General features: G+C 40.6%; 3 protein-coding genes across 3 annotated transcripts; all 3 read right to left on the bottom strand.

The window, feature by feature from the left end:
• Window positions 1-11,757: 11,757 nt before the first annotated feature.
• LOC113040994 (serine/arginine-rich splicing factor 6-like) lies at window positions 11,758-16,698 on the bottom strand. Its single transcript, XM_026199237.1, has 6 exons — window positions 16,498-16,698; window positions 14,953-15,152; window positions 13,475-13,590; window positions 13,156-13,358; window positions 12,721-12,798; window positions 11,758-12,645 (listed from the first exon to the last, which is right to left on the bottom strand). Exons 1-6 carry the CDS (start codon window positions 16,602-16,604, stop codon window positions 12,162-12,164), a joined length of 1,188 nt encoding a protein of 395 aa, XP_026055022.1. The 5' UTR covers window positions 16,605-16,698; the 3' UTR covers window positions 11,758-12,161.
• Window positions 16,699-18,319: 1,621 nt separating this feature from the next.
• LOC113040995 (PRA1 family protein 3-like) lies at window positions 18,320-25,882 on the bottom strand. Its single transcript, XM_026199238.1, has 3 exons — window positions 25,669-25,882; window positions 20,720-20,937; window positions 18,320-19,112 (listed from the first exon to the last, which is right to left on the bottom strand). Exons 1-3 carry the CDS (start codon window positions 25,845-25,847, stop codon window positions 18,937-18,939), a joined length of 573 nt encoding a protein of 190 aa, XP_026055023.1. The 5' UTR covers window positions 25,848-25,882; the 3' UTR covers window positions 18,320-18,936.
• Window positions 25,883-33,976: 8,094 nt separating this feature from the next.
• Window positions 33,977-48,649, bottom strand: LOC113040993 (translocating chain-associated membrane protein 1-like). Its single transcript, XM_026199236.1, has 11 exons — window positions 48,392-48,649; window positions 47,564-47,630; window positions 47,211-47,335; window positions 46,212-46,328; window positions 46,071-46,129; window positions 45,678-45,762; window positions 45,325-45,395; window positions 44,370-44,474; window positions 44,006-44,149; window positions 42,292-42,449; window positions 33,977-38,072 (listed from the first exon to the last, which is right to left on the bottom strand). The coding sequence occupies exons 1-11, from the start codon at window positions 48,509-48,511 to the stop codon at window positions 37,999-38,001; spliced, it is 1,125 nt and encodes a 374-aa protein (XP_026055021.1). The 5' UTR covers window positions 48,512-48,649; the 3' UTR covers window positions 33,977-37,998.
• Window positions 48,650-60,948: the final 12,299 nt, after the last annotated feature.

The following is a 60,948-nucleotide window of genomic DNA, read 5'->3' as shown; positions in this document are numbered from 1 at the left end:
TGTAATAGTAAGTGACATAAGCCGGTCGACAGCGATGTCATTTGTGCGTGGCATTCAATAACATTAACAAACAACAACAATGTTAACAGCAGGAGGATGGAGGACACTGTGATGAGAGCTGTGTTTTTGTTGTGTCACGCGGGTTTCAAAATAATGGACATGGAATGTCGACATATAAATAAAGCGATTGAAAGAACGGAATGGAGGACTGAGAATCTCCACGACAACTGCCAGTGCTACATTTGCTACAAGTCCCTGCACTTCAGCGTCCGAATATTTATCGCTGTTCACAATACTTGCAAAATAAGTTTACAATATGTTTACACAGCATTTTAAATCATGGCGGATGAGAGCATTTTCAAACGCGTCTGGCCAATCAATGTCTACTAACGTCATGGATAGCAACAGTTGTGCTGGTTAGACTGTTAGACCTGTAGACTGTTAGACTGAAGTGTTTTTTGATTTCCATGTCTTTGACATTTTTCCATATTCTCTTCTGTGGTAGTGAGGTTGTTAAACTGGTAAGATGAGTGAGGTGGAGGAACATGTGCCTGAGGAACTCTTGACTCTTCGGGAAGAAGTGCAGAGATTACAAGTGGCAAATGAACAACTTCAGAGAGGAAGAGGTGCCAGCGCAGGTACCTCTGGTAATGGCACTACTGCTGGTGGGAAAGCCCCCAGTGGCGATTTGGGCTCACAAATTTTTTCTGGTCCACAACCTAGACCAGAACGTTTTGTTTATATTCAAAGAGAGAGAAAGTGCCCCCACTTCTCCGGCTCGAAATCTAAATCTGATATATTGATTTATGATTGGATAGAAAATATTGAGTCATGCATGAGGGATAGGAATATGAGTGCTAGGGAGAAGGCCCTCTTCCTTTATGATCATTTGGAAGGAGAAGCAAAAGCTGAAATCAGATTCCGCTCTTTAGAGGAGCGGGAAAATCCGGTTACAATCTTAAACTTTTTAAAAGAAGTTTATGGTTCCTCCTCCTCCTTTGTCAGCCTGCAAAGAAAATTCTTTGACTGAAAACAGAAAAATGGGGAGTCGTTAAAAGAATTTTCTCACTGTTTGTGGGCTCTAATTGAAGAAATCAAACGTGCTTACCCTAATAGGTTGACAGACCCAGATATGTTAGTCAGAGATCAGTTCATGGAGCATGTACGTGATGTTTCCTTAAGACGAGAGCTAAAGAGCATTGTGCGTCAAAATCCGGCTGTTGCTTTTATAGCACTACGGCATGAAGCAATTAGATGGATGGAAGAGGGTGAGCGCCCATCTGGACAAACTCGAGCCGAGCTTCACCACTGTGGGGAGGATCTAAGTATTGAAGAGGCTTGTCATGCAGTGGGGGTGGGAAAAGGGTTTGAAGTTTCTGTCTTGCAGGAACAGCTTAACCAACAGCAGTCACAGATTAATAAAATACTACTGAGTCTAAGATAGAATCTGTGTTAAACCAGCCTACTTCTCGTCCTCATAACCCCAATTACCAGTTTACCCCAGAAGGCCAACCCATCTGTCTCCGATGTCGTAAGCCTGGGCATGTCCTCCGTCAGTGTCGACAGGGACCGAGGCAGCAAACAGCCAGTTTACCCAATGTCCAGCCCGAGGAAAATCCTGCAGTTACAGGACAGTCAGGTATGCATCATTTTGATCCAAGCACTGTGATAAACAATCCTAGTCCCTCTAATCAGGTCCTGCTCTCTTCAGATGAGTCAGTCTCACTTGTAGGTAAATGCCCTGTAGTGGAAAGTAAAGTGTCTACTGGACACTGGTTCTATGGTGACAACAATCACAGAGTCCCTTTTTAAGGAAGAATTTCAACATTGGGGAGCACCTAGGCTCAAGTCATGTGGGTGGTTGGCATTAAAAGCTGCAAATGGTTTAAATATCCCCTATGTTGGATATTTAGAGATGGATATCCAGGTACTGGGTAGAACCTTTCCAGGGTGGGGGGTTTTGGTGGTGAAGGATGCCCCTGGCACACTACAACATTCCATTCCTGGGCTGTTAGGAATGAATGTCATTTCTCAGTGTTATAGGGAGTTGTTTGCACAACAGGGTGAGGAATTATTTGCTTCTCTAGGTGCTGTTAAGGCAGAGGCCTGTTGGGAGTCTGTGCTCCGCTACTGTCGCCGCCAAGATGTTTGCCATTTAACTCATGAGGGTCAGGTGCGGGTCCTAGAAAGGGGTGGGGAATTCATCCCAGCTGGGTCACTTAAGTTTAAGTTATTAAAGTTATTATTAAAGTCACCTGCCCAAAAGTCCCACATACGCCACCTGCCACAATGCTGTTGGAACCTGGAGGCTCCGATCTTGCCCCAGGTTTGCTGTTGTCCCCGTCGCTACTCAGTGTTACCAATGGCGTGACATATGTTCCTGTAGTAAATGTAGGAGCCACTGGTGCTACTGTCCACTCAAAGCAGGTGCTGGGGATGTTGCACTCAGTGGTTGACATTCAGGCAGAGGAGCTGAAGTTTGAAGGGGAGAATGGTGATGTTGCCCTAGTTAATATACATACTGCTGGGGGGCCACCTGCCTCCATCTCAGCAGTTCTTGCAGCTTTACACTGGTCAGAGCTTTCACCTGAAGAGGAGGGCCAAGCAAAACAGCTGTTCAAGAAGTATAGTGATGTCTTTGCTAGATATGATGGAGATCTGGGTTGCACTGATGAGATTGTACATGAGATACCTCTTTTAGATGATGCCCCAGTCCGACAAAGATATAGGCGAATACCCCCTACACAGTGGCAGGCTGTAAAGGACCACATAAAACAGCTTCTGGACAGCAGAGTGATCAGGGAGAGTAGCAGCCCTTACGCATCACCCAATGTCCTGGTGCAAAAGAAAACTGGAGAGCTGCGGATGTGTGTCGATGTAGGGGTGGTGTTGGCGCAGTGGATAAGACACATGCCTTTGGTGTGAGAGACCCGGGTTCGAATCCACTGAGACACCAATGTGTCCCTGAGCAAGACATGTAACCCCTAGTTGCTCCAGAGGCGTGCAACCTCTGACATATATAGCAATTGTAAGTCGCTTTGGATAAAAGCGTCAGCTAAATGAATAAATGTAAAATGTAAATGATTACTGTCAGTTTAACGCCAAGACAAGAAAGGATGCCTACCCATTACCTCGTATTGAGGAGTCGTTGGATGCCTTGTCAGGGGCCCAGAGGTTCTCAACTCTAGATTTGGCTAGTGGCTATAATCAAGTTGCTGTCGCTGAGAAGGATAAGCCAAAAACTGCATTCTGTACCCCCTTTGGCCTGTTTGAATTTGAAAGGATGCCACGTGGGCTATGTAATGCTCCCGGCACGTTTCAGAGGCTCATGGAGCGAATATTTGGTGATCAGAGCTTTCACTCAGTTCTTTTATATCTGGATGATGTCATAATCTTTTCTTCTTCTGTGGCCCAGCACTTGCAGAGACTGGAGATGGTCCTTAGCCGACTCCAACAGAAAGGGCTTAAGGCAAAGCTGAGTAAGTGCCACTTTTTCAGGAAGGAAGTGCAGTACTTGGGACATCGCGTGTCCAAAGAAGGTGTGGCCACTGATCCAGAGAAGGTGTCTGCTGTGAGTAACTGGAGGAGGCCTTGTGATGTGACCGAAGTCCAATAATTTCTTGGATTTTGCAGCTATTATCGCCGCTTCATTAAAGGGTTTGCTCAGTTAGTGTCCCCACATCACCAACTAGTGGAAGATGTAATTAAAACTGCAAAGGTGTGTAGGACCAGGCCAGCTGCCATCCTTCCCAGTATGTGGACTGAAAAATGTGAGAGAAGTTTCACGGAGTTAAAGAGCATGTTTGTTTGGGGGAAGTCGTGGCCTAATTGTTAGAGGGTTGGACTCCCAATCGAAGGGTTGTGGGTTCTAGTCTTGGGCCGGACGGAATTGTGGGTGGGGGTAGTGCATGAACAGCTCTCTCTCCACCTTCAATACCATGACTTAGGTGCCCTTGAGCAAGGCATCGAACCCCCAACTGCTTCCCGGGCGCCGCAGCATAAATGGCTGCCCACTGCTCCGTGTGTGTGCTCACAGTGTGTGTGTGTGTGTCACTTCAATGTCACTTCACTTCACTCACTTCACTCATTGCGTGGTTCGGAGCGTAACATGGAGAACTATAGCTCCATGAAGCTGGAGTTCTTAGCATTAAAATGGGCAGTTTCAGAAAAATTCAGAGAGTACTTGCTTGGCTTGTAAGGTTTACACTGATAATAACCCTTCAAGTCATTTTCAGACCCTGAAGTTGGGGGCTACTGAACAAAGTGGGGTTGCCCAGTTGGCAGCTTTCGACTTCACTGTACACTACTGACCAGGAAAAAATAATGCTAATGCTGACTCTCTCTCTCGCAAGTACAGCATGCAGGCAGAGACCACAGATCTGGAGACTGACCAGCTGAGAGTTGAAACTTACCAACCCCTCATCCCTGATAGGGCTGAGGGAGCTATATCTCACCAAATCGGAATCCTTCAAAGTCGATCCAATGCCGAACTGGCAATGTTACAGGGGGTGGATCCTGTTTTGAAAGACTTTCTGTCTCTTTGGAGACTAGGAAGGCCTCCCAGCAAGGAACAGCAGACCAATCTCACCAAGGATGTACAACATCTCCTCCGGCAGTGGGATCGTATCTTGGAGAAGGATGGCCTGCTGCACCGGAAGACAACTGCCCCTCATGGAGAGCCATACACCCAACTACTCCTGCCGCAGTGTCTTCGCCAGGAACTTCTCCGGGGTCTCCATAACCAACATGGACATTAAGGAGTATGGCGAGCTACTGACCTGGTGAGGCAATGGTGTTACTGGCCAGGGATGGGAGCAGAAATTGAGAGGTACTGTCAGAATTGCCAACGCTGTGTGCTGTCTAAAGCTGTCCAGCCCAAAGTCAAGACTTACCAGGGGGTTCTGCTGGCAGGTCAGCCATTAGAAGTACTTGCCATAGACTTTACCCTGCTTGAGTCTGCAACAGATGGCAGGGAAAATGTGTTGGTCATGACAGATGTTTTCTCAAAATACACCCAGGCAATCCCAACCAAAGACCAAAGTGCCAGAACAGTGGCGAAGATTCTAGTTGACTGCTGGTTCAACCGCTTCGGGATGCCTAAATGAATACATTCCGACCAAGGGAGAAACTTTGAGAGTGTACTCATCGCACAGTTGTGTCAGCTATATGGGATTGAAAAGTCTAGAACAACAGCATACCATCCCCAAGGGAATGTCCAATGTGAGCGATTTAACAGGACCCTCCATGACCTCCTCCGATCGCTCACTGTGGAAAAGAAACGGGTGTGGCCAAAGTACATCTCTCAGTTGGTGTGGGCATACAACACTTCTACCCACTGCTCCACTGGTCATTCCCCTTACTCGTTGATGTTTGGCGTGCTACCTCTACTCCCTATTGATTTCCTCTTGGGGGCTAACGATATTGAAGAAACAAGCTCTTTGGATGAATGGGTCATACGGCATCAGGAACGGCTTCAGGTAACTCGTAAACTAGGCTGAACATGAACATGGAGGAGGCAGCAGATTACCGGCAGCGAAACCACAACCAACAGGTGTGTGATAAGGGTTTTACAGATGGCCAACTGGTCTACTTAAAAGATCACCGCTGCCAAGGTCGTCGCAAGATCCAGGATGTCTGGTCATCAGCACTGTACAAAGTCGTCAGGACACCAACTGGCCCTGGTGGGCCCTACACTGTGACATTGGCTGATGGAACTGGTAATGTCCGGCAAGTCCACAGAACAGAGATTAGAGCATCACAGTTGGATATTATACCATCAGTACCAAAGGTCCCTCAGCCATCCACAAAAACTACTTACCCAGAAGGTTATTCAACTTGCAGTGACGAAGATGTCCTTACCTGGATAGAAGCAGCAACACCTATTCCAGTAGCTGCTGTCACTCCAGATCCGCCACCAATGGCCCCCAATGAAGTTGCAGAAGTACCTGTGGAGGAGGATGAGGGTTGGGACAAGGATGACGATGATGATAATGACAGCGATGAAGGGCACCCCCTACTTCAAAACAGGTCACCAGGTCTTAGACGCACCAGGCGAGTAACAGCTAGAAAACACTAGAATCCTCACAATCTGCCAAGGTCCACAGTATCCAGTGCCAATGTGGGGGTGGTAAGGGCTGCAGCATTCCTTGGGGCTGAGGTTTGATCGTCGGGGGCGACGACACCTTTTGGGAGGAGTGAGTGTGGGGATCTACATAGGCTGGCACACAACCTAGTTGCATCACGTTCACACCCAGGATCACATGATGTTTTGAAAAGTCACATGACCAATTAGGAAGTGATAAGTGTCTGCTGGGTGCCAGGCAGATTCTCTTTGTGTTGGTGCTGGACACTGTTGTGCGCGTTGGGCTTCCTTTTCAGTGTAGGTACTGTTGGTCATGGTAGAGTATGATTAATCACTGCCATTTGAATTTTAGTATTTATTTTGTTTTATCAGGGTAATTTCTAGAAGTGTGTGTCTACTCTTCATGGAGGACACAGGCTTCTGCATGGAGGTTTAAAATGTGTTGTGATCACCTCATTGTGACCTGAGCTGCTGGGCTGCATCTGTAAATGCCTTTATATCCACATTTGCCATTGAGTGTTTTATATCTGCATTGGCACATGTTTTAAAATACTTTTTCTGAAAATAACATTTCTGTGGAATGTTCACCTTTGTCTTCATATGTCAATGAGCTGTGGGACAGTTGAGCATACTGAAAAGTAGGCCTATATTTTTTAGCCATGTTTGAGTTGACTATGCTATGCTGTTTAATGAGGCTGGCAACTAACATGATTGTTTATTTCCAAAAAGGGACCAGGCCAGTTACTGTTTTCTTGTGATTAATGTGCATTTTTTTATTGTTTTTTTTTTTTTGGTTTGTTTGTGTGATGTGATTTTGCTTCTGGGCCTACCACCCATGTGGCCTACTTGTAGTAGCATTGTTCCTTAAACTTCTGGTGTTATCCATGCTGGTGGTTCTCCTCCCTAACTATGTCTTCTGCTTAGGCTATCCCTGTACAAGGCCGGATCCACACTGATGCTTTGCCGCTTCTTGCCAAGGGACCACATTGTTAGAGACATTGTTTTGGGGTGTCTTTATAACCATAACACAGTGTGAGATTTTTTGTCGTGGTATCTGAAGATCTTGAATGAGTGGTGCTTGCTGTGTGGCATGCTTCTTCTGGTGCTGGGTTGCTGTCTCCTGTTTCTTTTTGTCTCACCAGGGTCCACCTGAGCAGGGGTTTCGCATTGGCTGATCCGACCTTCCTAGACTGAGGAGAATCCACCAATTGTATAGCAGTATTTAAGAGCCATTTTAATAACTTTTCCACCCTTTTTGTACTAAATTGTAATAAATTTGAAATACATTTATATACCTGCCTCTTGTCAACTGTCCCTTTGCGGGGAAAATATAGAGTTAGCTACACTACATTAAGGTAAGACTTGTGGGTCCTCCTGCCATCATCAGGGGGTGGCGTAGTCAAACCATAAAGATTTACTGCTTGACGGGTACCACAAAATCACACCTAGTTCCAGCGGTGTGAAAACACCCAAAAGAGGGTAGTTCCACAATTAGTTCTGGTACTATGAAAAGCTTCCAGCAGTGTGAAAGACCCTTATCTCAATTCCTTAGCATATCCAAAACCTCAGAACAACTTGATGATGTAACAGAAACTATGAACTCTCTCTTTTCTAGCACTTTAAATACAGTTGCTCCTTTACGCTTAAGGAAGGTAAAGGAAAACAGTCTGACACCATGGTATAATGAGCGTAATCGCACCCTAAAGAGAGCAGCCCAAAAAATGGAGCACAGCTGAAAAAAAAAAAAAAAACTAGAGGTATTTTGTATTGCTTGGCGGGAAAGTAACCTATCCTAAAGAAAAGCATTAAAAACAGTTAGATTCGATTACTTTTCATCTTTTTTAGAAGAAAACAAACATAAATTTAATTTCATAAAATTAATGAAAAATAAAGCATCAACAGGTGTTGATATTTCCCAACATCACAGCAGTAATGACTTTATGAACTACTTTACTTCTAAAATCGATACTATTAGAGATAAAATTGCAACCATTCAGCCGTCAGCTACAGTATCGCATCAGACAGTGCACTATAGACCCCCTGAGGAACAGTTCCACTCATTCTCTACTATAGGAGAGGAAGAATTGTATAAACTTGTTAAAACATCTAAACTAACAACATGTATGTTAGACCCTATACCATCTAAGCTACTAAAAGAGGTGCTTCCAGAAGTCATAGATCCTCTTCTGACTATTATTAACTCCTCATTGTCATTAGGATATGTCCCCAAAACCTTCAAACTGGCTATTATTAAGCCTGTCATCAAAAAAACACAAATTGACCCCAAAGAACTAGTTAATTATAGACCAATCTCGAATCTCCCTTTTCTGTCCAAGATACTAGAAAAGGTGGTATCCTCACAATTATATTCCTTCTTAACGAAAAACGGTATCTGTGAGGATTTCCAGTCAGGGTTTAGACCGTATCATAGTACTGAGACTGCTCTCCTTAGAGTTACAAATGTCCTGCTCTTATCATCTGATCGTGGGTGTATCTCTCTATTAGTTTTATTGGATCTTAGCGCTGCGTTCGACACAATTGACCACAAAATTATTTTGAATAGACTAGAAAACTTTGTTTGCATTAATGGAAGTGCATTAGCATGGTTTAAATCGTACTTATAGCAGTAAATATAGAGGTATCATATCGATCACAAGTGCAGTATGGAGTACCTCAAGGCTCAGTTCTAGGGCTGTTACTTTTCACACTTTACATGTAACCATTGGGAGATATCATCAGGAAACGTGCTAGCTTTCACTGTTATGCTGATGATACTCCACTCTATATTTCTTTGAGGCCCGGAGAAACACACCAATTTGAAAAATTAACAGAATGCATAGTTACCTACCTAACATTGTTCAGGAGGCAGACACACTCTTGCAGTTTAAATCTAGATTAAATACCCATCTCTTTAACCTGGTTTACACATAACATACAAATATGCTTTTAATATCCAAATCCGTTAAAGGATTTTTAGGCTGCATTAATTAGGTAAACCGGAACTGGAAAAACTTCACATAACACCCGATGTACTTGCTACATCATTAGAAGAGTGGCATCTACGCTAATATTAGTCTGTTTCTCTCTTATTCCGATGTCACCGTAGCCACCAGATCCAGTACGTATCCAGATCAGAGGGTCACTGCAGTCACCCGGATCCAGTACGTATCCAGACCAGATGGTGAATCAGCACCTAGAAAGGACCTCTACATCCCTGAAAGACAGCGGAGACCAGGACAACTAGAGCCCCAGATACAGATCCCCTGTAAAGACCTTGTCTCAGAGGAGCACCAGGACAAGACCACAGGAAACAGATGATTCTTCTGCACAATCTGACTTTGCTGCAGCCTGGAATTGAACTACTGGTTTCGTCTGGTCAGAGGAGAACTGACCCCCCAACTGAGCCTGGTTTCTCCCAAGGTTTTTTCTCTATTCTGTCACTGATGGAGTTTTGGTTCCTTGCCGCTGTTGCCTCTGGCTTGCTTATTTGGGGTCACTTCATCTACAGCGATATCGTTGACTTGATTGCAAATAAATGCACAGACACTATTTAACTGAACAGAGATGACATCACTGAATTCAATGATGAACTGCCTTTAACTATCATTTTGCATTATTGACACACTGTTTTCCTAATGAATGTTGTTCAGTTGCTTTGACGCAATGTATTTTGTTTAAAGCGCTATATAAATAAAGGTGACTTGACTTGTCATCAACACTCAATACATAAGTGCATAAACAGCAACACTTGTGCATAATTGCAAGCAAGTAACCCTAATCCTACCCCTAACAATATACTAAGTACATGTAGTTAATTAATATTATTCAGTACTTAAATGTATTACACTTTAACAAGGACATCTTAAAATAGTGTAACCCAGTTATTATAGTGGTTGCACTTTATTTTACAGTATGTGTACTTACAATGTACATTTACAGTTAGCAGACACTTATCCAAAGAGACTTACAAAAGAGGACAATAGAAGTAATCAGAATGATCAATAGATCAATGATATACAAATTATTTAGCTTTACAGAGCACATACCAAGGATTTTTTCTGAAATAATATAATAAATAAAAAGAAAACAGAGACAATACAATATGAATAGAGAAGCTAGTGTTATATATATACATATATATATATATATATATATATATATATATATATATATAAAATAAATAAATAAATAAAAAAACAGTATATGATTAGAGTGGAAGTCTTTTTTTAAAGAACAGAATTATAGTATAGATTGCTATAGAGGGTCAAATAAAGGTGGAAGAGATGTGTTTTTAGCCGATGTACTTAGCTTAGAAAGTAATATAAAGTAACTACATGGGTTAAGGTTAGGTTTAGAGCTAGTACATTGTTACCAGTTAATGTAATCACAATAACTGTACATAGTGCAGTGCGTGCATTAATATGCAAGGTGATATTCTGATCACATTTTTATGCACATTTGTCCAGTTACAAACCAAATTAATCTTATTGATTTTATATTTAATTTATAAGTGATATATAATCGTCCATGAAGACTGGAAGTGAAAAAACTCCTTATATTCAGGTGTGCTAAATTATTAGATAAAATAGATTTAACTCAAAAATAATTAAACGGCCAGGATAAATATTTAAAAACTAATGCAACGCAGAAATTGCAAAGTTGAGACATGAATTGGATGGATAAAGAGAGGTGCAAGAGGACGTGACACTTGAAACTAATGTTCATAAAGCCTGCAAAAAATATGAATCCACATTCAACACTCAGTTCGATGATTCAGTTCGATTTGGTGAACTGGTTCAAAAAGATCCGGTTACATCAAATTATTTGTTCGCGAACCGGATATGACAAACTGCTTTGTTTTGAACTCTCTCTCACAAAAGACACGGAAGAGAAGACAATGCTGAATAAAGTCATAGTTTTTGCTATTTTTGGACCAAAATGTATTTTCAATGCTTCAAAATATTCTAACTGACCCTCTGATGTCACATGGACTACTTTGATGATGTTTTTCTTACCTTTCTGGACATGGACAGTAGACCGTACACACAGCTTCTATGGAGGGACTGAGAGCTCTCGGACTAAATCTAAAATATCTTAAACTGTGTCCCGAAGATACACAGAGGTCTCAAGGGTTTGGAACGACATGAGGGCGAGTTATTAATTACATAATTTTAAAATTGGGTGAACTAACCCTTTAACTTTGCAAAGTCTAGCATCATACCCTTCTCATGGGCATTTAATAATTTTTGACTTTTGAGTTCAAGTAGAACCTTTATTTTTTTTTGGATCATTTTATCTGTAAAAGTAAATCTGCTTAATTATGCACACCTGGTTATGATTTTTACTTCCAGCCTTCATGAATAACTTAATGATTTAATACAAATGGTAGTTATTAGGATTGATGTGGTTTGGAAATGGTAAAGCTTGCTTGGAAAAAAAATATAATCAGAATATCACCTTGCATAATCATGCACACACTGCACTGTATGTGCAAATGGAAGAGGACTGTAAAAAAGTTCTGCTATTATAGCTGTTGGTCTTAACAGGACGTGATCACCAGTCATCTGCCAACGAAAAAAAAAAATTAAGTACAGCCCTTATAAAAAGAAAAACAAAACAAAACAAAAAACAAGTATTTGGTTTAAATGCATTAAAGAGAACACACAACAACAAAGTAAATAGACTGGATTTTAATAAAACAAAATCAGACAGTTTTCAACAAACTATTACATGAAGAAATCAAGGCCCAGATTTTTCAGATAATAGTTTTACAAGCCAAAAGATACAGTGGCTTTTCGTTTCCTTCCCAAGACGACTCTTCCAGCCACACACCACAGAGGATCATGGCTTATAAAAATGACTGACATGCAGCACACAAAATTAAATCACTTATTTTCATGCTATTGTTATGAATATAAAATTGAAGTGGTGATTCACTTTTACTATAGAAGGGTAAATAAAACACGAAATGCCTTGGACCTGGATCCCATCATGACCATTAGAAAACTATCCTGGACAGCTGGACTCGTAAGAAGGGTGAAAAAAAAAAAAAAAAAAAAAATTCAGACCACACTTAATACTAATCTTGGGATGCAGATCTGGAACGGGAGCGGGATTTGGAGCGGGATTTAGAGCGTGAGCCAGACTTGGAGCGAGAGCCAGATTTAGAGCGTGAGACAGACTTAGAGCGAGAGCGTGAATGCCTGTCTGGAGACTTGCCCGGGCTCTTCTCAGCATGAGGTGATGGAGAGCGAGAAGCAGACTTGGCGCGATCCCCGTCGCCATTCTCCATCGGTGAAGCCGATCTACTCCTAGATTTCCTGCTGACCGATTTCTCCTTGGAGCGTCCACGATCCGACTTCACTTTAGAAGTGCTCTTAGAGCGGGACTTGCGCTCGTCAGAGCGGGAGCGAGACTTGCGACTGGTTGATCGACTGCGAGACTTGTGTGTGCGGGAGCGAGAACGGGATTTACGGTTGCGCGAGCGAGACTTGCTCGATGGAGATTTGGAGCGGGACCGGTGTCCCGACCTGGAACGGGAGCGGTGCCGGCGAGAGCGAGACCTACAGAAGACAAACAGCAGCTGAAAGAGGAGATCCAAACAGTCATTTATGCTCAATCAATTTTCATTTTAATACCTTGAGCGAGATCTCGAGTTGCTCCGAGAACGGCTGCTACGGCGACTCCTACTACGAGAACGACGCCGGCTACGAGAACTGGTGGGAGAAAATATGTATAATTAATTTTTGTTAAACATACCTACTCTTATCCCAGCCTAATATGCAAAGTACTATAAACAAATACTAAGGCTGTAATCAAAGCAGCACCCTTCAGCATTCAGATTGGCAATGGACTGTTTGTCCAAACAAAGATGGGAGGGTTTGAGAACAGCCTTTTAACATCATAATCAGCAATTAAATATGACCCAGGATAGAACCGTGTGGTACACCAGGGGTAAAAAGTGCCCAGCAAGATCCCAGTCCTGTGAGATGCCAATGCCAATCTAGGGACACAACACAACCAGGTTCACCAGAAACTGGTGCTTTGCACTTGCTGGTGATAAGTTAACTCACCGAGAGCGGCTGCCAGAGTAGGAGCGACGACGGCGCTGCTTGTCTTCAACAAGACGAATCTTCCTGCCATTGATGTCTGTTCCATCCAGTTTCTCCACAGCTCTCCGCATGTCAGAGTAGGAGCGGAACTCAATCACGCCCTCATTGGCTCGCTCCTTATGGGCATCTGCGTAGGTCACCTCACCTGCCTGTCGCATGAAATCCTGCAAAAGAAAGCCAAACTTCACCTCAACACTGCTGCCGATGGCACGGTACTTCCTTCAATTATAAATAGTGATGCAGAGAGATGATTATTTTACTGAAACTCCTTAACCGTTACCTTGAGGTCTTGCCAACTGCAGCGACTAGACAGATTCTCCACAATGAGACGGTACTCAGTGCGAACAGGAGGGCCATACTTGTCCCTTCCAGGGCGACTTCTGCTGCTGTAACCACCTTTTTAAGAAAAGGGAAGGGAACATAAAAAAGATCTTCTTACAACAGAGAAATCAGGGAAAGACAAGCGCCATTGATTTTACATTAGGACCTAAGAGAAAATACAAGTCATATTTGCCCTCTGTTGCTTATTGCCAACCTGTTCAGACTCAAGAGCAGTTTGCTGCCTCCCAGAAAAGGCACTACTATTTGGATAAAAGAGAAACTGATAAGACACACATAAGGCTGACAAGACCATTCTTGGCCTTTCAGGGCAAAAATGATTTTTCGATAGGCAGCATGATACATTTAAATGTTTTACGATTTAGGATTACAAATCCTTGGCTTGAGCATCTCGACTTGCCCATACAGAAATTCTAGTGTAACCCAATGTCTCCATTTTAGGTATTTCTATTACATCCTGGCTAGAGGCTTTCCATATGGACAACATAGCAATAACTAGTGTCATTCCTCACCATCACCCCTGGTCTATTGGCAAAAGGCTGCGGTCATCTTGGCTTCCGGTTAGGTCAGCCAAAGCATCAAGGGGCAAAGGTCACACACACATTGTAAGGTGAAGAGGCCAAGGCCAAACCGGTCAGGTAGTCATCTTAGCCACAACGACACTTGGACTCAGCCTCAGCCCCCACTGGACTCTTTCAAATTGAAACATCAAGGACTTTGTTATTATGAAAATCAAATTGGAAATAAAATTAGACTTAAACATGGACTTTGATGCTTACTTTCCACTGGGCTAGAACACAAGTTTAAACTCAAGAACAAAAGAAAATGGCATATTGGGAAAAGAAACACTATCATATAAAACACCCTTTATATATAAAAAAAAAATTGGTAGAAGCATGTAATCTAAAACAAAACATGTTTCAAGATCAAATTAGTGAAATTAAAGTGCGGAAAATAAACACTTGAGGAAGGACTTGCCCTGATATTACTGGGCTAAAGACTTAATGTTCATTTATGGCATTTCATTAGCATTACATGAACATCATAATGAAGACAAGGAATCCAGAAAGCTGTGTGCAGCTGATTTGGGTTTCTTTACTAAAAAGGCAGGCAAGGGAAACAAAAACATCATCCTTTTTAATAACATTTTCATCAGCAGCTGAAATGTGATTTTGCCAGCATGGTGTTTGATATTCTGTAAATGCCAATACAGAAATCAAAAACTGCTCGAATTAGCAGCAAAAGGTACAGAGAAAAACAAATAAATAAAAAAAAAACACTTGTAAGCAACACAACACCTGGAGGAGCATAATACTGGGCAGCGAGTTTTGTTACACGCTTGCTTACACTTGTGATATCCTCCAAGAATGATCGTAATAGAAATGTAAAAACAAGTACTCAATGCAATGCATTACTTACTGCTGCGTCCTCCTCCACCACCTCCACCTCCACCATAATAACCCCCTCCTCCTCCTCCTCCTCCTCCATAGCTGTCGCGGTCCCGGCGAGGACCCCGGGCGTGCTCCACCATCACCCGCTCTCCACACAGCTCTTTACCGTTCAGCTCATACACGGCGTCGTCTGCATCATGGGTGTCCTCGAACTCAACGAAGCCGTACCTACGAGCACAGAACGGACGAGGACGGGCATCAGAGCGGTGGACAGATGGAATGGGGTTAGATCCATACATCACTGAACCCCAACAATGTGTGTCACTGATCAAAGCTGCTCCTGGAGGTCAATCTCAAAAGGGTTGGTCATTTGATAATTTTATTGGGTTCTTATAATGCTTTCATTCTAAACACAATCAGATAAGATCTGCCTTTAAAAGACCTACTGTGAAGAATACAAAAAATTATTAATCTTGCATTTGTTTTTACACTTTCAGTTTTCCAAATCCTTGAGACAAATCCAGTCCTCAGCTTGTAATTGAAGATTGCCAAGTACACAAAGTATAAACCTGCAAATTTACTTAACTAATGCAACAGCAACTGAGACACAAATGAAAATCTGGTGCAGTTCTCTCTTATATTGCATAATCAATGTGATTAATTACAACCAGACCAGCAAGTAACGACCTAAATAGGTTTGTCAAAAACTGATACAGGTTTTATAAAGCTTTAAGTATTTTACATTTCTAGTTTGAACGGTTTTAAGCTAGACGTGAAGACCATAACATCCATTAGATAGTCAGGGATTACTAATGTCTTCTGGGGTACTCTGGTTCGTGCTAGGAATCTTTAGCTTATTGCTAACATGCTTTTGTTCGTTGCAAGTGTACGGCCCGGATTGGTTAGTGTGGTTTAACATGTAGTTAGCAAGTGCAAAGTGTTAGGCTTGTCTAAACAGACGGTTTTAAAGCTGTGGGAGGAGTCAGAAATATTAGTTTAAACAGAATAAGTTGAGATCGAAAAACATACCACGTGAAGTGTGTGAGATAGCTTATATAAATGTTAGTTATATTTGTAAAGTCGAAACAGAATTAAGAGTGAATCAGTAAGTGAAGGTGTTATGATGTTGTTTCGTCGTTAGCTCCGCCCATCAGCTCCAGTGTGTGTGCGCGCGCTGCTGCGGTCTCTAGGCCCAAGACAGTGGAGGCGCTTCGGCCGTAAGCGTGACGAGAGATTCAGACTCACATCTGCTTCAACCCTACTGTCTATGGCTTCAACCAACAACCAAAACAAAACACGTCCCGCCGAATAGTGCCCAGTATCACCGCATAACGTTAATCAACCGCCGCGAACAAACAAACTCGCATTCGTTTAAAAAAAGTGGCAAGTCTATTGTTATATAGCTTAAAAACAACAACGTTTAAAATTAACACTTACCTAAAAGTTGCAGCTAAAAACCAACCAGTACCCGTCACAGAATGGTTTAATGGCGGCAGCGCTGCGCGCGGACTCTAGCGTCATCGTCCTCGTGTCGCGCTTTATTATTGTGTCGCGTGCAGATGAAATAACTCACCCGTTCTTCAGATCCACCTCCAGGAGCTTCCCATAGCCTCCGAAGAACCGCTGGATGTCTTTCTCGCGGACATTATAGCTCAGACGGCCGATGTACACTCGAGGCATCTTGACTCCACTCGAGCTCAACAGCAACGGATTATCTCCAGCTTTGAGAACAGCAGAGACAGGCTTTTGTCCGATCGTGAACCGGAAGTTCTTCGATCTTCTTCTTGTACGATTGACAAGCCAATTTATGGTGTATTACCGCCACCAACTGGACTGGAGAATGAAACAGTAACGGGAATGAGGGAAATTATAAGGGGTCAGATGATGCTTTTTTAAAGATTATTATTTCGTGTATTTGGTGTAACAGAATATGTTGGCATGCTTTAATGTTCAAAAACACAATATTTTTCAAATACTGTTCATTACTGTAGGTCCTCTAAGCCCTGCCTCTCTCAAACGCTCGTTTTCTACAAAGTCCCAAAGTCAGAATGACCTCCTCTCCAAGGTTCACGAAACAGTCATAAATAAAATGCATTGCTGTTCTGTTGTAAGTAATCTTAAAGATTCCTGAATGCACCTACTTTCAGAAGAACAAATAAAGTGCGTCTTCTTTCTCCTAGATACACACACAATTAAACTGACGTGAAATGACTCCTTCAACACTGTTACTGAAACCATGCCTTCTTTCTTTGCATGAACATTTGGTTGGCATTACGCAAATCTTCCCACATAGTGATGTAGAGATGTGGGGGCGTGTTTAAACGAGGCATTTTAGGGGGCGTGGCAGAGTCTTAACTTTGATAAAGAATTTCTCTGAGACTATCTTTGAGACTTTAGTCTTTGTAACTTCACAGATCTTCTTCATGCAACAAGAGATTGTAACACTCCAAAGAGAAAGGAAAAATTCAAATCGCATCATATGAACCCTTTAAGAGAGAGAGAAAAAAAGTTTCTTCGATCTAGAGCGCCCCATCCAAACTAACCCTGCGTCCCAATGTTCATACTATCCATCCTAAATACTATGTGTTTGTCCCAAAGCATTGTATTTGGTCTACTATTTACTATTTTGAAGTGTGGATCCATGCACACGGCTAATATTACCCACAATCCTTTGCACTTTGAGATTGAAGGAACCTTTTCACAAGACTGCGATGATGCATTTAACGTTCATAAGCGTTGTAAATCCTCTGAAGTTATTTTTTTAAATATGTACATTTATTACACTATTCTTTGTATTATACTACCTTTGCATAAAAAACAAACAAAAGATAACTAGTTAGAATCATCGGTAGCCAATGACTTCAATAGTTTTTTTCAATAGTCTCTTTTGTAAAGCATGTGAACTGTGCGAGAAGTGCTAAAATGTAAATGTGAACCTTGTATGCAATGCAATATAATTTTTGAATAAAAGTATTATATTTCAAAAGTGTATATTTGTAAAAAATAAGGCTTTAATTTGAAACTAGCTCTTGGCTATATCTTAAACCGCTCTGCAGCCTGAGTGCATGCTTGAGCAGGAAACAAACAAAAAAGAAAGTGCTTTTTAAAATCCACTCTCTTTCATCTATGCTTGATCATGCAGTATCAGCAATTATCAAATGCAATTCTTTAAAACCAAATATACAATCAATCTACAAGTCCTCTCTCAGGTGCAGAAAGGGAGCTGAAGGGAAGGTTACTTAAAGAAAATATAATCTGCATTGACATCTGTGACTGAGAGAGTGACACTAACTTTGATCTCAATCCCAAACATACTGTACCTCAATTCATCATGTTTGGACAGTCTGATTCCTGCCAAAGGGGTGTTAACTTTGTACTGGCTCGTATCATGCCCACACGTTTCCACATTCCACCTTTATTAAATCTGTGCAAAACAGCAAACAAACCGTATTTTGTGCATTGATTGCATAAGCATGTAAATGTTTGTTCACTGCAGAGCTTGCATTAGCCAAAGAAATTAAAATAAAAGAAGAAACAAAACATGCAATACACACTCTTCAATCATATATCATTTCAGCTCAAATGAAAACATTTCATTACTATTACAAATGTGCAATAGAAGAACGCTGATCGTTTCACCACAGGGGAAAAATAAGGTATGACCAAATCCACAATATTTCAAAGTGCTTTCAGTGACTCTGTCAATAGAAATCCATTCAAACTTTACAAAGCATACACTTTTTATTCTAATTCATCATGTATAAAAACCAAAAAAAAAAAAAATAGACTAAATGTTAATGGAAGCAGGCTAGCACAAGAGTTTGACAGACAGTCTCATACTAGCAAGAACCAAACACAGCATTGTCATCAGTTCCTTGTGACGTGACAAACATGTATGCGTCATACTTTGGCATTTAAAAAGATATTTTGATTTTGGTATTTGGCTGTCAAACACAAAACAACTCAAGAAGAAAGAGTGGCGGCATGTAGTGGACACTGAGGCGGTTGATGCTCAATCTTTCAGCTTGCTCTCCAAGAAATCCTGGATTTTGTTAAATTTATCTTCTTGTTGATCCAGGAGATCCAGTATGACTCCCATGGGCGTCTTCTTCAGGCCAACACCCTCGATCTTGTTCTCCAACTTGTTCTTCATGCTGCGAAGTCTCAGAGAAGCGTGGATGAGGATCACTGCAGGGCACAACACAAGACTTCAGCAACAACACCAGGACAGAACACATACGACCCATGAGACTGATGACAGAGAAGGCCATCTCTCCAGTATTCAGAGCTCAGTTGCTCTATTAGTGTTTCCAGTGAACGTGCATCTTTCCCAGTAAGCCCAGGGTACAGTACTGGCCCAGTGGATGCAATGCAGTCTTTCCTTTTGCAGGATATTACTTTTTTAAACATTTACATACAATAAATGAATACAATCTGAACATGTAATTCATAGCTATCATTTTAAATCTTGATTTATTCAGTCTTTAGAGTGCACCGAATGTAGAGTTATTTTGAGACCTCATCACACTTGTAGTCATAGAGCAGACTGCGGTGAAAGGCTCATGCTGTGGTTTCAGGCAGAGACGTTTCCAAGAATCTGATCTGCTAAAACTCAATAAAGTATAATTAGATGATGATGTTTTGTGTTGCTATGACTAGAAGCAAAACATGCTGCTAGATCTCTGCCTGTTTCCCGCTGTACCCTGAAATCCCCGTGCAGTCTGACTCTGAGTGAGTAATAATCATCAAAGAACCGAGGAGAGATCTGTTGATCATGTCTCTGTGACTGATGTACTGAACTAGCTCACATCCTCCAACATTAAAGCCTTAGTTTACACAAGTCTCTGATCATTTACTCACCTTCATGTCGTTCCAAACTTTCTGTTCAAAAAGAGTCTAAGTCCATACAAATCCCCAAATATCTTTGTTTATGTTCCACAGAAGAAATAAAGTCAGGTTAAGAAAGGGTTGCTAATATTTATATTCTATTACAGGTTTTATATTTTGAACTTTCAGTTTTAATTTTGTATTTTAGTTTAATTTGGGTAATTCGGTTATATGCTTGTGTATTTTTTATTATTTCAGGTCTAGATTTTATTCATCTCCAGTTCATAATATTAGTGCTTATTTCAGGTAGTCAAGGCTACATTTTCATCTACTATGTTGGCTTTTCTTTAGTTAGCAAAAATGTTTTAATGATTTTTCAGTGAAAAACTTAAACCAGGAAGTGTTTTCTTTTTGTCAATGAATAATTCATAGGAAGGATTTTTACACTTAAAGTAATAAAAGGCATGTGTCAAACATGAGATGTCATCGATAGAACAGCTGTATTATTATAATAAGACATAAATTATACATAAATACTTTCACTTTCTCTGAGTAACCACTTTATATTCATTTGCAAAAGTAATCCTGCATTTTCACAAATAAAGCTTCCTTATTGGTATTAATGGTTTAATCAGAAAACTTTTAAACTTTCAATTGCATAAAAGGTTCCTTATAGTGAAAAGATCAAATTTTTACATTTTTAAGAAAAGTGCTTCTTTTAAAGAACTGCTTACTGAAAGGTTTTTGTCATTAATGGCATGGCTGTGAAAACCCACTTTTGACGCCTTTATTTCTGAGAGTGTGGGTGACAAATATGCCTGTGAACAGAGTATTTCTACAATGGCACTTGTGACCAAACGTGATGCAGCATCCATCCATATATATATATATATATATATATATATATATATATATATATATATATATATATATATATAAATAAATAATGATCTAACACTAGTACTCACAGAGCATGGGGAATGTGATACCAAAGAGAAACACCATCACTCCTCCACACAGGGACAACAGGAAGTAGCTGATTCCCAGGACACCCACAACAAACAGGGTGGGATTTCTTTTCTTGAAGTTCTTGATCACAGCTTTATTCTCTCCTGCCCACACCGAGCCCATGAAGACCAAAGCCACGACCGCCCCACCAAGAAACATGCCCAGCGGGTTCAGACACCTGCAAACACCACACCACACATCTAATTCACATCAATTATTCACCATTACTGTTATTATAACACACACATAAGTTATCAGTAAAGATATCTTGAGTTATCGGTATTGCTATCATAAGTTATCTGTGTTGCTATCATAAGTTATCGGTAAAGATATCTTAAGTTATTGGTATTGCTATCGTAAATTATCAGTAAATATATGTTGAGTTATGGGTATTGCTATCATTAGTTATCGGTGTTGCTATCATAAGTTATCGGTAAAGATATCTTAAGTTATTGGTATTGCTATCGTAAGTTATCAGTAAATATATGTTGAGTTATGGGTATTGCTATCGTAAGTTATCAGTAAATATATGTTGAGTTATGGGTATTGCTATCATTAGTTATCGGTGTTGCTATCATAAGTTATCGGTAAAGATATCTTAAGTTATTGGTATTGCTATCGTAAGTTATCAGTAAATATATGTTGAGTTATGGGTATTGCTATCGTAAGTTATCGGTGTTGCTATACTAAGTTATCATAAAGATATCTTACGTTATTGGTATTGCTATCGTAAGTTATCAGTAAAGATATCTTGAGTTATGGGTATTGCTATCATAAGTTATCGGTGTTGCTATCATAAGTTATCATAAAGATATCTTACGTTTTGGTATTGCTATTGTAAGTTATCAGTAAATATATCTTGAGCTATGGGTATTGCTATCATAAGTTATCGGTGTTGCTATCATAAGTTATCATAAAGATATCTTAAGTTATTGGTATTGCTATCGTAAGTTATCAGTAAAGATATCTTTAGTTATGGGTATTGTTATCATAAGTTATCGGTGTTGCTATCATAAGTTATCGGTAAAGATATCTTAAGTTATTGGTATTGCTATCGTAAGTTATCAGTAAAGATATCTTGAGTTATGGGTATTGCTATCATAAGTTATCGGTGTTGCTATCATAAGTTATCGGTAAAGATATCTTAAGTTATTGGTATTGCTATCGTAAGTTATCAGTAAAGATATCTTAAGTTGTTGGTATATTTGGTTATATTTCAATTATCTGCATATTAAAAATTATCATTATAGTTATCAGTATATTTATGTTAGTTATCAGTATACTTCTCAAGTTATCGTTATAGTCTAACTTCAGTATGTGTTTATAACAAATATAATGTTATTACGTTGGTGTGTCTGCTAATATAATTGTCATTCTTGGTGTAAACTGGCATTTTTAACCATTGTTTTAACACTTTGGTAGTAATTAACACAGAATATTCGAAGCTTCGGAGGGAGGGGCTAAGCATATTCTTCTCTCTAATAAAGTCAGGAATCTCTGTGTGTCTGTCTGTCTGTTTGCATTTTATATTATGTTGAGAACCATGTTGCTGCGGACCCAAGGAAGTCCAGTGTCACATTTTGGTGGAATATGGACACGTGACACGTTTAGAATTAATCAACTTTTAATAAACTACAGAACAGCACGAGCCAGAAGTGGCGTGCCTCAGGTGGGCAGGGATTATATGCTCCGAGAACGAACACTGCACTAGTGATACAAAACACACAGGTCTGTTAAGAGCTAAAGTTTTAATATAGACACATTATTGTTAGGCTGGGCTTCTGAACTTTTTTTTTTATGGCTGCCGTATTCTCAAGTATTTTCCAAGCAAATTAAGGGCACATTTTTATCATGTGTAAAATTACTGATTACCATGGGGGATAAAACCAGCTAGTTTTTTAAGCCAACGATAATATCCTACTATAGGTGTACTACTTACAGAAGTGGTGTAGACCATTTTCAAACCACACATGTGGCACACCGCCTTTGTCTGAGGTCTTCAACATTTTTGTCTTCTCTTCCAGATGAACTGAATCACAACGTTAAATCATGGAGGATTTATATTCAAGGTCGAATGAGAACCGTTTTGAGGGGGATGCGAGGTGTTTTAGAAAAAAAATGAAGAATATTTGAATCTCAGAACTGAAAATTGAATGAAACCGGACAAAAATCGAATAATCGTATATTCTGGTCCGGGCCTACTGTAAACTGCAATCAAGTGTTGCACAACTCTGACTGAAAGTTAGTGACAGCCTGTGATTGGTTAAGACACATGTGATCCAAGTTAGCGGTTACGCTTTCTCCAATAGTAAGTAATACAGATCCTCTCTTCTCCTAACAATAATATAATCTCTGACCACGCCCTCTATGGCTGCACAATTATTGTAATGCACAGAAGCACAGTTCTGTGATCAACAGTAAGTCTCCACTCGAAGGCCAGAGGGCGCTCTCTTGCTGAAAATCCAATTCAAAATCCAATCCGATTCAACGTGACAAATAAATACACGACTACAACAAAATATGGTTTATCTGAGTTCTTATTATTATAATTTCCATCATAATAAAGTATATCTATAATGAAATGCTAATCGACATATTCATTATTACTGCTTAGAATACAGTGAAATATTGTGTGCCTTAATTATTCTGTTTGAGAAGCCACATAATCTCACAGAAGAGTTTATTTTAAGTGAAGTGAGTTTGGAGTAAAAACGTTATTAAATGTGCTATTTTCACGTGCTCTCAGATGGAGCAGCATTTACTACACTACGCCGAGCCGTAGTTCACTGAGAAGATACGCAAACAGCTGTCATTATCGCCAAAGATTTTGTCGATTTCATAATCCTACGATTATACCTGATTAGCAGGTGATGTAGATTTAATGATTTACTGCTGATTACAGAACTGGCTTTACTGACTAAATGTTCATGACAATCGTGATTAATTGCGTTTGATTAATCGTGCAGCCTAAAGCACTCTAACTAATATTCAGTTTAAGATGGAAATATGTCACTACACTGAAATAAAGTTGGTAGCAACGTCCGGTTCACAGAGACTTAAAACTTAAGTTAATTAAGATTTAAATTTTTTTTATGTTTGTTTAAAACTTAGTTTTTAGAGTGTTACTTGCATGCTATTATATTTAATTTACAGGGTATAACAGGGCTGAAGTGCCTTGGGGTAAAAGGTGTCTTTGATATTATTTTCCTCTAAACCACTAGAAGGCACATAAACGTGACGTAACACTTTCCAAAACATATGCTTGTATTTTTTGTCTGATCCTTGACGCGATCGCGTGCAGCAGCACAAAGTAGATTCTGTGCTTACTTGATCTAATATTTTATGTGTTTTTAAATGTTGTAGATTTAAATAGCAAATGAGAATCACTAAAATTAAGTAATATATTATGAGACAAAGGACTCCTTTATGATTTTCAGTTTTGTTTAAGATAACTGAAGCAACTATTTTTAAATAACGAAAAAATATGTAAAATTATGGTCCTTGGGGTTAAAAGCGCCCCGCTGTTGGGATTTAAAGCGTGCAGTAATTATCATGATAATTAATAGATGGCTGCCTTTTCCATTTGTTGACATGACATGGTTAGATTCAGATGGTAGATATCATATATTATGTTGGGTGCCCATATTAGAAATAATCACCATGTTTAGAATGAAACACGATATTGATCATATTATTTTATAAAATATAATTTGTTGTTACTACTGTTAACATATATTCACTTATTATTGGATCTCCTTCAATACAGTATCTTTACTAATTAAAATCATTTTTCTGTATTTTAAAATATATTTTCATATTAATGTATTTTAATGACAGTATATTTGTTGAAAAAAAATATTCCTTTATTTTTCAAAACAAGCAGAAAAATGTACAAACTTTAAGTGATTGTTTTGAACAAGTATAAACTTAGACATTATTTAAGTATTTGTATGTTGTACCCTTGTGTGGGGTGAAAGTGAAGTGACATTGAGCCAAGTATGGTGACCCATACTCTCTGCATTTAACCCATCCGAAATGCACACACACAGAGCAGTGAGCACACACACACACACACTGTGAGCACACACCCGGAGCAGTGGGCAGCCATTTATGCTGCGGCGCCCGGGGAGCAGTTGGGGGTTCGATGCCTTGCTCAAGGGCACCTAAGTCGTGGTATTGAAGGTGGAGAGATAGCTGTTCATGCACTACCCCCACCCACAATTCCATCCGGCCCGAGACTAGAACTCACAACCCTTCGATTGGGAGTCCAACCCTCTAACCATTAGGCCACGACTTCCCCATGACTTCCCCAAAGGCCACTGATAAAAGGCCCCTCTTGCCACCTCATACACGTATTTAAGATTTTTAAACAAAATAAACAACTTGAATGATTTATTTTCACACAAAATCTGTTGCTCCTAATGTTCAATACAACGTATATATTTTTTCTGCAATTATACATTTCAGGAACAGTGAATGGCACAACTATTAAATTTAATAATATTTGTATTTATTTACTCTTGGGACTTTTAAACATGTTAGGTAACATGTCACGGTACTCCGGAATCCTGTTTGTATCATTTGTCATAAAACGAGCTGCGTTTGTAAGCAGTGAAGCACATTCCAGAGGCTGCAGTGACTCACTGATTCCAGAACAGCACACAGAGAAAGAAGGGTGTGTCCAGCTTCAACACATCCCTCACAGCGACACAAACACTTCTCACGACTCCTTACAGTCAACGCATTCAATGGAGGATGAGTTTGCTCTAGCCAAACTGCGTACGACATTTATTCAAGCTTATACAAATAATAAACACGCACAGCACTCTGGACCAATGTTTGATAACAGACTGAATGATGCCTACACTAGTAAACATAAATGATTAAGGCATTTAAGACCTTTACGTACCCGACAATCAGAATTACAACGATAGCGGCTGCAAAGTAGTTGGTCTGATAATAAAGCAGATTGCTGATCACTCTGTTATTCCATTTGCTTAAATCAGACACGTTGGGTTTGGAGAAGCTGTCAAAACCAGGGAAGAAATCCCCCCACGGTCTGAAGGGCGCGAGCTCCATCCCTGCCATGATGACTGTGAGCAAGGGCTGGACAGGAATAGATTAAGACGCGTTGGGAATCGAGAGTCGACTCCTAGGATTCGAATCAAATGGAATCGACTCCTCATTCAGAGCCGTTTTCAGTCCAACAAGGCTATGGTGCCTCTCTGAAGAAGACTGCAGCATCAAACGAAACCTTGCATATCTCGGCTGCTGCGTCATCAAACGTGGCTGAACGTCGATCCACGAAAATGATCTGAATGACGTGTAGTACTGAGCAGTCATCCGTTTGAGACCCATAGTGAACCATACTTGCATTAATTCGCATCTTGCTTGCTAATAGTGTTAGAAGTCTAATTCTTTTCAACGATTCAGAGATTATTTTAGGGTAGAATATGGCTTATGTTGTTTACATTTTGAGCGTTGCACGACGTGAACGATGATGTTTATCTTATTTTCTTGTAAATTTCTAACCTTTCTATCAGCCAATAATAATTCTGATAAAAAGAGTTGAAATAAACGCATGTCCACTGCTGAGCTGTGGTTTATGACTATCATGCACAGATCAAATTACTATTTATAATAAATCATTGATACACAAATGTATCACTTTTTTTTCTTTTCTTTTTTTCTTTTTTTACAAATAAAGCTTCATATTGTGAGAAGGCTACGTTCTACGAACTTTATCCTGCAGTCATGGCGAAATTAGATCCAGTTTAAAAAAAATAATCGAAAACAACAGTGGGGAATCGACTCTTGGAATTGATTCCCATTGATTCCAGTACCATGAATCAGAATCGGACTCGATTCCAAAAATCTCGGAATCGAACAGTCCTACTGCGATCTCTGACGCAAAGCGATGATTAAGCACGTTGACTGAGCGACGTTCACGTGACACATAGCAAGAGTAGGCGGGGCTTGTGACCAAACCTGTTCTATGGTTGGTCAAGAACGATGAATCAAGTTAATAATAATCCTTCTATTTATTTATGTATTTGTTTTAACAATTAACTGCTAGCAACGTTTCTCAGTGTTAAAATTCGATTGTAGGCCTACATGTTTATTTTCTTTTTGCTGACAGGATAGACCAATCACAGTCTTAGTGACATTTAATAATGTATTTTATTATATTTATATAATTTTTTATTATTATATGTATATATACACTACAGGTTAATCTCAATAAATTAGAATGACATGGAAAAGTTCATTTATTTCAGTAATTCAACTCAAATTGTGAAAATCGAGGATTAAATAAATTAATTGCACACAGACTGAAGTAGTTTAGGTCTTTGGGTCTTTTAATTGTGATGATTTTGCTTCACATTTAACAAAAACCAACCTACAAAAATTCATTATCTCAACAAATTAGAATACTTCATAAAACACACACACACACACACACACACACACACACACACACACACATATATATATATATATATATATATATAAACCTTTTTAGTCAATTGTTGACCTTATGGAAAGTATGTTAATTTACTGTACATGTACTCAATACTCGGTAGGGGCTCCTTTTGCTTTAATGACTGCCTCAATTCGGCGTTGCATGGAGGTGATCAGTTTGTGGCACTGCTGAGCTGGTATGGAAGCACAAGTTTCTTTGACAGTGGCCTTCAACTCATCTGCATTTTTTGGTCTCTTGTTCCCTCTCGAGAACGGTCTCTCGACATGGCGTTAACGCCTTGGGGACTCCCTTCCTTCCTAACCTACCTGAAATCCTATTGCACAATGCCAGTGAAGTTGCAACTCTCACTGGCCAATGCCAGACAAGACGGCAAATATGGGCGGGGCCTCGCCACTATATATTGTGCCGTGCTGGCAGCATAACCTCGGAATCTTCCTCTTTCAATTATCCTACGAGACAGCTGTTGAGAAGACGCAAGAAGACGGATTTCCCTCTTGGCGTTCCAGCATGTCGAAAGTTTGCACGCTGTGTTCGGGGGCCTATCGAGGCCCCATACACCCACGAGTTCTGCATCCGTTGCCTGGGTCTCGCCCATGCGGAGGCAGCACTCAACGGGTCAGGCTGCCCACACTGCGAAGAATTCTCAGTGCGGGTGCTTAGGGCCCGGAAGAATATCGCCCTCGGTGATTTCTCTCGGCAATGTCAACAGCCGCACGTGGGCGACCGCGCGGAATGGCGCAATTCACCCCCCCCCCCCCCCCCCCCCCCCCGCTCTCCAATGTGCTTGGAGGAGGATCTTCAACCTGCCGCTGGAGCATTCATTCAATGCGGCAGGGGACGACGATTTCGACGAGGCGCTGTCCCTAACGACGTCCGAGAAGGACTGGGCCCGCTCTCCAGAGGAGCGCTCTGAAGTGGAGGAACACGCTGCATTCCAGGATGAACTCATCCGGATTCTCACTAAGGCCGTGAGTGGTCTAGGCTTAGAGTGGGAATCCCCCGACGAACCAGCTAAGAGCAAGCTGGATTCTTGGTTCCTTTACTCGGGCCGCCGAGCTGCTGCTCTGGGGAAACGAGCCCCATTCCTCCCAGACCTGCATGACGAGGTGGGTCGAAAATTTTAACCAAAGTCGATGGAGCGGAAGCCCGTGGATATACGCGCATCCATCGCTGTGCAGCTCTGCCCCTCCTCTGTTTCCCTGAAGACAGGGGCTACGCTGCCGTCAAGGCCCTGTCGTTTGACCGCACATGTAGCGGACAAAGTGTACGCGGCCTCGGGAGAAGCAATTTCTGCTCTGCTCATGCCCAGGTGTCAGGTGTCGGACCTCCGCAGCCGCGGCTTGCTCTCGACATCTCGCACACACACAATTCAATCATTCAACAGAAGATTTGCGCTCCCCGCTGATCGGCGTAGCACGACCCTCCCTAACACACAGCGCTCCCACTCGTCCCGTGAGTTTTCTGATAATGACCCCGGTACACAGAAGCATCATTCAGAATGCAGAGGGCGAGGCAATTCGCCCTCTGTGTCTTTTTGCGAGCGCATGGCGATCTATTCCGGGCATTTCGGCTTGGTTGCGAAACGTCATAGAGAACGGCTACACACTTAAGTTTCGACGCAGACCACCCCGGTTCGATGGCATGGTCATGTCGACGGTTCCGGCTCACAATGAGCGGGTTCTGAGACAAGAAATTCTCAATCTCCTTGCGAAACGTGCGATAGAAGTGGTCCCGCCGAGCGAGAGAGAGAGCAGGTTTTACAGCCGGTACTTTGTCGTTCCCAAGAAAGGTGGTGGTCTCCGTCCAATATTAGACCTGAGACCCAGCAACCGTGCGTTGTACGTGCTGAAACCATGGCAGAACCCCGACTTGTACCAGCGCGGTGTCCAGATGGGTCTGGTCACGCGGCGGAAAGTGGTCACGACGGACGCGTCGACGACGGGCTGGGGAGCTCATTGTGATGGCTTTCCGGCTTCGGGCCACTGGAAAGAGTCAGAAAGAACGTGGCACATAAATCGCCTTGAGCTGAGAGCGGTTTCTTTAGCCCTTCAGAGTTTTATGACGCAAATCAGGGGGCACCACGTGCTGATTCGTACAGACAACATGACGGTGGTATCGTACATAAACCGCCAGGGCGGAGTACACTCGAAAGCCCTGTACAGCCAGGCAGCACGCCTTTTGCTGTGGGCCGATCATCATCTGCTCTCCATTCAAGCAGCACACATTCCGGGATGCCTGAACAGTGGCGTGGATATGCTTTCAAGGAACGGGATTCCTCAAGGAGAATGGAGACTGAACCCTGGGACAGTGAGGCTGATCTGGGAACAGTTTGGGAAAGTGGAGGTGGACCTGTTCGCGACAGAGGAGAACACGCATTGCCCTCTGTTCTTCTCGCTGTGGATGCACTCACAATGCCGTGGCCGAATGCCCATCTGTATGCATTCCCCCCGCTAAAGATTTTGTCACAAGTGCTGAACAAAATCAGAGAGGGGACAGCGTCAGTGTTATTAGTCACTCCGTACTGGCCGAACAGGCCTTGGTTTCCCGATCTTCTAGAAATACTAGATCTCCTGTCTCAGGCAGACGGCTCAATATGGCACCCCAACCCAGAATGGTGGAAACTTCAGGTGTGGATGGTGTGCGGGAACCGGTAAACCCGGGTTCGTTGTCTCACCACGTGATGTACAAAATTGCGTAGGCGCTAGCCCCTTCTACGAGACGCCTGTACGCTTGTAAATGGGCAGTCTTTGAGAGGTGGTGTAAATCGAATGGTCGGGACCCGGAAAGCTGCCCCGTGTCTGACATTCTGGATTTTCTGCAACAACGAATGGATGGCGGCAGTATGCCCTCTACACTTAAGGTTTATGTTGCAGCTATCTCAGCTTTTCACGCTGCTGTTGACAGGTGCTCAGTTGGGAAACACGATCTAGTGATGAGATTATTGAGAGGCGCGAGAAGACTAAAACCCTCCCGCCCCCCTACAATGCCATCCTGGGATCTGGCTCTGGTGCTGGGAGCACTAGCCCTCCAGCCATTCGAGCCACTTCAGTCTGTCAGCTTGAAGGAGCTCACGCTTAAAACCGCGCTGCTGCTCGCCCTTGCTTCGTGCAAGCTCGTGGGGGATTTGTAAGCGCTCTCTGTGAATGCAGACTGTATGCAGTTTGGACCAGGTGATTGTTACGTCACGCTCAAGCCAAAATTTGGCTATGTGCCTAAATCGCTCTCGACACCATTTAGAGCGCAAGTGGTGGCTCTTTATGCCTTTTCTCCAGAATCGGAGACTTCATTGGCCGGCACCTATTGCCTTGGCATATTCTAGCCGTGGTATGAAATGTCCTATTGGTGTTCGAGCCCATTCGACGAGGGCTGGCTCCTCCTCGTGGTCATGGACTAAGGGAGTTTCTATCAAAGATATTTGTATGGCGGCTGGATGGTCTTCGCAGAATACCTTCGCCAGATTCTACAACTTGGACATGCAGTCATTAGCCTCACAGGTTCTATCGGTGAGTACAACCTGTGGTTCTTTCTGCAACCACTAGCCGCTCGACGGCGCTGGTGGTTTCGACCAGGTCCTGTAGGGAGAGGTTCAGACTGTAACGCCTCATACGGTCATCCCCTATGTGTGCCCAACATTTCCTTCTAATGGTTGTTGCACTGTTTTGCTATACGCTTGTATGTGGGTTCACAGGACTGTGTCATATTTGTATAGCTATGGGGCTGCATCTCTTTCAGACATGATTTTTAAATAACTTGATTGGTCCCCCTCACGGGAATCTATATCCAATCCCTTCGAGGCATGTCGCAGGGTCGTATCTGATTGGCTGGGCATTCACTTTATCTTTAATGTATACAATAATTATGATTGCTCCGCCGAGGCTGAGCCTTTTTATTCGCTGTTCCCACGGCGTTGTTCTATACAGTCCCCAAGGCGTTAACGCCATGTCGAGAGACCGTTCATCATGTCGAGAGGGAACGTCTCCGGTTACTGTCGTAACCTCGGTTCCCTGAGAGACGGGAACGAGACATGGCGTAGGCCGCCATGTTCACTGCTCAGTTCTGCTGTACTGTCAATTCAGTCGGAAGATTCTGAGGTTATGCCGCCAACACGGCACAATATATATTGGCGAGGCCCCGCCCATTTTTGCCGTCTTGTCTGGCATTGGCCAGTGAGAGTTGCAACCTCACTGGCGTTTTGCAATAGGATTTCAGGTAGGTTAGGAAGGAAGGGAGTCCCCGAGGCATTAACGCCATGTCTCGTTCCCGTCTCTCAGGGAACCGAGGTTACGACAGTAACCGGAGATGTTTCTCATCTTCCTCTTGACAATAACCCATAGATTCTCTTTGGGGTTCAGGTCTGATGAGTTTGCTGGCCAGTCAAGCACACCATGGTCATTTAACCAACTTTTGCAGCTTTTGGCAGTGTGGGTAGGTACCAAGATTTCTTGGTAAGTGGGTGCAGTGTCTTTGGTTTTCAAAAATCACAATGGACCAACTACAGCAGATGACATTGCATCCCAAATCAGCACAGACTGTGAAAAACCTCAACTTCAAGCAAGCTTCTCCACCCTTCCTCCAGACTCTAGGACATTTGGTTTCCAAATGAAATACAAAACTTGATCTCATCTGAAAAGATGACTTTGGTCCACTAGGCAACAGTCCAGTTCTTCTTCTCCTTAGCTCAGGTAAAACGCCTCTGACATTGTCTTTAGTTCAGGAGTGGCTTAACAAAAGGAATACGATAACTGTAGCCTTGTAGACCAATTCCTTGACACGTCTGTGTTTGGTGGCTCTTGATGCCTTGACCCCAGCCTCAGTCCATTCCTTGTGAAGTTCACTCAAATTCTTGAATCGATTTTTCTTGACAATCCTCATAAGGCTGTGGTTCTCTCGGTTGGTTGTGCATCTTTTCCTTCCACTCAACTTTCTGTTAAAATGCTTGGATACAGCACTCTGTGAACAGCAAGCTTCTTTGGTAATGAATAGCCGGGTTTCCACTATCGAGCTTAAACCGGGCGTACTAGTGCGTGCCAGGGCTAGTCTCGTTTCCACTGTCACTTCCGGTGCTTGATCTTGCCTCGCTGGGTCTTCCTATACAAATAAGTGTATTTCAGTGTGATTAATTTTGAGTCCTGATAAATTAAATCAATATGATCAATGTATCACTTATTCTATAGTAAAACATTGATGCTTTTGAATTTGAATATATAACAAAGCATGCAAACAAACAGTCGCTTTTATAGTGTGTGATCGTGCATGTTCCAGTGACTTATTTCTTAGTTTTCTGATAACTTCTCTTTGTTGGTGAAATTATGAGGTTGCGTGACGTTGTTCTGAGAGGTGTGTAAAGGGCGTGTTTTAGTGACGAGCAGTGGAGCTTCAGGCTACACTGTGGAAACCCTGCGCTATTCTGGCCTCGGTGTTACTGGCCCGAGGCTATTGGCCATGCCCGGCCCACTTTAAGCCCTGGCTCGCACTGGCCCGACAGTGGAAACACAGCTAATGTTTGTGGCTTATCCTCCTTGTGAAGGGTGTCATTGATTATCTTCTGGACAACTGTCAGATCAGCAGTCTTCCCCATGATTGTGAAGCATAGTGAACCAAACTGAGAAACCATTTTAAAGGCTTTTGAATTTATTTAATACACAAGTTTGGCAATTTGAGTTAAATTACTGAAATAAATGAACTTTTACATGACATTCTAATTTATTGAGATGCACCTGTATATTATAAATTATTATAATAATTGTATTTAAAATTTAAAAATAAAATATTTACATTTTTTTTTTCTGGATTTCTTATTTTTTCAGATACAAATTTTCTTTCATTAGATTTAGATATAGGAGTATACATTATAGTTTACCTATATCCCCAGTAAGAAGAAGAATGCCCTGAGATTCAGGTGGCTGAAGATGAGATTTATGTTACACACAAAGATTTCATTTTTTGATTTGTTATTATAATATTTTTGCTTTTATTTTATTATTATTTAAAAGGATGAGCTATTTTTATTTTAAAAAAATTACATCAACAACATAATACAATTTTAATATTTTTTATTGCAATTAAGACTACACAATTATTTTGAGATTTTAACAATTTTATAACTCTGTATGAATCTGTAAAATCAATTTAAAATCATATTGAAAATTATAGCGCTTTGCATTATTGAATTAAGAGATTCTTATAAGTTTGCTCATCAGTTATGGGGTCCCCACTTTTCATTCAATTGACAGTAAATATATATATATATATATATATATATATATATATATATATATATATTTGATTTAATTTCATATTTCATACTTTTTTATAAAAGATTTAAGATTTTTTTTTATTTTATACAAATATTATTGATTATCATCAGTCAATTGTACAAATATACCCTGTTCGGTGTGTGCAGGGATTATTCAGTAATATTCCTACATCACTAAAAATAAATAAATAAACAGAAAATACTATACATACAGGCACATAACAACATAACTAAATGTTTTAATTATTTCAGTCTACAATTTGACATTCATAAACTATTCCTCTGACATATTTTGATGACACATGATGTGTAAAAAAAATTGTTTTTCTGAAATTTTAGACATTTAACGTATTTAAAGTATTATAAATGCAATCTCTGACAGGACTCTGATATAGGGGAGTATAATCATCAGCAGTACAGTCACACATTTATTACAGGTCTATACAGGGTCAAAATCAACAAAATACAAGCTCACACTAGGGTTACGCAAAAGATTTAATCAAATAGGACAAACATACAAAAAGCATCACACAGACTTGCATAAATACATACATTAACATTTTATATTAAAAACCAATATATGTCAACATACAGGCATGTAAAGCATGGTGAAATATAATTGAGCTTCTGTGTATCTGATCTTCCAGAAGGCTTTGGTGCATCTTTTAATGTGACATATCAGAATAATTATGATGATGACTGATCACTGCAAACAATATTGTAAAAATGTATTTTGTGAATTAGATTTTTTCCCCCATTTACATTTATATACACAAAATCAAAACCACTAAGCCACATGAAAACACCACAGTTATTCAGTAATCTCTCACATGACAGAACAATGACAGCGTGTGAAGTTTATTCTCACCGTCACTTTGTGTTTTTATCCACTAGAATCCCACTAATCAAAAATAAACCAGATTGCACACTTGTTCATATCCCAAATTAAAAACACTGACAAATCAGGGAAAGAGTAATATTTTCACAACATTTAGTCACCAAAAGTATTTATCATTTGCAGTCCAACTGAAATGGTAGAAAGCTTCTCCCACACAGTATAAAAATAATAAACCCATAAGCAGTAAAATATTTATATGCTCTAAATAATGGTAATCTTTCAACAGTTCAACGCTATAAAAATAGTTTAAAAATTATTCAGTAGTGAATTACTCTAGAGAATTATTTTCCTTTAAAAGATCATTCAGCAAACAAAACTAAATGGAAAACAAAAAACAAAAAAACTCTTTCATGGAGAAAAAAGCATTCTACTTTGCAATGGATGTTAATCAGAGGTTTGGAACAAGAACAAAACCAAGATCATTTTTGTGTAAAGGTGGGAGATTTTAGTATTTATCAAATCTAAAGTCCTCCAGACATCTGTTAGAGAAGAACCAGCACCAACTTAAATTCCCAGAATTAGCTCTGCACCACAAACAAACCTCTCTGTGTGTTATGAAGGCCACGGGGGAAGTTTCTATGAAATCTTTGAATCTGGGCTCTTTCACTAATGCACCGAACAAAAGCAAACCATTGACTCCATTTGGACCCAGTTCTGCAGCCAGATTTAGGCACTTGACCTACAAACTTAATCCGAAAAGCAGGTACTGTATGATTTCTAACTTGTACACACAATACCAAAGTAACTGGGAGAGAGCAGCGAGTCCCTTTCATATTATTTGGCAACTGGTACACAGCATCTATATGATCCGACACAATGTGTGTTAAGACAGGGTTCAGAAAATAAATGAAACAACAAACTGGCAGTTTGAGTCTTGCTTTCACACTACAAAAAAAAAAGATTAACAGACGGCCACTTTTGATTGCATGCCTACAGTTTTATTTCTGCTCTTAGGCATCAAATGCTTCAATGACCAATTCTTTGAAAATTCGCAACATGCATTTTCACGACATTTCAATGGGGAAAAGAATATCAAACGCTCTCATCACACTAATAAACACAGGTGCAAAGAGAGCAACGGTGCTCAAACCCAGAAAGAACTTCTACTGTTGTCAGTTTAAGGACACTTAAAGAATCGTATGGTTTCATATAAACTACGTGCTGACAGACACGGTCGAGCGCAGTTAACAGATAACAGAGCAGATCACTCAAAAGCAAGGAAAAGGCCACAAAGTGATGAAAGAGTGATGTTTCAACACTTTTCACATCAAAACAGAGCTTCAGGGCTTCATAAACTTCTGTATAGCTCAGTATACATGCACTTTTAACTTTCTCCTGCACTTAAAACCTCTTCAGATTTTTTGAGAATTTAAAACAAAAGGCTGGCTTTCATTGCGTTGAAGATAAAATCCACACTTGCACAATGTCATAGTAAAATCTCTTATAAGCTCCAAGGCTTTTGCAACTGAAACTAAAAGCGTTATTACTTTGATATGTTTTATGGATTATATCGATAACCGTAAAGTATCAATGATAAGCACCAAGGTCCCAATCTTCAGTAGCCCCTCACTGCAGAACACAAGACCCAGGAGGTGTGGTTGGATCCACATCTAGGGGGTGAAGACTGGTAGGTTTAGGGGCGGAGCTGGGTGCGTAGAGATGAGTGGTCCATATAAAAACTTAATCACCTCATTATTCAAGGTAAGTTTATGGGTGGGTTCAGGAGTGGAGATGTGTGGTTTAGGGGTGGAAATGGGTAAGTGGAGATTGGTAAATTTAGGGTGAAGATGAGTGGGTTTTTACAGGTGGAGATGGGTAGGTGGAGATTGCTAAATTTAGGGGTGAAGATGGGTAGGTTTAGGGGCAGAGATGGGTAGGTGGAGATTGCTAAATTTAGGGGTGAAGATGGGTAGGTTTAGGGGAAGAGATGGGTAGGTGGAGATTGGTAAGTTTAGGGGTGAAGATGGGTAGGTTTAGGGGCAGATTTGATAGGTGGAGATTGCTAAATTTAGGGGTGGAGATGGGTAGATTTAGGGGAAGAGATGGGTAGGTGGAGATTGGTAAGTTTAGGGGTGGAGATGGGTAGGTTTAGGGGAAGAGATGGGAAGGTGGAGATTGGTAAGTTTAGGGGTGAAGATGGGTAGGTTTAGGGGAAGAGATGGGAAGGTGGAGATTGGTAAGTTTAGGGGTGGAGATGGGTAGGTTTAGGGGAAGAGATGGGAAGGTGGAGATTGGTAAGTTTAGGGGTGGAGATGGGTAGGTTTAGGGGAAGAGATGGGAAGGTGGAGATTGGTAAGTTTAGGGGTGAAGATGGGTAGGTTTAGGGGCAGAGATGGGAAGGTGGAGATTGGTAAGTTTAGGGGTGGAGATGGGTAGGTTTAGGGGAAGAGATGGGAAGGTGGAGATTGGTAAGTTTAGGGGTGAAGATGGGTAGGTTTAGGGGAAGAGATGGGTAGGTGGAGATTGGTAAGTTTAGGGGTGAAGATGGGTAGGTTTAGGGGCAGATTTGATAGGTAGAGATTGCTAAATTTAGGGGTGGAGATGGGTAGATTTAGGGGAAGAGATGGGTAGGTGGAGATTGGTAAGTTTAGGGGTGGAGATGGGTAGGTTTAGGGGAAGAGATGGGAAGGTGGAGATTGGTAAGTTTAGGGGTGGAGATGGGTAGGTTTAGGTATATGTAAGTTGGGAGGAGTTGGATCTGGATCCAACCACGCCCCCTGGATCTTGTGTTATGCAGTGAGGACCATCTCCCAAACCTGGCCAGTTAGGCTCTTTAATAGTCCTGGGTCAGCATTTGAACCCTTCTACAAAAATGGATATCAATCCTTACAGAAATAGACCATCTAAGCCTGCAGGTGGAGCCATCATCTAATCACCTCAACCACAACACCAACACACAACAGCTCCACCTCAAACATTGTCGATACAAATTATAAAACGATTATCCTCGAACAACAACATTCACACGCAAACGAGACACTAAATTCATTATCAAAATGTAAAATCACACAGCTCAGGTCATTTAAAAGCTAGGTAAAACGATTGGTGTAGCAGTCCTTCGCCACCTCAGCCTCTTCATCCTGGGGTTTCTCACTGAGCTTCATAGTAGCGTATAGGACTGAGGGGCTAAATGTGAACAGTTAACAAAGGACACTTCTCAAACGCTTCGGTCCACACCGTGTGTTTCATAGAAAGCGCAGAAATCACGGTGAATAGGATTTAATTGTGTTCAGGGCTGGATAAATGCTTCAGAAACTTTTTTGTCGATCAGATCCTGGACATAAACCACACAACTCAATGAGCAAGTGTCAAGCCAAGTGCAACATCTTCCCTTCACGTCAATCACAAAACCCTCAGAAAACATCTCAGTCTTGCTAAAAGTCACAAGCATATGGATATAATGATTGATTATAAATCTAGAGTTCATTTTAAAGATGCAGACAGGAAAAACAGGAGACAAATAAAACCTGAACCATGCCGTACAACTAAGTTCTTTAGTTTGTTCCTGTGGTTCTTTTTGCGGTTATCAAATCCGTTTCTTTTCTAAAGTTCAGAGTGGAAACAGAGCATCACATTTTGGGCACCTGCTCTCGGTTTCCTCTTACGAGGCTTTAGATTTTCTTGCTCTTGGTGATGTCTTGTCATCTGGTTTCATGACTCCATTGACTGAACCCCCTGTCAAAGACAAATTAAAAGATAATTTGGTTAAGAAAACACAATGACAGAGATTTCAATGCCAACACAGGTCTGGTGCTTAAGCTTTTTCTGGTAGTAATTTTACAACCCAAAAGGGAACTAATATGATACATCCCACATGAAAAACAAACAAACTATAGTAAAACTATAGTAATTTATAGTAAATCACAATAGTAGCAACATAGTAGCAATATACTAGCAACCAAATAGCAAAACCCTAGAAACCACCCCAGGCACCATTGCAACCATCCATCCATCTATCCATCTATCTATCTATCTATCTATCTATCTATCTATCTATCTATCTATCACTGAAAGACGATAATACCTTCAATACATCCAAATTTCAAAGTTTTCAGACTAAAACTTTAAACGTTTTTTAAAACTTTCTGGTCCGGCTTCCTAAAGCCAAATTAAAAAAGTGTGTCAATTTTTTTAACCATATTATAGTAAAGTAATATAAAATTAATATAAACAAATTCCTTTACCCAATACTCTTCTAGGTTTTCTACAACTATAGGGTAATATACTAAAATACTAAAACTAAAAGTATACTACAGTATTTATAACAGTTGATCAGTTCACTATACCGTAGTTAATACAGTGTTAATACACTTTACTATAGTATGGTTCAAAAACTCTATAGTATTTACTATAAATTACTATAGTATTTTTTCATGTGGGATGCTCCAAACATTCAGGTATCTACCATTATCTCGCCTAAATGGACACGAGAACCGAACAGAGCAGGTAAAGGACTACATAACACCAGGTTCACACTGTGTCTGTGGTGTGTATTGTTTCTGAGCCCATGTTAAAAGATCAGAGCGTTCACACTGCACATGGTAAAAGATGCGAAAAATGTGAACAGAAAAGGTTAGAAATAGAAAAGTGTGAAAATAAAATGTAGCGTGTGAGCATAGAGAGATTTGTGAGTGCACAGGACACAGTTTGAGCGAGAGGGGACACATGTTTTAAGTGCGGGCACTCTCTCCGGGCGAGAGTAGCGTGTGTCAAAGGAAAGGAAATCCGCTTGCGAGCGGAGAGATTCACGCTCATGCTAGCGGTGGGTGATATGAGCTCAAATTTAGGACTGGGTGATATATCTAACGATATGATCATGCGCATCCAGTCAGTAAATCTGGTTCAATGATTTCCACTAAATCGCCATCACCTGCTTTTAAATGGGGCGGCATTTAATAGACAGAGCCATAGATCACTGACAAGCTAAGCAATATCGCTTTAATTATCCCAGATGAATCGCCTTCGATAATGAACACAATTGAAACAGCCGACACTTGCTGAAGCAACTCGTTCTCTCAGCTCGGTAGCTCAACCGATGATACACTGCACTCAACTTTTTTAATGCACAGAAACATTTTTGTGATATTATAAACCGTTTTCGTACACATTAATAATGTTGTTCTGTTGTTTGTTGCTTTTTGCACATGTAAAATTAATCCCCGGGAAACAAATGTTAATATTTTTAACGGGTCACTGACACTTATCCTTTCTAATTTAATTAAATTCTAATTGAAAATAATCTTGTCGCTTAACAGTTAATAATCGTTTAAAGGGCATCAGTTATCGGATACATAAATAGAAATATTGTAAAAGTAAGGGATTGGACATTTATTTTATTGTGCCACTGTTTTTTTTTTTTTTTTTATTGCAAACATGCAACATGAGGTAGGCTTGTATGAATTAAATTAAATTAAATATTGTATGTTTGAGTTGGCCAGTGTTTGCAAAAAAAATTTCTGTTGGGCATCCTTTTGTAGGGAAAAATATTTTCAAGTACACCCTCGATCTCTTTTTTTTTTTTGGAAAGTTACTTATGCTCACCAAGGCTACATTTATTTATTAAAATACAGTAAATACTGTAATATTGTGAAATATTGTCAATTTAAATATCTATTTAAATGTTTTAACATATAGGCCACTGTGTTCGTGTGATCAAAGCTGTATTTTCAACATCATTCCTCCAGTCTTCAGTGTCACATGATCTTCAGAAATCAGAATAATATGATTATTTACTGCTCAAGAAACATTTCTGAATATTATCAATGTTGGAAATAGTTGTGTTGCTTGATATTTTTGAGAAAACATTTTTTTCACGATTCTCTTATGAATATTTGAAATGGTCTTTTGCAGGGCTGTAGCTGGGGTGAACATGTTTAATTTGTATGTTTGTTCTGTTTATTTGTGCCGTTTACACAATTTTTACGATTTTTCAAGTTTGTAGGTGTCCAGGTACAGAACCCGAATAATCAAATGTAAAGTAGCACTCTTCACACACACACACCCCCCCTCGGTGCACACCGCGTCTCCATGAGCATGAGTATCCGACTGTTGAAAGCAAGTTCGCGAAAAGTTGGTATCTCGATCTCGTGAAAACCTTCACACAAGTGGTATACAAATATTTTACAGTCTGAATATAATTTTGTCAGTGTGTTAATGTCGACCTGAGAAGCGATTGAGCCTTCTTTTTAGAAAGTTAACTAGTCAAACCCACTTTAAAAACTAAATTAAAACTAAACCGAATTTGAAAACAAAAAGTCAAAACGAAATAAAAATTAAATGTAATAAAAAATGCAAAACTATAATAACCTTGATTCAGACACCTTCAACATTTCTCACATTAGCACAGTTTATTTGCTATAGTTTAGAAAATGGTAATAAAATATGATAAGAACTCAGAGTTAAACTGTGTCAGGACAGATGAATCATGATAATGTCAGATGACTTTGATAGAAAGGTGTGTAATGAATTATAATTGCGCACAGAACACTGCGCGGGAGCTGAAGTCTTCTTCTGTTTGCTTGTTTAAACTGTGATTGGTGTTTGTTCTTTCAGATGAATGAGAGCTGGGATCGGTGTTGTACTCAGTTGAGTTTTTCTGCATCTGTGGCGAGGGGGGAGGGGCCGAGAGGCGTGGGAACGAGGAGTGAGGCCAGGTGTAGTGATTGGAGATGAGCTGCACCTGCGCCCCACCGCCAGTATCGAGTCCCACGTAGGAGATGGAAGGATATAAAACTGGAGCGACGACCGTTAAGGACGAGAGAGGACCAGGCCTGGGACATTATTTTATGTTTTGGTTTTTATTTGTGCGCGTCAGTCGCCGTGAGGGGCTGACGCGCTGTTTTGTGTTTATTTTGAATAATTAAAGTTTCATTTTGATTGTGTGCGCCGGTTCCCGCCTCCTTCTTCCCGATGAGTACAAAATGTTATGTCGTTACAGCATCTTTTGTCTGAAACCTTTAAACTTTAAGGGCCCTATCTTGCACCCAGCGCAATTGACTTTGTACACCGACGCATGTGTCATTCCTATTTTGCACCCGCGCAAAGCGCGCTTTTCCCTCCACAGAAGCACGTCGCTAAACTAGTGAATGAACTTGCGCTCCCTGGGCGGTTCAGCGCAAAAAGGGAGGCGTGTTCTGGCGCAAACAATCCCTGGTGCTATTTTGATGTTCCATTAAACAATTGCGCCACTGACCAGAAAAAACCTAGTCTAAAGTCAGTGGCGCGTTGTTCATAATGCTATTTTAGGGGCGCATGCTTGACGATAATGTATAGCGTGCACAACTCGCATACACTTTGCTCATGTAATCTACACAGATGCAACAGTTATTTCTACAAATCATAAATTCTTAGACTAAAAAAATATTAACACATGAGATGACGGAAATCATGACGCTATTTTGGGTGGGTTTCTCCCATCCCCATACAACACAACTTCAGTGTCTTTCACTGCTCTTACAAGAACATCAGTCTCCTCGGCTGTGAACCGCTCCTGGCGTGCGCCTGGTAAATACGCCATAATAATAGCAATCCATAATGGAACTTGCGCACCTGCTTTTAAAGGGAATGTTGGATGACGCTCTGATTGGTTTATTTCACGTTACGCCCAAACCACACCTATGAATAATGAAGCTACTTCAGACCAACCCACTTTAGATTTGCGCCGGGCGCAAGAGCCATTTATCCCGCCGGGAAAATAGCAACAGCGCCGAGACCCGCCCACAAAGTTACTTGCGCTTCGCGCTTTGACACTTGCGTTTCAGATCGTTAAAATAGGGCCCATAGTGCAACACTTGTGAATAGGCTGAAGAGTATGGTCTAGAGTACTAAAGATAAATAGGGTTCTTTCAGAAAGTTTTCTAATCTCCATGCCAAATCACTTTCAGGAGAGACTCACCCCGAGAGTCCTTCTTGCTGGGTCTGCTTTTCTGGCCGACAGCTTTCTTCTTGCTGGCTTGGATTTGAGATTGTTCTCTCCACTTCTTCAGCTGGAAATTGATGAATTTCCACATCATCCAGGCCTGGGTCAGGCAGATGGCTGACAGGCATGTCATCCTAAAAGAGAGACCATCATTCAAAAATACTTCAATATAGCTTCAGAATATATCACATTTGATTCCTACCCTCATTGTTCGATGCTTGGATGGGAGGGCTGTCTAAGTCACATCACCTAACCATTGCATATATGTGACCCGTCACGGAAACCAGTGACACAAGTCGGCAGCACAACTTTCAAGCAAAATGAGAAAGAAGTGTTTTTTTTTTTTCAAAATTGGTGATTTTCGTTTTTTTGCAGAATCTGTTAGTTGATATCACAAAGAAGCCTCTCCGTGTTTGCAAAAGCAGTATTGGCATATTTAAAAGTGTACATTTTGAGGTTGAAATCAGGTTGTTTGTCTGAGATTCTAGCACACAGTTAGGGGCGTTTCATTGTCTGTCTGTATTTCCATACTGGATAAGCCGGCTTTTGTTTCTTTTGTTATTGCCCCCGCCCTCCGAGGGAATCAATCAATCAATCAATCACCTTTATTTATATAGTGCTTTAAACAAAATACATTGCGTCAAAGCACTGAACAACATTCATTTGGAAAACAGTGTCTCAATAATGCAAAATGATAGTTAAAGGCAGTTCATCATTGAATTCAGTTATGTCATCTCTGTTCAACCTTGGTTTTTTTTCTCCATTCTGTCACTGATGGAGTTTCGGTTCCTTGCCGCTGTCGCCTCTGGCTTGCTTAGTTGGGGTCACTTCATCTACAGCGATATCGTTGACTTGATTGCAAATAAATGCACAGACACTTTTTAAACTGAACAGAAATGACATCACTGAATTCAATGATGAACTGCCTTTAACTGTCATTTTGCATTTTTGACACACTGTTTTCCAAATGAATGTTGTTCAGTTGCTTTGACGCAATGTATTTTGTTTAAAGCACTATATACAAAATAAAGGTGATAATCAGTCAAGCTCAAAGTTTGCATCACTGTTTACATGTACACTAGGGTATGCGTATGCACATGATGAGAATTTCATCATCAGAGCATTATATGCCTGTACTGTACATGCACCGTGTAAGGGTTAGGAACTGGATGCAAGCAGAGTATGGCTGTATCTAAGACACGCTGTGCCATCTACTGTTAAAGAGAATCGCAATGCATTCGGAAAAATAAAGTAAAAATGCAGAATCAATCCACGAATTGATTTACTGATTCACCCCAGCACATAGCTACACTACTGTACATGTAAAAAATATATATATATATACTTTGGGCTTAGCAGTAATCTTATCGGTTCTTTTGTTAATGTTTCATGAAAAAAAAAAAAAAAAAAAATCAACCAAAACACCCCACCCCCTCGATTGTTTTTATTTATTTATTTTTAAAGGTGATGTTCCTCCTGTTGTCTTCTGTGTTTTGTTTGAAACGTGTTTTCTGTGAGCAGGTTCAGTTCATCATTCTGACTGCTTGTATTTATTGACAAAACTGTATAGATGTGAAATACATTTGAGAATTGAGGATGCAGTGCATCGTGATACTGAATGGTAAGACCAATGTAGGTTCACACCCCACTACATAATGTATTTGTCTGCTAAATCAAATAAAGGACTTACCTGACAGTCAGCACATTAAAGTTTCCCTCTGCTAAAGAGAATCCCTGATTATCAGTGCGGGACAGGCCGAAACCAAACGTCAGGACAGAAACGGTGAGCGTCAGGAGGCGTGTGATGACGAACAGCAGAGCCCAGAGCGTGAACCTATGAGACAAACACACACACACACACACACACACACACACACACACACACACACACACACACACACACACACACACACACACACACACAGGCCAGGCCTCTTAACAACAGTCTGAACAAGATGAAGATCTCAGCAGAGGAAGGGAAGAAATCATATCCAATGCTAAGATTATATGGCAACAAGCACAATGTGAGAGTTGGAGACAGGACGTGAACGAACCCCTTCTGCTTGTTTTCATCACTGAAGTAGAAGAGTCGTGAGGCGTGGAAGAGCAGCTCCACCAGATAATGTGGCACCAGAAGAACCAGCCCCAGACGGTGGAGACTGAGAGAGGACACACAGGAGACCGAGTCACTCCTCAAACAATCAGACACTACTCCTGCACTCATCTACCATGCACGGCTAAACTAAGACCAGACCTTCAGATGCTGCAGAGGTTTAATACAGCTCAGAGGTGAATTACATTTGCACTGTATTTAATACACTCTATTAAGTGTTTTTTATATATATATATATTATGAAATGCTAAAAAAACAACCTATGAAACTAAAACCACCAATATCAGCACTTAATGAGGAATCACCGAGTCATCCATTCAGATTCATTTAAAGAGCTGATTCATTTGTTCAGTGTTTAATACAAGTATGTGTTGCTTACAGATGCAAAACAATTCTGCTGTGCTTCATTAAGAAAGTTTCACTGACAAAATAAAGCATGAACATACTGCGTCTAAAACGCAAGTCAAAATATTAACCTTTGTATCAAATCAATGACATTCACAATCATGCTGATATCTGAGAAAACAGCACTTCTGCTCAAGTGATACAGTACTGTATTGTTTAACTTTATCCTTTTATATAAATATAAGACAAAACTCATGTGGAGAGTGCACGCCGTTTAAACAACACTTGTGATATTATTGGCGATGATATATCACACAGCCCTAAGCTGGAGTCATGATCTCGGGAAAGACTAAACATCAAGACTTTACCAACATTCGAAACATGATCGCTCTCTTTTCAGAAAACCTATGAGAATTACACCGCTTTTTAATCTAAATGGCAACACTTTTGCTGTTCATTTTCACTGTTTTCTTTTTAAAGAGACACCCGAGCTCTTAAACTAACAGCTTTCGGTCTACCTTCATTATAAACGCAAATAAGAAAACACTCACTTGAGGACGTAGGCACCAGTGATGTGAAATATATAAAGGCAGATGTAGTAAAGTTGACGTGGGATGTCCTCCTAAAAACAAAAATACAATTTCAATTTAATAATGTATAACAACAACCATATTGTATATTGTTATACTGTAATTATACAGTACTGTGTCAAAGTCTTAGGCCACTAGTATTTCACCAACAATAATGTGTTTAAGTCAGTTATTTCTATGGTTATTCAAATAACCAAATTAAACCCATTTCTGTTGGTGAAATACTATGGGCCTAAGACTTTCACACAGTACTGTATATATTAGAAACCATTTCTGTCAGCTTCAAATATATGAGGCAAAACACTGAGCCTTACCTTTCGTACTTTCTGGAAATACAGCTCAGGAAGAGCATGGAGCCAGTAGGCAATCTGACAGACATAGAAAAACTTCACCTGGAAACTAAAAGACAGAAAGAGGGCTGTAGATTAGCTTGTGATCCGCTACGGGGAACATAATGTGTCAGACACTAATACAAACAGGTTCCAGTTTGAGTACTCTGTTTTTCTGGGTTGTTTGGATCATTTAATTACAGGGCATTTACTGTAACTAGGGTTAGTGATCTGAATAAGCACTTAACCAAAACTACTGAACTTCCATCATCCCTCAAAACATGTGATTTATCCAAGTGAGATGTGCTAGTTTTCTTAGGGATTGGACTTCTTTTAGATGGTTGTTAGAACAAACATGTCACATGACTTCACACTCACGCCATGTGGATATGAGGATAACCTTCCCAAAGAAAAGTGGGGTTTGTCACAAACTCCTCCTGTTGATGAAACAAACAGTGAGTTAGTGTGTGTCCAGAAGAGAGCAGGGGTGTCCTGGGACGCCGCGAGCACATCTCTTACATTGGTGAGGATGCTGCAGCCCCAAACGAAGGAGAACAAGTAGAAGGTGGCCAGCTGTCCCGACTCGTTGAACTTGCTGTGCTTGGTTTTGGACAAGTGCAGCCGACGATTGATTTTCTGTGGAAACACAAGCAGGTCACCGCCTCAAGAGCTGAAGAAACCATTCAAACGAGCTTCAAGTACCTTTATTTTTCTCTCATGCCAAAAGCATTCGGTTATTAAGTAAAGCTCATGCTCCATGAAGATATTTGAAAAATACTTTTTTGATTAGTAATATGCATTGCTAAAAACTTTTTTTTTTTTTTGCACCAAATAGTTGTATCTCAGCCAAATAGTTTCCTCCTAACAAACCACACATCAACGGAAAGCTTATTTATTCATACCTTTCATAAACTGACCCTTATGATTGTGTTCGTGGTCCATGGTCTCACATATAAACTACTGTTCAAAAGTTTGGTGTCAGTAAAAAATTTGCCATTATGTATTTTCTTGAATAAGAAATGACCACTTGTGTTCAGCGAGGATGCACTGAATGTTTAAAAAGCTACAAAAGATTATCATACCAATGTCATTTTGAACTTTCTATTAATGACAATTACGCACTGATAAGAATTAGAAACGCTTCTTGAGCAACAAATCTGAATATTTGAAGGAGCTCTTTTAAACTGTTATAATATTTTACACCAACAGTGTTTTTAACTATATTTTTGATTCGATAAATGCTGTGTTGGTGAGCATTCATACACATAAACATCATGACAAAACATACGTCTTTAATTATAAATTATGCAGTCAGTCTAACAATCAGTCTAATAATGGTCGAGAAGATTTAATTAATGTCTAACATTGTTAATTGATGTCAGCCAGGGCTCGAGCTGGTTATGTCTGAGGAGACCTGGTTTTGAGCTTCAACTGTGAGCTTCTGTGCAAAGGACTTCTCATAGTGATCAAGAAAAGGTGCACGATCTGAAACCGCAGAGAATCGGTGACATGACTTACGTCCAGTATGTACTCTTGAATCAGGGCATGAAGGATTATGGCAATGAGCAGGTAAAAGAAGACCGTGGCCATGTCCTTGGGACCGTATCTGTAGTAGTTGACAGACTCAGGCTTGTCCTCTGCATCTGAACAAAACCAAGCGGACAGAATTACAGCTCATCTCCACTCATTAGAGACTGAACTGGAGCACCTGCGAGACCTGTGCTGTCCCGACATTTCCTCTTATCACACACACAGTCACATTTCCACAACCGAGGAAGCCTCTTATTTAAATCTGCTCACGCGTGGACCCTGATGACTGCACCTAGCAGTTTTATTTTAGTACAAGCGTGACTGAAAGATCGAGATCGTACCTGTGTCCAGGCTCTGCGTGACATTATACTGGACCGTGATGAACATAATCGCAAATTTTGCTGTCACCTGCAAAAAACAAATAACTTAATTCATACAAGTATACACAAACATATTGCAAACGAGATGCACAAACCACAAGTTTAACAGCCGCGCATCAAACAGTTCCTGCCTTTACTGATACAAACTACAGCAATGCTACAACAGAGCCAGACTTCAGCTGTTATCATGAAGCCAGACTAAACGTAGAGGTGGTTTAGCAGGTCATAGTCCTGTCTGTACGAGGAAGCACAGTCAGAGCATGTGATCAAGCGGCTTTATGCTTTCATTATTTCATCCAGCATGTTTACTGCTGCTGCTGTTGAACTGATACTAAAATAAGACTCGTCTCGTCTACTAAGACTGGAATTACTGGAAGAGCTGTGATGTATTACACTACAGCTACAGGGACACTATGGGTTAGTGTAGCATAATACAACAGACTGCACTGACGCATAATATCATGTGATGATCATGTTTTTACACGAGTCTAAGAGTCAAAAATAACCCAAAATGTGACAATCATGTCGTTATTTCCGAATAAAAGTAATAACCTTAAATGTGCTGCATATATTACTATAGGAAAATAACGTTTGGAAATGTAAACTGATATTGACCTGGTTGATTTTAATAGTAAAGATGAATATATACTCAATAACAACAGCATGTTATCATACGAGTTTAACGTTAAAACCCTCGAACATGATGGCCATGTTATATCTTGCAGATTTAATACTAAACAGACATGATTTCATGTTGTGTTCTGAGTCTATGCTGGAGGAGATCATCACCTCGAACATGAGTCCCAGCAGAATGACCATGGCCACACACGACACCATATCCGCGTGATTCTGGAGCACGAACTCGTGGCTCAGCACGGGAGGACTCTTGCTCTTCTTTCGGAAGCCCATCGCTCTTCTCTCGCGGGGGACCACGGCTCCTAATCGGTGCAGAGACGCGCAGCTGAAGCAGAGCTCGGGGAAATCACTCTAGTCAGTCATCAAAGCCCTGCTACACTCACATCCGCGTACGACGTGTGCCGGAAGACGTGAAGCGCGCGACGAAGAGCGCAGGCGTATTAAACGTAAACAACAAAAAAAATAATATATATTTTTTTATAACTTATTGCAAATTGTACATAACAAGACCGGAAACATCCAACAACATAAGGCACATTCACCAAAAATAATACAAATAATAAACATGAATAATAATAATTATTATTATACTCAAAAATAGCTACAATGAGGTAAGAAAAAAAAAACATCGGCACGAATCATTAGAAGTATGAAAAACACATCAAATAAAAATTAACTAAAATAATAAATATTTTGAGATAGAGAGGCAAAGAGTTGCTCAGTTTAGTTTTTTTGTTTAGTATTTAAAGTCACCATGAAATCATAATTTTAAATTCCTTTTTTTATGGAATACTGCAGTGTTTATTATAAATAATTTATCCGCGCACTTCATATATTTTGAATTATTTCATGTGCCCTCATAATCTTGAATCAAAAACGTTAACCTCCCCTCCTCCTCTGCTTCACTTCATAGAAATCAATGTATTCACTAGTGTTGACGCAAGCCATGGGGCAGTACACTACAATTAAAGGTTGAAAGGATATTACGATATTTCCACAACATTTCTCCTAGGAAATTGCAAATAATTCCGGTGTTACACAAAATTCTGTGGCCATCGTATTATGTGCCCCAGGAGGCGCTGTTTGGCTTGAACTCGAGCACACAGCAAAATTGGGTACGCAAACAGCGTACAGGTTCATGGCGCACCGGGAACGTAACTGTCAATTTCGTACCGCCCCTTTTTAGGCGAAAATAAACTAGATTTCTGATAGACTTCCATACAAATTAGCGGCAAAAAGCAACGTCCTTACGTACACAGCCGTCAGACGAGAAAAAGAATCCGACTAAACATGTCAAGGAATTGTATGCAGATACTTGAGTAATTTTTCTTGATTACTGTAGCCTACTTAAGTATTATTTTGGTGGATTTGTACTTTACTCAACTACAATTGAAACTGACTACTTGTCCTGCTTTTACTTGATTACATTTCTGAAGAAAACACAGTACTTTTTACCCCTTAAAATTTTATTTAATCTTGAAAAGTACATTATATTTTTATTTTATCTTATGCACATTAAATATGGTAAACAGCTCAAATGCGTGTGTGAGAACTAATGATGATTGTTTTCATGCATCAAACACACATTTCTACTTCAGTTATGACTTTCATCAGGTAACGTTAAATGTCTGGCTTCAAAAGTTCACCACCAAATCTGAGGAAGCATATTGAGGCAGCAAAGTTGTTTTCCCGCCCAAATAACTTTATTCATTATTTGTTCTGTTTTGATAGAGCCATTAGCTATGTAATATATTAGCTCAATGCACATAAAATCAGTGATGAGGATTTAAATACAATTAATATATTTGTGGGATTTTTTTAAATTAAATGTTACAAATCTCCAAAAAAGTGTTTAAATAAACATTAAATGCTAAATTAATTCTAATTTATGTTTAGTGATGTTCTTACCAGGTGGTGGATAAGTTGTATTTACAATATGTCATTATATGAATCATTAAGTGGGAATTAGTCCCATCCAAAGCCGTATCTAGAGCCCTCACATCCTTACTGTCCTCAATTAAAGTTTGGATGCGTGTCTCTAATTCTGAAACCTTCTCTGTCAGCCTAACTATTTCCCTGCATTTATCACATGTGAATCTCTCATCAGCGACAGAGATAGATAAACTGTACATGTGGCAAGAGGTGCAAATAACAATAGCAGGAGAAGCCATTACTCACGCTGATTGAAGGATTATTCTGACTGTTGTTTGATGAACTCGTGAAAAAGGGTGCGGGAAAGAAAAGAAATGAGGCAAAATAAAATGGTAATAGATGTAAATAGAAATGCAGATGGAAAAAGAAAAGAAAAGAAGAGAGAGAGAAAAAAAAAGATGCTGTATCACTTCATGTCCGGGCCAAGCAGACCTCCTCAAACAGAGGTGTTTCTGAGGCTGGAGTCCTCTATGATCTGTTGTACGCTCACATTCAGGTAAGGCTTTGATCTGTTTCTAATCAATTTCCATCCTACCTTATTCCCTTATCACATGGGTTTCTTAATATTATCGATGCTTTTAATCTATCCCAGTGGATCAGTGACGCTACTCATATTCAGGGACATACGTTGGATCTTGTACTCTCATATGGGCTTGATGTGACTGATGTTGTGCTCTCTGATTTTATGATCTCTGACCATAAGCCTATATTATTCACACTGTCTCTTCCAGAGCTGTCTTACTTTTCAAATACTACTGTAAATCTCAAATTTCAACTTGTGTTTTGCTGATTGTTGCTCACAGTTGCACTTAGATCAACCGTTATCTGACTTGGATGCTGATCAACATCTTAGCCTCTTGAACTCTGCCTGGCTTAAGGCAGCAAATGCAACTGCCCCCCTTAAGCCTCACAAGCAAAAAACAAAATCTATATTGTGGCAAAACTCTGATACCCATCTCCTAAGACAAAACTGTAGAAAGGCAGAACGTAAATGGAAAAAAGACAGGCTGCATATCTCTCTTCAAATGTTCAGAGACTCTCTTACTTCATACCAGTCTGCAGCTAAGTCTGCAAAAGCTGCATACGTTTCCAACATAATTGAAACTAATCACTCTAAACCTAAGGTTTTATTTTCAATTATTCAGTCTGTTACCAATCCTTCTGTTAACACATTGCCTTGCCTCTGATGCTCTCTGTGAAAGCTTCTTGAGATAATTTAGTGACAAAATTACTAACTTAAGACTTGGTGTCTGCCCCACTTTAACTTTAACCATCTCTCCTATCATGTCATCTTCATCTGCATTTTTGGATGCTTTTGAACCCATCAGTCTCCAGGAATTGAAGGAGGTGATTGACAATCTTAAGCCCTCATTCTGTTCTAGCGATATCATTCACCCCAAATTTTTTAAATTAATTATTGATTCGATTGGGCCAGGTCTGCTGTCTCTTATTAATAAGTGTCTCCAAACTGGCTGCATTCCTGCCGACTTTAAAGTTGCTACAGTCACTCCTCTTCTCAAGAAGCTTTCACTGGACCACACTGTTCTAAAAAAATTACGTCCAATTTCTGTTTTGCCTTTTATTTCAAAAGTTTTAGAGAAAATTGTGCTGAATCAACTTCAACACTTTTTGACCAGTAATTCTATTTATGAGGTTTTTCAATCTGGTTTTAAATCTGCTCACAGCACTGAGTCCGCCCTTTTGAGGGTGTTAAATGATATTTACCTCTCCACTGATTCCGGGGACTCTGTGGTTCTTATTCTTTTAGATTTATCAGCCACTTTTGATACCATAGACCACTCCATACTATTATCTAGATTAGAGTCTTGGGTAGGTCTAAAAGCAAACCCTCTGAAATGGTTTTAGTCATACCTATCTGACAGAAAGTTTTTAGTGAAACTGGGAAATGTTTTCTCTTCCCCTGCTCCTCTGACCTGTGGCCTTCCACAAGGCTCTCTATTTTCTCTGTACATGCTGCCTCTGGGTTCTATCCGAAGAAAACATGGTGTGTCTTTTCATTTCTACGCAGATGACAATCAAATTTATCTTCCAGTTAAGAAAAACAACTCCACTGCGATCACTTCTCTTCTCCAATGTTTAGAGGAGGTGAAATTATGGCTTGCCCAAAATTTCCTCTTCTTAAACGAGGACAAGACCGAGGTAATTGTTTTCGGTCCTAATGATAACTCTCAGTGTATAAGCCCCGAGCTAGAAAGTTTGTCCGTTTTTAGATCCTCACGGGTGAAGAACCTAGTTATTACTATTGACCAACACTTAAAATTTGATAGACATATCTCTTCTGTTATTGGATCCAGTTTCTATCAGCTTCATTTACTGTCTAAAATTAAAAACTTTCTCACTCCAAAAACTCTAGAAATGGCTGTTCATGCATTTGTTACATCGCGTCTAGATTACTGCAATTCTTTATATTGCGGTATATCTAAATCTCAAATTGCACGACTTCAGCTCGTCCAAAATGCTGCAGCCAGACTTCTTTTAAACTGTCGTAAACATGAACACATAACCCCAATTCTCAGATCCCTTCACTGGTTACCAATTTCTCATAGAATAGACTTTAAAATTCTCCTCTTCATTTATAAATCCCTTCATAACAAAGCTCCTGTCTATTTATCTGAACTTCTTCATCCTTATACTCCATCAAGACATCTACGTTCCTGTGACCAGGCTCTGTTGGTGGTCCCTCGTGTAGGCTAAAGCGTAGAGGGGAGCGTGCATTTGCAGTGGCTGGGCCACGACTCTGGAATACCCTGCCTTTAGAGATCAGACTGGCCCCTTCCTTGTCTATTTTTAAATCCTTGCTAAAAACTTTTTTATTTTCCTTAGTGTACTGACTACTGTGTTATGCTACATTTTGAAATGGGTGGTTTTAAATTTTTGTCTGGTCTATTTTTTATGTATGTGTAATATTCTTGCTCTTATGTAAAGCACTTTGGTCAGCCAGGAGGCTGTTGTAAATGCGCTATACAAATAAATTGAACTTGAACTTGAACTTCCCCTCATTGCTTATTGTTTAATGTGGAAATACATCACCTTGTGGAATTAAAAAAGGGGTTAAAATAGGCATGTCATGTTGATTGTAATATAAATCTGTTTTAGATAGTCTTAATTAAATGATCTGTTTTCTATGGGTTTCATATGTGACCCTGGAGCACAAAAGCAGTCATCAGTAGCTCTGGTATATTTGTAGCAATAGCCAACAATATATTCTATGGGTCAAAATGATACATTTTTCTTTTATGTCAAAAGTCATTAGGATATTAAGATCATGTTCCAAGAAGATATTTAGCAAATTTCCTACCATAAATATCAAAGCATAATTTTGATTAGTAATATGCATTGGTAAGAATTTTATTTGGACAACTTTCTCAATATTAAGTTTTTTTGCTCCGTCAGATTCTAGATTTTCAAATAGTTGTATCTCAGCCAGATATTGTCCTCCTAACAAACCAGACATCAATGGACAGCCTATTTATTCAGAAGATTTTAATTTTAATTTTTATAAATTTACCTTTTTCACATTTAAGTTTTATTTATATGTTTCATAAATGTTTTTTCCTAAAAATTCCTAGTTTTCTTCTTTTTGACACTCAGGTCCTTCTGTACACTGTATGCAATGTAGAAAGCATCAGTGATTATAATTAGGGGTGTAACGATACGCGTATTCGTATTGAACCGTTCGGTACGACGCTTTCGGTTCGGTACGCGGTACGCATTATGTATACCGAACGGTTCGTTGGAGTAATTAATTATATTTGAAAAAAAAAAAAAAGAGAGAGAGAGAAATATAATGATATGCGTTCAACAAGGTAGCCCAATAACCCAAACAACGTAACAGGCAACGCCCCTGACACTCCCGAAGAAGAAAAAAACACCATCTTATATGTTTATGTTAGGCTACTCAGCAGGCGCTCGCTCACTCAGTACGCGCTGAAGGCTCGTTGCAAAATAGCCAATGCGTTTAACAGACTAGAAATGAGAAGATCCTCCAATAACCAACAGGTCTGGTGTTTGGGTGCACTTTGGATTCCCTTTAAGCTATAATGGTGATGGCAAGAGAGTGGTGGATAAAAAAACAACGGTATGTCGCATCTGCAACATGACAGGGTACACCAGCGGGATTACAAAAAAAAAAACAAAAAACACCAGCGGGAATATCTGGGATATATGCGTCAGTACTATCTGGGAAAAGACGAAAAAAAGGAGAAACATGCACGCAGCAAACTATCCCTGCAGCATTTAGACACTATAGCTTACAGGGAATCCAACCCAAACACCAGACCTGTTGGTTATTTTAGGATCTTATATTTCTGGTCTGTTAAAGGCATTCGACATTTTGCAACGAGCCTTCAGCGCGTGCTGAGTGAGCGAGCGCCTTAGGGGCCGTTCACATATCGTGCCTAAAAACGCATGGAAAACGCTAAGCGCGTCTTTCTCCTCCTTTCCAAAGCGCTTGGGCAGAAGCGTTCATGAGGCGTCTGTCTTTGCTAAGCAACAATGACGTGCTCTCTCCATGAGACGCGGAAATTTCAGCGAAGGATAAATGGATTTGCAGCTCTAAAAATCGCTTGCAGTAGCTCTGCTACTAAATTTATTTCAAAATTGCAATCCATATACAACTATGATCAGCTGTTCCTTCATCTTGGCTGAGCTCTCAACGTTGTTACGGGAAAGGATGAAGCTGATTGGTTAGTTCTTGTCACATGACCCGCGGTGCGCTTGCGGCATTCTGAAAAGTTGAGATGTTTTTACATTTTGCTGTATCTAAAACGTATCGAACCGAACCGAACCGTGACATCAGTGTATCGTATCGAACCGAACCGTGAATTTTGTGAACCGTTACACCCCTAATTATAATGCGATCTATTTGCTTCTGACACGAGTCAGGAAGAGGATGTTTTAAACGATGAAACTTGCAGATGGTTTTAATGGATCAAGGAACATTTCTCCTTTTCTAACCCCATTTAAAAGATAGAAATACTATATGTAAATTTACCATATATAAATCCGGACATATTTGTCAGCCAGCATGTAGATTGTTATGCATTTACCAAATTGTGGCTGTTTTAAAGATTGTTTTTATATCTTTCTTTCTGTCAGTGCATTACAGGACCTCTTCCAGTTTTTCAGCAGTCATGGAGTTGACAGCACTTTACAGAAAAGAGCAGAAAAATGTCAAGTCCATTGTACTAAAACGTTTGATTGGGACTTTGACACAGATCTTGGTGAATGTGCTCCAGTGGTGATCCACTTCCTCTCACATATACAGTTTTTTGCGTTTTTGTGTTCCTGAATATCATGTATGACCACTAGAGGACAGGCCAGTACACATGAAGCTGTGCTTAACCTGTTGCTCATTTCAAAGTCACCCTGTTTATTGAGGTGTGTGCTGAGACAACATTACTATTAATAATGCTCAAAACAAACCCAGAGCCTTGAGTATTAAATGTCAACACAAACTCAGATCTTAAATTTAAAGCTTCAGTTTCCTATGAAAATGATCTTAATGATTTTTATTATTATTTTCCCTCAGTGTAACATTTTCTTGGCAGTTTTTTATTCTTCACATTTATTTAATCAGGTTTTCTGTTTGTCACTGTATCAGTGAGCTGCCAAAGCAGACAGACCCCTCTGTTTCCATCAGACCACTGATCAACACAATCCCACCTAATGCAAACAGCCCAATAAAAGAAGACACTGAACTCTATATCTGTCAGGAGATGTAATACAAAGCACTGAAGCCTGAACATCATGAGTGACACTGCTTTATGTGGTTTACAGTAGAATTAGTTGCATTTTAATATTGCTCAACATTGTCTCACAGCGTCCAGGTGTGATTTTGGCTCTACAGATCTAGCTGTTTCGTCCAGGCAGATTTGCTGCAGGTTTTTCCAGCGAGTCAGATGATGTCTGTGCACTGGAATTTTATTGAAATTAGTGCCAAAGATTTCACACTAGATTGATCACTGCAGGACAGTCCTGTTTGTGCTGAAGCCTCCTGCTTCCCAGATGCTTCTCCAATATGAGAAAAATAATAAACAGTGCCCAGATTTGCCAATATGCAATCAAATGTTAAGGTTTCGTTATGAACACAAACATTTATCGCCATCCACATTTATTGTATAACTGTGCTGTCAACAGTTGTCAGTGTCTCTTTGATCTCATTTAATTTGTCACTTTTATTTTCCAAACAATTTTATGAGAACATCTGAAACAAAGTTAATACATTAAAACATGTATTAATCTTAAAACTTACTACTAAGCAAACACAAAATAGTTTTGCGAATCATTTGGACGTCCATGCACTGAATCATTCAAGCGGTAAAACCTTCATTTCAGCATAATCCCCTTTGATGAAAGCCTCAACACTTTTTTTTGTCTCCCATCACTAAATTTAAGCTTTATACACGTAGCTACATGGACTGTGTGATTACTTGGCCTAGTCTTCTCGATTTATATAAATACATTTCAAGATACAAACTTTTGCAAAAAATTACATCATTTGGAACTCTAGTTTGTTTGTACCCTAATGAAAAATAAACATACTTGAATGTATTTGAAATGCATTTATTTCATGCTAAGTAAACAAACATTTATGTACTTAATAATATGCCCTGCAATTGTACTTTACTATACTAAACTCGTAGCTTATACTTGAAGTCTGCTAAACTGCAACAACAAATTTTGTGCTTAATGCACTTTAATTGTGCAGAAATAGTGCAGAAGTCCAACTAAAGTTATAGTGAGGTATATCTGATCGTGATAAAGTGGAGCTATTGCAAGTACACCTTGCATTTAACCTGTTAAATGTCACCCCGTCCCGTATACGGGATGCCTACATTGACTATACTATATTACAATCAAATCTAATCTAATCTTGACAAACTATATATCGTTGGAAAGGTCTAAGACTCCCAAATATATATTATACCAATATTTTTTGTTAAAAATTATGTAGGAAAAGTAATAGATCAATTTATGACAAGAGTGCACCCTCAGAAATCTACATTACAGTTTTGACCTTTGTTTAAAAAAAAGACTTCCTCGTTGCCTTTTTCTCTATCACATTTTAGAAATCATCAGAAGTTATATATCACTTGAAAACATAAAATCTCAAAATTCATCCTTTAAAACCCATTTTAAAATCAGACATTGCATTACCATGTAAATGGCACATCAAAATCATGTTACAAAATGTTTTCAGTCATGAAATATAAAAATGTAGGTTTGTATCATGCACATTCAAGTCTATCTTCAAAAACGTGAGTGACAGTTATCAGGTTAAAGATTGATATTATTTAAAGGTCACACAACTCTCATCGATAGTGACACATTTTAGGTTTAATATAAAAAAAGTGCATTGTGCCCAAGTAGTACTCCAAATACAGTTTAATTATAATGTTTATACCAGTAAGTCTTGAGTTATCTGTTAGCAAATATGTTAATAGACTTGAACTATACTTAGTATGGTAATAAATGTATTTAGTTACTTTTTGCTAGATTTCCCAGATTTTCTAGAAGTCCTGTCCACTTGTGAGACCAGAGTTGCACCCCTGAATCAGACTTGAGTTATAGTCTCATCTCTTTGTGAGGGTCAGATGAGAGAGCAGGCTAAAGGGCTGAAACGTGTCAGTCAGTATTAACTAGTCTAGTCTGCTCTGTCTCTTAGACACTTTCAGAAAGAGACTTTCACTGCCTGCATGTGGAGCTCAGTTCGTTATCTAAATGAACACCTCTGTCCCTCTCATTTCCCGTAATCCCTGTCGATATAATAGCCGGGTGGTGTTTCTTTCTATAGCTTTGCCCTTCATCCCAGGAAGTGCCAGCTGCATGCATTTTCTGCTATAAAACTATATATAAAAAAGTTAATAGATGTCTGGATTATTCAGTAGGCTGTGTTTTATTTTCCCAAAACTACCACGAAAACACACACTGCATTGAGACGTAGAGCTTTGATGTGTTTTGAGTTTGGGCTCTGTATGGCACGTGTAAATATGATGTCTTTAACAGTGCAGGAACTTGCCGTTTGTGGAGCTCTAGAGGGTTTAACTTACTGTTTGCTTTTCACAGGTTTGCTTTCTAAAAAATAACTTTAATCAAGGGCAGATGGGAATTTGAGTTCAGTTTCAGACTGTGATGGAGTTTGATGAAATGGCAGTCGATATGCAGTTACAACAGTTACATCAGTTAAATAATCTGTGCTTTTTACAGAAGTTCTGATCACAAAGTTTGCGAACATTTTCACACATTTCTGGAAATTCAGTCATTCAGTCTGCTTAAAAGTTTTGTGGAAACAACTTGCAATTTAAGTCTACTCCAGTACATGAACAGTTTGTCACAGTGTCTGGTCTGTGTTTCCCTGGGGGTCCACTAGTGGGCTCACTTCCCCATAGGCACCTCACTGCAGGCACTACATTTCCTCTCCACGTCTCTGCCGAACTACTAGAGCCTCTCCACATCTCTGCCGAACTACCAGAGCCTCTCCACATCTCTGCCGAACTACCAGAGCCTCTCCACGTCTCTGCCGAACTACCAGAGCCTCTCCACATCTCTGCCGAACTACCAGAGCCTCTTCACGTCTCTGCCGAACTACCAGAGCCTCTCCACATCTCTGCCGAACTACCAGAGCCTCTCCATGTCTCTGCCGAACTACCAGAGCCTTTCCACATCTCTGCCGAACTACCAGAGCCTCTCCACATCTCTGCCGAACTACCAGAGCCTCTCCACGTCTCTGCCGAACTACCAGAGCCTCTCCACATCTCTGCCGAACTACCAGAGCCTCTTCACGTCTCTGCCGAACTACCAGAGCCTCTCCACATCTCTGCCGAACTACCAGAGCCTCTTCACATCTCTGCCGAACTACCAGAGCCTCTCCACGTCTCTGCCGAACTACCAGAGCCTCTCCTCTCCCCGTCTCTGCCGAACTACCAGAGCCTCTCCACATCTCTGCCGAACTACCAGAGCCTCTCCACATCTCTGCCGAACTACCAGAGCCTCTCCACATCTCTGCCGAACTACCAGAGCCTCTCCACATCTCTGCCGAACTACCAGAGCCTCTCCACATCTCTGCCGAACTACCAGAGCCTCTCCACGTCTCTGCCGAACTACCAGAGCCTCTCCACATCTCTGCCGAACTACCAGAGCCTCTCCACATCTCTGCCGAACTACCAGAGCCTCTCCACATCTCTGCCGAACTACCAGAGCCTCTCCACATCTCTGCCGAACTACCAGAGCCTCTCCACGTCTCTGCCGAACTACCAGAGCCTCTTCACATCTCTGCCGAACTACCAGAGCCTCTCCACGTCTCTGCCGAACTACCAGAGCCTCTCCACGTCTCTGCCGAACTACCAGAGCCTCTTCACATCTCTGCCGAACTACCAGAGCCTCTCCACGTCTCTGCCGAACTACCAGAGCCTCTCCACGTCTCTGCCGAACTACCAGAGCCTCTCCTCTCCCCGTCTCTGCCGAACTACCAGAGCCTCTCCACGTCTCTGCCGAACTACCAGAGCCTCTCCTCTCCCCGTCTCTGCCGAACTACCAGAGCCTCTCCACATCTCTGCCGAACTACCAGAGCCTCTCCACATCTCTGCCGAACTACCAGAGCCTCTCCACGTCTCTGCCGAACTACCAGAGCCTCTTCACATCTCTGCCGAACTACCAGAGCCTCTCCACGTCTCTGCCGAACTACCAGAGCCTCTTCACATCTCTGCCGAACTACCAGAGCCTCTCCACGTCTCTGCCGAACTACCAGAGCCTCTCCGTGTCTCTGCCGAACTACCAGAGCCTCTCCACTCCGTGTCTCTGCCGAACTACGAGAGCCTCTCCTTGCCTCTGTGGAACTTCCTGAGCCTAGTCACATCACAGCCGAACTCTCTGAGGGCTCAACTTATCCTGTCGTGGCCACGGAGGCAACCCTTAATCTGTTCATGTTCTCTGTTTCAGACTTGCCTAACCAGACTTGCTCTCCTGTGTCATCGATCACACTGTGGTGGGCTTCTGTCTCAACCGCACGGCTCCAGTTCCACCTGATCCACCCGGGATACTTGCCCTGTCGGTTCGGCCCTGGGCCCCAAACTTTCTGTTCTCTTCTGGTCTTGTTTATGTTTTTTTTATTTGTTTCCTTCTGTGGACCTGGCCCTCCATCCCTCCCCCTTGTCCTCCACCGGTCCTCCTCCCTCCTGGTTTCCTTGTTGTTGTTTCGTTTGTTTTTGGCACTACTTGTCTCTGTTTCCCTCTGTGGACCTAGCCCTCCCCTTGGTCCTTCGCCAGTCCACCTCCCTCCTGGTCTCTGTGTTCCTTGGTTTGTTCTGGTGTTCAGGTGTAGCATCTGGTAGCTGCTCCATAGAGGAGGGGGTAATGTCACGGTGTCTGGTCTGTGTTTCCCTGGGTGTCCACTAGTGGTCTCACTTCCCCATAGGCACCTCACTGCAGGCACTACATTTCCCACAAAGCCTTGTCCCTTCATCACAGTAATTGCACACCTGTTAACTGTCTTCTCTTTCATAGACATTATCCTGTCTTTATAAACCGGTCTTTTCTCTGTGTTATGGAGTCCTTATTTTCCATCACCTGGTTTCCTCGTGTTCCTTGTATTTCGAGTTCCTGTTTGTTTTTTGGACTGATTTTTGGTTATGACCCCCTGCTTGTTTGATTCTGATTTTGGATTACCCAATAAACTCTCACTGCTCTTGGATCTCTCATCTCCCGTGCCCCAAACGTTACACATTTCTAACATTTTCTAATTAAATATGATACGTGAT

This window comes from Carassius auratus, chromosome 23 (genome assembly GCF_003368295.1).
Source record: "Carassius auratus strain Wakin chromosome 23, ASM336829v1, whole genome shotgun sequence".
NCBI lineage: Eukaryota > Metazoa > Chordata > Actinopteri > Cypriniformes > Cyprinidae > Carassius > Carassius auratus.
Note: the sequence above shows the minus strand (reverse complement) of the source record. Positions and strands in the feature narration are given on the sequence as shown.

Coding starts and splice junctions, on each gene's coding strand:
- LOC113040994 (XM_026199237.1), bottom strand. CDS start 16,604: ATGCCTCGAGTGTACATCGGCCGTCTGAGCTATAATGTCCGCGAGAAA. Junction 13,591..14,952: donor TGGTGGAGGAGGACGCAGCA/GTAAGTAATGCA, acceptor TTTCTTAAAAAG/GTGGTTACAGCAGCAGAAGT. Junction 13,359..13,474: donor GCAGTTGGCAAGACCTCAAG/GTAACGGTTAAG, acceptor TTTCTTTTGCAG/GATTTCATGCGACAGGCAGG.
- LOC113040995 (XM_026199238.1), bottom strand. CDS start 25,847: ATGGCAGGGATGGAGCTCGCGCCCTTCAGACCGTGGGGGGATTTCTTC. Junction 20,938..25,668: donor GTTGTAATTCTGATTGTCGG/GTACGTAAAGGT, acceptor TGGTGTTTGCAG/GTGTCTGAACCCGCTGGGCA. Junction 19,113..20,719: donor TATCACATTCCCCATGCTCT/GTGAGTACTAGT, acceptor TGTGCCCTGCAG/TGATCCTCATCCACGCTTCT.
- LOC113040993 (XM_026199236.1), bottom strand. CDS start 48,511: ATGGGCTTCCGAAAGAAGAGCAAGAGTCCTCCCGTGCTGAGCCACGAG. Junction 46,329..47,210: donor TTCAAGAGTACATACTGGAC/GTAAGTCATGTC, acceptor GTGTTTCCACAG/AAAATCAATCGTCGGCTGCA. Junction 46,130..46,211: donor GCTGCAGCATCCTCACCAAT/GTAAGAGATGTG, acceptor TTTCATCAACAG/GAGGAGTTTGTGACAAACCC.